Source organism: Sinohyriopsis cumingii, chromosome 9 (genome assembly GCF_028554795.1).
Source record: "Sinohyriopsis cumingii isolate HCF-2022 chromosome 9, ASM2855479v2, whole genome shotgun sequence".
Lineage (NCBI taxonomy): Eukaryota > Metazoa > Mollusca > Bivalvia > Unionida > Unionidae > Sinohyriopsis > Sinohyriopsis cumingii.
In genome coordinates this window covers 111,970,386-112,042,474 of record NC_142969.1, presented here as the reverse complement: position 1 = coordinate 112,042,474, position 72,089 = coordinate 111,970,386, and the positions used below count along the sequence as shown (strand labels likewise).

At 34.8% G+C, this 72,089-nt stretch overlaps 2 protein-coding genes across 2 annotated transcripts; both read left to right on the top strand.

Moving 5' to 3' along the window:
• The first annotated feature begins 30,754 nt into the window (after positions 1–30,754).
• LOC149792487 (uncharacterized) lies at positions 30,755–38,180 on the top strand. The gene is made up of 2 exons (XM_089969579.1): positions 30,755–31,178; positions 38,152–38,180. The coding sequence occupies exons 1-2, from the start codon at positions 30,755–30,757 to the stop codon at positions 38,178–38,180; spliced, it is 453 nt and encodes a 150-aa protein (XP_089825705.1).
• Positions 38,181–39,670: 1,490 nt separating this feature from the next.
• Positions 39,671–51,051, top strand: LOC149792486 (uncharacterized). The gene is made up of 5 exons (XM_089971075.1): positions 39,671–40,150; positions 45,997–46,206; positions 47,376–47,668; positions 48,011–48,139; positions 49,204–51,051. The coding sequence occupies exons 1-5, from the start codon at positions 39,841–39,843 to the stop codon at positions 49,243–49,245; spliced, it is 984 nt and encodes a 327-aa protein (XP_089827201.1). The 5' UTR covers positions 39,671–39,840; the 3' UTR covers positions 49,246–51,051.
• Positions 51,052–72,089: the final 21,038 nt, after the last annotated feature.

Below are 72,089 nucleotides of genomic sequence, written 5' to 3'. Positions count from 1 at the left end.
AGATAATGAGGAAAAGACAGTGAAGAAATTTAAAAAACAGAGAGACTAAACCAGGAGAAAGAAGAAGTCAATGAACTTTTTATTAAAGTGTTGTGTTGTGAATTGTGAATTGGATTGTAAAAAATGGATAAAAGAATAAATTAATGATATAAGGTAAGTGTCTTTGAGTTTTGATTTTAAAATAAGAACGTACACTCACGCACTCATACACAGACACGTACTATAAGGGTAAAATGGGTGGGGTTTTTTTTGAGTTATTGGCAAATTGAAATTGTATTTCTTTTCGAGAAATGTGGGTGGCCCTGAAAACGGCCTTTTTCTTCATGGTGAAGGGGTGAGTTTAAGCAATCAACTTTAACTGCCTTAAGCCTTTGCCACGGCCAAGGCCTACTTCTGGACTGCGTAATGTTGATGATGATGATAATGATTGGGTTGAAATCACTAAGGGTGGTACGGCAGGCTTAGTCACAGGGTTGACGTGTTTAGCTCGGGAAGGTCGTATTCTCTTCGGTCGTAATAAAGAAGTCTGATACATTTGTTTCAGACTTCTTAACTCCGCTAAAATGTCCAACAGTACCGTGACCGTTTGATTTTCATCCTCTTGTTTCTTTGCTGCTACTTCTTCTTGCTGTTGCTGCTGTTGTTTTTTTCTTACCTCTTCTTCTTGCTGTTGCTGTAGGAGGAAAGCTTGTTCCGCTTCCTTTTGTCGTTGTATAAATTTCTCCAATTCTTCTTTCTGTCTCTAAAATTCTCCACTTGCGGTAATGAAGAAGGTAACCCAGGTTCCGGAACAAATTCTTGCGAGGAGAGAAAATCCACAAAATCCCAATTCACCTCTTCTGAAAGTAAGTCCGGGTTCCCTTGGGCAGTCTCCCCTGTTGGTGCAGCCCAATGGATCGTTTTCTGAGTTTCCGTCATGTTGAATCACTGTCGCATAGATTGACTGCACACAAGCGCTAGCGAATCTATATAGACCAACAGACGTCACAGACTGCTCTCTTCGAATTGGATGCGGGCTGACTGAATTTTGTAACGCCTGTTCGGATTGGTGAATGAACTCAATCCGTTTCAATCCTACCTGTACCTATAAATAAGCGCAGTTCAGTGCATTGATTCACCTGTTCTCGTCGCTTCAAGATGTGGACCGATGTGCAATCTTCTACGCTTGTGTCTTCCATGATGTTCAGGACGGACATGCTCATGTATGTCCGATCCAAATGGACCGTTGTCCACAGGACAAACACCAGCCTGTGGATACGTAGGATCTACGTTGAAAGACAAGGATGCCTGAAAAGAGTGCTGATTTACGGACCAACAGTGAGACGCAGCCTAAGGACAAGAAGAAGACCAATGCGGTGCCCTTTATGTTAATGAATACATTAACATAAACCCAAAGGCCCTTTTCAGGGCCAGCCATATTTCTCGAAAAGAGATAGCCTTTCCATTGCCTACCCCTTTTTTTATTTTTTATTTTTTAATTTTTTAAAAAAAAATATAAAAAAATCCCATGTTCAATTTCCCTTGACGCTATACAGTCCCACCCTGTTTAAATTCCTTTGACGCTATACAGTCCAACCCTGTTTAAATTCCCCTTGACGCTCAACAGTCCCACGATTTTTCTCTATGTTAAATTCCCTTGACGCTATATGTTCCCACGATTTTTCTCCATGTTAAATTTCCCTTGACGCTATATGTTCCCAGGGGTGTTTTTAATGCTAAGTCCCATTGACGCTATACTATCCCTATATACTACTAGCATTCATTGGATCAAATCATCACGATACAGAAATCATATTGTCATAACGCATTCTATGGATCGAACCATCACGATACAGAATCATATTGTTATAACGCATTTTATGGATCAGATCATCACGATACAGAAATCATATTGCCATGACGCATTCTATGGATCGAACTATCACGATACAGAAATCATAATGTTATAACGCATTCTATGGATCAAGCCATCACGATACAAAATCATATTGTCATAACTCATTCTATGGATTGAACCATCAAGATACAGAAATCATATTGTCATAACGCATTCATTGGATCAAATCATCACGATACAAAACCATATTGTCATAACGCATTCATTGGATCAATACATCATGGTACAGAATCATCTTATCACAAAGTGGCCGATCAACATATGATTACATGTGAAAAATGGCCGGGATTCTCAGTTTGAGGGATAAATTACATGGCTCATACTGTGACCAAAAGTCGATATTGTCTGCTCTTAATGGAACCAAACGATTTTTAGGACCAATATCTTTCCGTGTTATTATTCTCTTCAGATGATTTGGCATATACGACTTTTTTCACGTGATGTCGGCATTGAAGCTTTAAGAATACGCAACTAAAATTCATTCTTTTGGTGGCAAGGATGTGTTTTGCGGTATTTAAAATTTCTTCATGGTTCCTTTTTCTACGTATGTATGTATGTATGTATGTATGTATGTATGCATGTCTGACAGACTGACTGACTGACTTTCTTTATTTCTTATTTCTTCTTCAGAACAGATTTCATTCAGTTAATTTTTCTTTAGTACAGAAAGGAGATAGGAACATAGCTTGACATTAATGGATTTACAGTACACTAAACATGTAATATATATATATATATATATATATATATATATATATATATATATATATATATATATATATATATATATATATATATATATATATATATATATATATATAAGAAAATAAATGGCAATATCTTTACATATGAGAGAGAGAACTCATTGCAAACGAGATATTTAAGCAACAGAGATTAAGAGAGGAAAATAAAGGAATTGGAATTATTTACATTCTACTGGAAATATTTAAATTGATCATCACATTGGATCTCACTTCGAACATCTGTAAATAATTTATAAGATAGAAAGGAAATGGGTCCATTTCACTATTGTACTGAACAAGTGTAATATCAGATATAGTTTTCAAGTCCGTTTGTACTTCTGTACATTGTGCCTATTCCTTCAGCCACCACACACACATGAATGCCTGCCATGATTGATCATCCATAGAATCAAAAACGTCCACTCTCTTGCCCAAAAGGATATGAAATAACGAGTCATTATCCTGACATAAAAGCCAGTGTGAGTCTAGAATGTATCAATTACGGTTTCAAACACAGTATTACGTTCATCGTTTAGGATTCAGCAGTAACATATGCTTGGCTCTGTCTGTAGTCAAGGTTTTGCAGAGTTTACATTTATATTCATTCTCTGTTGAAATTGAAAACATAGTTAAATAGGCAATGTTAGCGAAAATCCAAGTTTTATTAGGAAAACATTTACCAAGCTTCCAGACAGCATGTGGTTGAAGATTAGCATGGACACTTGCATAATGTAAAAGTTCAGGTCTCATTCCATGTCTAGATCTCCACAATGATTCTTCGCAGCAATGAACTGCCGTTTCAATATTCCTCCTCTAGACTGGTTTCGGGACAGAATATAGGGAGTTCACATGTAGGTGGAAGAAACCGCCAAGCCGGTATTTCAAACGAACACGATATATATTTTTAACAAAACCAACGCTCTCGCTCTCGTGTATCAGGAATTCAAGAATTCTTCTGTTTAATATAATTTTCCATGCTAATAAACCATTAGCTCTGCGGATTTATTGAAGAGACCTAATTTGATTCTATCCACATATTCCTCAGCCGACTACAGTCCAAGACTGCTAATTGTTGTCTGTAAAGAAGAGCGCTGATCAAGACCTATAATTCTTCTTGCAGCTTTTCTTTGACATATTTTTAACTTGACCTTCAGTTTTGATACTAAAGTTTATTTTCTACTCAGTCTGACCCCCAGTTTTGAAACCAAGGAGACCTTTGACTCTCAGTCTTGCACCCCTAGGGGATACACTGGTATGTATGTATATGTTTATGTATCTATGTATGTATGTATATATATGTATGTTGTTGTTGTAGGGTTTAACGTCATTTTTCAGCACACGATAGGTTATACATGGCGGCCAGTATTAATGGTGGAGGAAGAACCCCGGAAAAACCCGGAAAGAACCACCGACCCACGAGAAGCTACTGGCAAGCTTTCTCACATACCCACATTAGCCGAATACGAGACTCGAACCCAGGCAAACAGAGGTGAGATGGCAGTGATCCGTAACGGAGAGCGCTTTAGACCACTCGGCCACTCGGGGCCCCTATATATATGTATGTATGTATGTATGTGTGTGTGGGGGGGGGGGTGAGTGCGATAATAAGCCGATCAACGTCTAGTATTTAATGAGAAAATCAATGTCTAGTATTTAATAAGCCAGTCAACGTCTATTATTTAATAAGCCGATCAACGTCTAGCATTTAATGAGCCAGTTAATGTCTAGTATTTAATAAGCCGATCAACGTCTAGTATTTAATAAGCTAATCAATGTCTAAAATTTAATAAGCCAATCAATGTCTAGTATTTAATAAGCCAATCAATGTCTAGTATTTAATAAGCCAATCAATGTCTAGTATTTAATAAGCCGATCAACGTCTAGTATTTAATTAGCCTATCAACGTCTAGTATTAGTAAGCCAATCAATGTCTGGTATCTAATAAGCCAGCATGAAGGCTCTCTGAAGTAATTTATGATCTGAACCTAAATGTGTAATAAGAATTCCAACAAATGTGATTCTTGTAAATGGCCGTTGCCCTTTTTCTAATTCATTTTTAAATCTTACATTGTTATTAGTTGTTTTCTTTTTGCCAAAGCTTTTATATCATATATAGTCACATATAACGTCGTGTAGTTTCAATGTGCCAGAAGAACAGTTAATGATACATTCTTTGCAGACTCATCGATAATATTGCATCGTAATGCAAATTTCAATTCCTCTCCATTTCAAAGCCTCGAAATCTTAATCAGATTAATAAGGTTGACATGAAGGCTCGTTTGAGATCACTTTCAAAGAACACAATGCTCCTCTCAGTTTACCTTATTGTTATGACCAAACATTCATTTTGTGGTAAATGAGATCTTCAGAGTCCCTTAGGTGTTCGTCTTTGTCTATGCCATAATTGAAAAGAGACCCTTCAGGAAAACTTAAAACTATCATTATTCTTCCATAATTGTACCGTCATCCTGGCATTGATTTCAAAGGCAAGATTATTTCAGAATTTAAAATATTGGGATAGAAAAGCTGAATTACATCATTAACGCTTTTCTTTATTCAACTAAAGTTTAATTCCCTTAGGAAATTTCCTAATCCTTCTGTGATTTTAAGGCACTGTTACGACTTTATTATTTTAAACTAAGTAGCAGAAAAGACAGGAGACCAAGTTTTGTAAAATTCCCTATTTCCCTTGAATAAAATGTGATAATTTTAATAAAAAAATTACAGTACTGTGAATTTATCCCAAACAGTATTAAAATCTCGATCACAAGTCCAAAAAGACACAGTATTCGGAATGAATTCCGGTGGTGTTAAAGATGTATTCCAATGTTGATTGTGCTGATGTGCCAGTAGTCTCCAATGTGCTAATATGCCAACAGTTTTGATATATCATAATGATATAATCCAAAATGTCCTTGAATAAACTATCAAAATTTCCCAAATAGTGATCAAGTCCGAAGAGTCCAAGTGCAGCTTGTAATTCCAATGAAACGTTTAGCAGAATAAATATATCCTCTCGAATATTAACTGAAACATAGCTAAACACAAATATTAAAATAGGAATCAGCAATAATTCTGAAGTTAACAACACGGATATAAAAGCTATGACGCAATAATATGACCAGGATGAGGTTAATTTTCCAATCGAATTCGAAAAGAACTTTCTTGCAGAACATTCGTCATTTCTAATTAAAGGTATTTACTGAACTCAGCATATCTAAACATGTTTACCTCCAAACAGTAATGATCTTAAAACATAATGTAAAATCATAGACAAGTAATAGCTATTTAATACGTTGTTTACCAAAAGAAAAACAACCAAAACATGTAGAAAGTCAGGTAGGCTTCTACCCTCAATTACTGACTAAGGTCAACCACAATACCACACAATACAAATTAAATATACACAACATGTAATCATTGATAAAAGCCAACATACATAGTACACATTATATATATATATATATATATATATATATATATAACAACGCTGATAACGCGAAAATGAAAATAATTGGGTTTCATGATGCAGACTATATGAACTGTGATAAACATATGTGAATTGGATCCCTAAAATTACATAATTTGCTTATCACTGTAATTTTACAAAAATAATTATAATTTTTTTTAATTCATTTTTAAATTAATTCGAATAACACATTTTTGACTATCAAGTTTGTTAGCCTCCATGATTTTACTAACGAATATTGCAATGAGCTGAAAGACATTTTGCTTCAATTACCTCTAACAGGACTGGAACTGATTGAAATGAATTATCAGAAATATCATTAAAATAGCTTTGAATGAATTCACAATAATCCCAAAATAGTGTTTTAGTCAAAAAGGTTATGAGCACTATGTTAATTTAATGAATAATTTATATTTAAAAAATATTCTCTCTCAAATTATGTCTGAACACAACAGTAAATGATTCAACAGACTAAACTTGCAACGAAAATGAATAATTTTTTTAAAACCACAAATGTCAATACGTGATGCAAATTAAATATACATGACAGAAGTCCCATTAGACATAAAAGAACTATGACGAGGAAACAAAATTTCAGCAACAAATTAGAAGCCAGACGTTATATGTTGAAACTTTTCAGTAAAATGGTTGACTCTGCCCTTCACATGACAGAAATCCTTGTGGTGTATTCATAATACTGAAATATTTAAAAACATTTAAATAATTCAAAAGCAAAACTGGCATAAAATTTATCTTGGAAACATTGATGCTCATTATTAAAGAAATGTATCGCTGGACCACACAAACATAGTAGCGGTGGACGGAATGGAATTTTAAAATCACGAAGATGGGACTGGCTTTGTTAAATGCTATAATATTGTTTTGACTGGGTAAAATCGATACTTACATATGACTAACACGTTATGGCTTGTCATAAGAACGCCTACTCACGATGCCTGTAGATATGAGCAGAGACGATATAGGACACGAATCCATGGTATAGAAAGTGAATGGCAAAGGATTTTACTTTCTGTAAATAAACATGTTGCTTTGAGAAGATGTAACTGTACCATGTGAACTGTATTCATTCAAATTTATTTTGAACAAAATTTGGCACCGTAATCATTGTATTGACTTTTAAACAAAACTTGGCGCCATATCATTGTATTAACTCAAATTTCTTTGAAACACAACTTGGCGCCATATCATTGTATTAACTCAAATTTCTTTGAAACACAACTTGGCGCTATATCATTGTATTGACTCAAATTTCTTTTAAAGAAAACTTGGCGCCATATCATTATATTGAGAAAAATTTCTTTGAAACAAAACTTGGCACCATATGACTGTACTGACTCGAATATATTTTAAACAAAACTTAAAAATATTTCTTCAAAATAGGAACCTTTCTTAGGTGTAGAATGTTGACGTTTCTCGGTATTAGCTTTCAGTAATTTATCAAGCATGAATAAATGGTACGATACTTAAGGTTCCACGAATAGCCTGCTAAAACAAAGGACTTTCTTTTTTCTGTCAGAGTTCGAAGACTTTCTTTTCATATTATCAATCTCACCAGTCTAAATGTATGCAGCAATGCTGAAGAGAAAATTCGCGATGAAAGTAATTCCATCCAATTTCTTTATTTTATCGTCTGTTCAAATGCAATTGTCTTTGTTTTCATCAGTTTAAAGTATGACTTGTTTCTGGAACAAGATGCGTGTGTGTGTCATTTGAATTTGTAACGTATCTTTAGGAATGTTTCCTTCATATCCCTACGACATTTGTAGTTTGACACTTTATAGTGATGTCTAGCACTAGAGGAATAATGCCGCAGATAAGTATCATCATGTCCACCCAGTTACATTATTCAGACTCCAAACCGACCAGTCCTAACACTAACCTTTTAATGCCGAGTGCCAAGCGAGGCTGCTGCTAGTATTATATTTAAAAGGCTTTGATGTGACTCGACCGGGGTTCCAACCAGCGAAGACCCTCATGTTATGTAGACACTCTAACCAGTTAAGCCACCGGTGCTGTCGAGCAAGACAATATTTCAATAACTAATGTTGCCCAACACACGCTCATATACGCGTTTATGCTACTGGTGTTCGACAACCTCGTTGCAATGAATCAGTTAATGAAATGTGCTTTTGGGAAGTACTAATCTATTGCATACTTTTATTTTCCTGTTAAAGCAAATTAAAGGGGACAATGGAATGCTATCATTTGTACATGTAACTCCGACACTGTACCACATAATGTGTTCTAGTTTCGCAGAGGAGTTGCGCCCATGTGCATTGAGAGACCACAAGAATAGAATAGGTATCGGATTTCGTTTCTGCATTGATATAGTGCGATACCGCAATCACGTATATGTCAAAACGGTACCATCAGTACAAGCCCGGGGAGAGGAACTTAATGTGTAAGGAATATTTGCTTTCAGAAATAATCAACAAAGCTAGATGTAAATGGTACATTATCTAAGAGCTGAAGTTTCTGCCAGTCTTAAAGTTAAGTCATGCTGATAACGTTTGTGATTATGTTAGATCATACTTTGTAACTTTGTTACGAAAATGTACTCGTAACTCTGTCTACTTCCAGCAGAGTTAGCTTTCTTACATGCAGTGGAGTACCTGGTTCAGTCCTTGTCAAATTGACAATCTAACATTGTTCTGTATTACAGTGTGTAACACGCAAGCTGAAAAAGGATAGAAGGTGTGTTTGTTTCACCAAACGTAAGCATTAAGGTGTACGTTACAATATAGTTTTCTCCGTTCGAATCACTGTACGGAAGGACAGTTCTATGACATACCTGTACGTATGCTATGTGAACTGTGGCTGGGAGATCTTAGACTGACCTATGACTTAGTCCTAGATTTACGACAAAGGTTTGAAGATACGAGTCAGATGGCACATAACGAAATCAGACAGGTTGAGTGTGAACTGATACCAAAGTAGAAAGTGGGATAAAACATGTTAACTAGGGTAGACGGCATCTGAACGTTTTCGAGAAAAACAAAACAACTAAACTACTAGTCCAGTAGAAAATTATGTATGACGTGAAAGATAGAAAAGAAAATGAACTGAGAAAAAGAGGCAGGAGAGATTACCAAACTTTAAATTTGAAAGGCGGAAAGAACAAGAATCAAGCAGAGAATCAAATAAAGTCAAAAGGTACAAATATGATTTTTGAATTGGTATGTTATGCAGTTGGCGAGTTAACCACATTGTATCATTTTGAGAAATCTCAGTTTTTAGAAAAGAAAAATATAAAGAAAGTTTTATCATCACTCTGTTTAGCTGGCTTATCTTTCAGTTCAGACCAAACAGTGAGACCGGTTAAGATGAAGCTGTTTCTATCGTAACAGACTCCTCAAAGAACAATTCGAAAATCCTATGGTGTCTTGTTTCAATTTATCATTCTGATCCAGTGAACGGTATCTGTATAAAAAATGCCTTAGCTTTTGTTTCTATTTATAATAATGTCAAAGTGTAAAAAAATACATAGTCTTAATAAAGGAAGATTTTAATTAATTTAAGAATCAATATAAAATGTATTAAATTTCTTTTGCAAAGTTACAATAATCAACGACATTACGAACAGTTGTTATTTAAATTCTCAAATGATTATCACGGTTCATATAGTCTGCATACATATTACATGATAAATGTTATCTTATCAGTGTGTTAAAAATCACAGGACGGGAGATTTCCTATGGCAACAGAAAATTAGTTGCATCAAAGAAATAGAAGTTCGTGCTGTAATTTCTATACCTACCCTTTGAAATTCTGACATTATAATCTCGCCTTTGAAATCAGTGCCAAGTAGAAAGCCTAATTAAAGTAATACTACTATTTGATTGAAGTCTTCTTTAAGCTATAGCATGGATAATGATAATCACCCAGGGAGTTCTGTAGATCTCATTTGTCACGAAGTTAATAATTAGTGTAATTAGCAAGGCAAACTGAGAGAGGCTTTGAACTCTATGAAAGGGATCCTAAGCGAGCATGCAGGTAAATCTCTATTAACCCAGTCAATTGTGATTTCGACGGATTCAAATGGAGTGGAATTAGAAATTTGAGTTGTTTTACAATTTTATCGATGATAATCTGACGCACATATTAAATGTGTAAACACTTTATAAATAATATTTGTTAAATTGTTCTTCAGTTCAGAATACCACCTATGAACTACATATACTCAGATGGTTTTGCTGGTACAAATAAGCATAGAGGGAAAAAACCATATAAAACAATAGATTTCAGGCGATATAAAATTGGTATCTACCATTTACAAGAATGTTGGACTAATTATTACAAATTAAGCTTGAGATAACAATTTGCTCATAGTTGTATTGAAATGTAAACCATGGTTTTGAATTGGCTAAATATATAAATTAATGAAATTAAGTCCATACTTGAAGATATTAACTTTCCCTCGTCTAGTGTCTGGTTAGGTTGAGCCTTTGTAACTCTCATAATAGTTATGCGAAGATAAGTTATTTGTGCCAAGAATCAATACTTTTTTTTATACCAAAATTAAGTTTACCTTTCCTTTACTGTTTCCTATACTCATTAAACGATTTAACTTTTAAATTTACTAAAGTGCCCAGTAACCGTTTCTTGAACAAAATGGTTTCTCACATAGCTTTTTCTTGCCCAGTAATTTCATACAAGTTAATTGTGCAGAGCGTTTATTACCAGGTAAGCTCTGTCCTTATGTCACTTGTTTAGGTTCGAATAAACAGTAACACAAGAAAGAGTGAAAACAACAAGCTTTTAAAAATACAATAATTTATTTCCCTGGACAAATTCTGGAAAAATAAAAAATATGAACTTACGGTTTTATAAAATAAAATCCAAAAATAATCCAAAAATAATCGGAGAATACAATTTTAGTAGTCCTGATAACGAAATATTCTAGTGATTTCACGTTCGAATCCCGACGAAGAATCCAAGATGGTAGACGATGACGTATGCTGCAATCTGTAGCGTTGAAGTCTACAGTTCCTTGTAGAAATAAAAATGATCACTCCGGTTCCTGATAGCTGAATCAATTTTTACACAAAAAACTGTATTTGTTCCACAATATTACATGAGCACACGTATTTTCCAGAAAAAATAATGCAATTAATCCTTCTGAACCCAATTAATTTGAAATAACTCCAAACAGCACAGCATATAACAGTTTAACAGTCCATCTTCTACTGATATTCATTTTCCAAAACATGAGTTATATGGGCTTTCTAAAACATAAACAAGGGTGACGTGATCATCTTCTGGAAGTTTAGAGAAGCAATTACTTGTTACAGATCACGTTTAGCCAGTGTGACCCTGACGAAAACCAATCTTTTTACTCTAAGAAATAAAAAATAATAAAAAAATTGTTTATATCTTAAAGACAAAGTCCCATCATGACCTTGGAAACAACCATTCATTTTAAAATATAATAGAACTTGTTTGCGAAGATTACAACAAATTCAGAAACAAGGTCATGATTTAGATCAACAGCTGGTGTTTATAAACTAAGTCAAGGTCAAACTATTTTCTGAAAAAGTATCATCTCTAATGAATAAATGTACATTACAATATCATTTAGTGAAAGATAAAAGATTTAAAACTGACAAACAATTAAACTGAAATAAATATATATTAAATCAGATATAATGAAATCAAATATACATAACACTGTTCATAGCATAAATTAAAACGCTAACGTTTCGTCCTGATGGTGATATGCGAAGCTGAATTAACCCAAAGAAAAGGAGAGAAAAATAAAACAGCAGCATCTATTAGACATGAGTCGGATCCGTTTAGTATTTTAATAATAGTGTGTATTGCTTTTGTCGTTAAAACAAAATAATATAAACATGTTAATAGCAAAAGCCACTTCAGAAGCCTTTATCACAGAGCTACAGTTGGCGGCCTCGAAGATCGATAGTCAATGAGTGAAATCCTTGTTAAAAATAAGTTATGAAGACCTTGATTGCAGATGCAGCAAACCCCGTAACCATCACAGCGTGGCGTATTTCAATCCAAGACATTCTAATTAAAAAAGGAGTAATTCCTACTGATAGCATCTCGTTCGTTGAATGGATTCTGTTAAGATTCTCGACTGTACTATTATCAATGCCCTGGTGTTCATTGACTTTATGATAGACCCAAATGGTTCTGACAAGGAAAGCGCCCACCACGAAAAGACGCTAGAAAAAATGTAAGGTGCTCAGGTGGAGTATCAAATTACAAGGGGCGTCTCGATTACACCAAAGAGTCTGTGTTCAGAGCAGCATGCCGAGAAGACTTACAACCTTACCAATGCCTTACGAAAAAATGAAAACAGACGACGATTTACAGCACATATACAAATGTTTGTTGCCCGAACCAGGGAAGAGCGATTGACGGATAGGGCGAGAAGGTACTCAGTACAGAATCATGTTTTCAGCAACTCATTATATGGATCAAAACATCACGGTACGGAATCCTATTATCAGCAACGCATTATTTGGATCAAATCATCACGGTACGGAATCATAATATCAGCAAACCGGTCTACGGATCAAAACATCACGGTACAGAATCCTATTATCAGCAACGCATTCTTTTCATCACGGTACAGAATCATAATATCAGCAAACCGGTCTACGGATCAAAACATCACGGTACATAATCGTATTATCAGCAACGCATTCTTTGGATCAAATCATCACGGTACAGAATCATACTATAAGCAGCGCATTTCTATTGATCAAAACAATACGGTACATAATCGTATTATCAGCAACGCATTCTTTGGATCAAAACATTACGTTTCAGAATTATATTATCAGTAAACCATTTTATGGATCAAAATATCACGGTACAGAATCGTGTTATCAGCAACTCATTATATGGATCAAAACATCACAGTACAGAATCATATTATCAGCCACGTATCTTTGGGTCAAATCATCACGATACACAATCTTTCTGTAAGCAACGCATTTAATGGATCCAAATATCACGGTACAGAATCATGTTATCAGCAACTCATTATATGGATCAAAACATCACGGGGCTGAGTCATATTATCAACAGTATATTCTAGAGATCAAAATATCACGGTACAGAATCATATTATCAGCAAACTGATCGATGGATCAAAACACTGTGGCACATAATCATATTATCAGCAACGCATTCTGTAAATCAAAACACATCACGGTACAGAATCATATTATCAGCAAACCGTTCTATCGATCAAAACATCACGGTACGGGATCATATTATCAGCAACGCATTCTTTGGATCAAACATCAAGGTTCAGAATCATGTTATCAGGAATGCATTCTCAGGATCAAAATATTACGATACAGAAACATATTATCAACAAACCGTTCTGTGTGTCAGAACATCGTGGTACACAATCATATTATCAACAATATATTCTAGGGATAAAAATATCACGGTACAGAATAATATTATCAGCAAACCCTTCGTGGATCAAATCATCATGATAAAGAATCATTTAATCATAACGCATTCTTTGGATCAAGACATTATGGTATAGAATCACATTATCATCAACACATTGTGTGAATTTAAACATATTACATAAATTATATTATCAACTACGCCTTCTTTTAATGGCGTTAAACCCTAGAAAAACAACAAGAAAATTCTCTTAATCGAAACATCTCGGAACAGAATCATATAATCATAACGCATTAATTGGATCAAGACATCGTTATTTAGAATCATATTATCAGCAACGCATTCTGTTTATTAAAACTTCATGATATCAAATCGAATTATCATCAGCGCATTCACTGGACTAAGACATCATGGTATTGAATCATATTATCAGCAACGCATTTTGAGGATCGAATCATCACGGTAAACAATCATATTATTATGACGCATTCATTTGATCAATACATCGTATCATCTGCAAATGGTCATATGGATCAAAATATCGGGGTACAGAATCATATTATCAGCAACTCATTGTGTGTATCTAAGCATAATTGTAAAACATCATATTATCAGCAACGCATCATTTGGATAAAAACATCAAGGTAAGGAATCGTAGTATCAGCAAACCGTTTTGTGGATCAGAACATCATGGTACAGAATCATTTTATCATGAACACATTCTCTGGATCAAGATATTACGTTACAGAATCATATTATCAGCAAACCGTTCTATGTATCAAAACATCAAAGTACAGAATCAAATTAACAACAACATATTCTATGGATCAGAACATAATGGTATAGAATCACATTATATTAACGCTGTCATTGAATCAATACATCATGGTATATAATCACATTATATTAACGCTGTCATTGGATCAATACATCATGGTATAGAATCATATTATAATAACGCTGTCATTGGATCAATACATCATGGTATAGAATCATATTATAATAACGATGTCATTGGATCAATACATCATGGTATAGAGTCATATTATAATAACGCTGTCATTGGATCAATACATCATGGTATAGAATCATATTATAATAACGCTGTCATTGGATCAATACATCATGGTATAGAATCATATTATAATAACGCTGTCATTGGATCAATACATCATGGTATAGAATCATATTATGGTATAGAATCACATCATATTAACGCTGTCATTGAATCAATACATCATGGTATAGAATCATATTCTGGTATAGAATCACATTATAATAACGCTGTCATTGAATCAATACATCATGGTATAGAATCATATTCTGGTATAGAATCACATTATAATAACGCTGTCATTGAATCAATACATCATGGTATAGAATCATATTATAATAACGATGTCATTGGATCAATACATCATGGTATAGAATCATATTATAATAACGCTGTCAATGGATCAATACATCACGGTATAGAATCACATTATATTAACGCTGTCATTGAATCAATACATCATGGTATAGAATCATATTATAATAACGCTGTCATTAGATCAATACATCATGGTATAGAATCATATTATAATAACGCTGTCATTGGATCAATACATCATGGTATAGAATCATATTATGGTATAGAATTATATTATAATAACGCTGTCATTGGATCAATACATCATGGTATAGAGTCATATTATAATAACGATGTCATTGGATCAATACATCATGGTATAGAATCATATTATAATAACGCTGTCATTGGATCAATACATCATGGTATAGAATCATATTCTGGTATAGAATCACATTATATTAACGCTGTCATTGAATCAATACATCATGGTATAGAATCATATTCTGGTATAGAATCACATTATAATAACGCTGTCATTGAATCAATACATCATGGTATAGAATCATACTATAATAACGATGTCATTGGATCAATACATCATGGTATAGAATCACATTATATTAACGCTGTCATTGAATCAATACATCATGGTATAGAATCATATTATAATAACGCTGTCATTGGATCAATACATCATGGTATAGAATCACATTATAATAACGATGTCGCTGGATCAGTACATCACTGTATAGAATCACATTATAATAACGCTGTCATTGGATCAATACATAATGGTAAAGAATCATATTATAATAACGCTGTGATTGGATCAATACATCATGTATAGAATCATATTATAATAACGCTGTCATTGGATCAATACATCATGGTAAAGAATCATATTATAATAACGCTGTCATTGGATCAATACATCATGGTATAAAATCATATTATAATAACGCTGTCATTGGGTCAATACATCATTGCACAGATTCATATTATCAGCAAACCGTTTATGGACCAAAACATCACGATATAGTATGACTTCTTCGCTACTCTAACGGCTAATTTAGGAAGTCTATTCACCATCGACAGTAGATTTATTGAAACAACGCGAGCATCGAAGATCTTAAATGAGTATACTGTGGTGAGTCGCCATCAGTGTAACTCACCATTGTACCTAATTTAGTTCCATCTGACAAAAAAATGCTCTTTCTCGGCTAATACATGTATTTTTCGTTATTGTATCGGCAATAATAAAATCTAATTCAGCATGTATCGGCAATGACAAAATCTAATTCAGCATCGTCAATAACTAAACTTAAACAGTTTCGTTTATGATTATGTGAACCACATTGCATAAACTTTCCAGTTATCCTTCGGGGCCTCGAGTGGCCGAGTGGTCTAAAGCGCTCTCCGTTACGGATCACTGCCATCTCACCTCTGTCTGCGCCGGTTCGAGTCTCGGATTCAGCCAATGTGGGTATGTGAGAAAGCTTGCCAGTAGCTTCTCGTGGGTCGGTGGTTCTTTTCGGGTCTTCCAGGGTTCTTCCTCCACCAATAATACTGGCCGCCATGTATAGCCTATCGTGTGCTGAAAAATGGCGTTAAACCCCACAACAACAACAACAGTTATCCTTCTACCGAGATCCTTTGCTTGCTTATTTTCATTGTCAATCTTATCTTCATCCTCAAATGGATCCAAATATTTTTTCTTTCTTCTGATAATCAAACTCATTTTTGTGCGACACGAATATTTCACTCACTGATAACAATAATAAAATTCCTGAATCAAGCATACTGCTTGTGCCCATAATTTTCTAAAACGTGTTTGCCAAACCATATATAACAAATCAGATGAAGATTTCTAGCAAACTTAAATGATGTAATTCGTGCAAACCCTGTTACATCAAAATCTGTTAGAGGTCCGTTTACAGAAACTCGAATAATTTCATGTCAAAATCTCTAAATATATTCCAAATATTCTCCCATTCCAAGAAATCTTCCAGGATAACATATTTCTGCAATCGTGTTTGGTATTCCATACTCCACCATGTCCATATTCGACTTAACTTGATATTACATCATCGATATTACATTACAATATAACCCCTAGACTGCGATTTCCTTGTCTCGGTCCAAACCCCAACATAGATTCTATATTTCTTCGATACAAAGACTTTCATCAGGCCTTACCGGACGCTATCATCTTCAGAGCCTGGAAACAACCATATTGATACAGGATCACTTTTGCTAATCTGATTAATAAAATCAAAAATAGTTACTTTATAAAATATGACTATTCGATCTCGTGTAAATATTGTCACCATCCACGCATGCGCATTATGATCAATAATATTTATCGGAGCTCCTTTCGATTTATATTCAGAATCGTACAAAATCTCTCGGATTATTGTTTTTACCATTTTGGGGATTTTAGTTTCTTTCCCAGTTCAGTAATGTCTTTGATAGACTCTCCGGTATCTTTAACTGTTTCTGCCCACTCATGTATTTTATTTATGGTTTAGATCCGTTAGTTCATTTCCACGTATCTCGTTTGTGAATTGGTCTGTAATTCGCTCGGCTACACAATTTATTTTCGAAAATTTCATTGGTTTGAGATCATTAACGCTAGGTTTATCATTGATCGGATATATTACATAAATAATGTAGTCACATGATACACTCGTTCATAGTACGGTTTAGCAATACCAGTCAACATTCCTGGTTTGGAATTTTTATTTAAGGCAACACTATTTCTAGTCTGAAGACGGACAGGGTTACGTTGGTCACGGATAATCCAAGTATTGTCTTCCGCGGTATCTACCGCTACAATAAATTTTACTCTAAAAAAAATATCTTTCATTGTCGAGATAATTAATAATCGTCGCTGCTTATTGGTCATTCATTGCAGCATCGACAACACCTTCGGTATTGTGCATTCTGAATGTTGATCACACATGAACTGCATCATCGTCGCAAAATTCTTTCTTGGCGCCACGAATACTTTTAAACAGAGTTTCCGTTGGATCAACCAGAGCTCGCCTACGTAAGATAGGGGTTCTCCTGTCAAGATCGAATCTAGATTTAGAAGGCGTGATTGTAGATAATCCCTTTAGACTCTCCCGTATTATAACTAAGACATATATCAATTTAAATTAATGTATATATATATATATATATATATATATATATATATATATATATATATATATATATATATATATATACTGATTCAAACGAAGAATAACTGTAAATGTCTAATGATAGGTTCTACAACTGCCTGTAACGTAGCCCGCATCAACGAATTCTGTGGACTTCAGCTACAAAGCAATCGAAGAGGAAGTCAAGGACCAAAACCATGTTTGAAGTGTAGTGTTGGGGTTAGAGAAAATGCAGTTGTGTGCCCAATGTGGTGGTAAAATATACCTAGAACTGAAACAAAATAATGATAAAAAATAACACCGATGACTCTTCCCTAAAAAACGCTGGAAACTATCTAGGCATATTTTCAAAAGAATTATTTAGACAAATAATATTATTATACAAATTGGAGCAAAATTAATTTGCAAAACATCCTATCATCAAGAATATTGAAGTATCTCGTGAGGGTACTACAGAAGCAGTCGGTATTGTTAATAATACTGGTTATCTCTTATTCATTACGGGTGGAATAAAATGTATCTTGGTCATACATAAATCGACGAGTGTTTTCACGAATTAATCAAACATGGACTTGTAACTGATCATATCAACGGCAGGAAACTCTATAATTCCTTGGGTAATTCACGACCTGTTACAAAAAGTCAAATAGCAGATTTGGTGGTACTGGTAAACACTGTAAATTTGCAAAGATGGCGATTAAATCTGTTGATACAGAGACTGGCAAAGAAAAAATATTTTAATCAAAGTATGGAGGTGGACAATATTTTGATATTTCGATGCGTTCTGTACAATATATCGCAGATAATATTACCAGATCAGCACTTTCGAAGAAATATAGACACACAAAAAATATTTCAGTATTTGCCAATTGTGTTAAAAACAAGAAAATTAAGGGAGATAAGTCTGTCAGGTAAAGCTTTCTTCGGTAGAGTAAGTAAGCGGTTGCCCTTCTTGTTACTGCGTAATATTATGTGATTATTTATTTTTGTTATCATTCAGTACTTACAATGCGTGTGTCGAATTAGCTGCTAGTGGGGTAGCGTAATATTTTAATAGTTCAAATTAGTAGAAGGGTACTTACTTAAACGTCTTAATTTTTTCCCCAAATAATTTCGTCAAGGAAAAAATCAAGACAGAAAAACAGTAAATTATACACGCCGTTTATGTACAATATAGCTCATTTATTTTTAGATCTCTATGTAAATAGCTGTACACAGACTTACATGTATCTTAACCTTGACAAAGTCAATATACGTGCCAATTAATTTATACGGTGTGTTTAGGAAAATGGAAATAAATCCGAATGCAGTTTACTAAAATTACGATTTACTCAGTATAAGAATACACATTTGTAGGAATCCAGCATAGATAACTTTATAATAATTTCTGAAACATATTTCAGCAAGAATGATCCGTTGGTACATTGTCAAGGTGGTTGATTCTGATACTGGAAGTCTGGCGTTCCAATCCCGTGACCGACAAATGTCCACGGTGGCAAATATTTCGTGGTTTTTCGTTAAAAGAGTGAGGGTTCCAGCCCAGGGATTTCATGTACACCTTCTCACCACGTCGAATAACGTTTGGAGTGCATTTCGAACTCTGATGTACTGAACTGTGAAAAAATTATTTGTGATTTTGAATCATTACGCTAACGAACATTTGAAGATAGACATACACTACCAGCTGAAGACCGATTCATTAGGCTGATTCGACAATCTATCTTTCAATCCTTGGAGACAGTCAAAAATACAGAAGTTGAGAAATTCGTATCTCTCTCACATGCACTTTTGAAAAAATTAGATCAGACTTATCTCACGAATATAAAACAAACAACATTAATAATACATGCGTAAGGCAATTGAGAACGATTATGTCAGATTGTGAGAATAAAAGTTATGTCACCAGTAACCATAGTGATTGTGAAAACGTCACTAAAGTGGATTGTGAAAGTGAAAGTTATGGGAATAACGAACGTTTCAGCTTTGTATAGGGTAACGGATTCTAATGAAAACAATGACAAAGTTACTATTGATTATAAACGTGTTAACACCAAATAATAAAAGATCATATTTATTTTGATTATGATATTTATTCTGCTAATAATATTATAATATTACTCTGATAATAATATTTATTCAGATTATAGTATTTATTTAGGTAATAATTTTTATTTAGATTCAGTTCTATGATATTTTTAGTAACATTTACCCCAACAAATTATGAAATTAGTCCTATAATTATTAATTGTAGTATCATTTATCCCATCAAATTATACAATCTAAATGATTTTCATAATTTTTGATATCATTTACCCCAGCAGTTTCAATAATCAGTGAAGAATAAAACTATTCTGATAATAATATTTATTCAGATTCAGGATTTTTATTCTGATAATATTAGTTACTGTTATAATATTGGCTGTGGTTATAATTGTTGTTGTTGTGATTGTGCAAGTTATTTATCTATCTCATTGATAAACTAAATATATCTTGTATCATCATTTCAGACCTGATAAACCTTGCAGTTTATACGAAATATCCATTTGTACCAGTCTTCCCGATTTATTTTATCATTCGCTTACTCGGATTTTAGATTTTTTCTCCAACATCATCACTTTTCACAGTACTTATATCTGTCTTATGTATTGAGAGTTCCTGATATCAGCCATACTGTTTTCGGTAAATTTCAAGACCAGAGCGTTTCTCTCCCTTGCTGGTTCTGGTTCTGGTATACGATCCTTTATATCACCTATTTCAGCACGAGCTTGGTCAACACCCTCAATTATTTCTACCTTGACTTTGTCAAAGATGTGAGCAGCAGCTATTTCACATGGAAGTTAAAATCGTTTTTGTTTCCTTAGATCTTTCTGCATTTTTTCAAGTTGCTTTAGCGGTTGTCTCTAACGTGGGAAGAAGACCTTTGGTAGCCTCTGTAACTCCTTCGGCAGCATTTGTAACCGGTTTAAATAATTGTTCTGCACCTTCAGCAAATTCCAGCTAAGACTCCTGACGCGCTTGTAGTTGTTGATTGACAGAATCACGAACAGGGATATCTTTCTTAATTGTCTCTAGTCGCTCTCGAGCTAATCTAGCTGTGTGAGATTCCATTATTGAAATAATAATGATTTAATTACTCACACCCTTCAGCATTGGTCTCACCGACCAATAATGAGTGTCCAAAAGGTAAACAAAACACGCATATAAATTTGAAAACACGAACGACAAAGATAAAGTAACAAAATAAACAAACCCAATTAGAGAAACTCTCGGTAAGTTAGAGGCTTCGGTTTGACGTTATTGATCTTATATTGTTCATTTTTTTCGTATGAAGTTTAATTTTCAAAGAAGACTTATGTAAAAGAGGTATATGCACCCTTCCTGCTGCTGTATTTATTCAGGATGATGAATATTGTTATTGTTGTCAGCAGTACGTCTGTTCCATCCCATGACATTAAACTGTCTGACTAGTTTAAGTTTGTCTACCATTTCTTTGGCTCCACAGTAGCTTTGCCTACAATGTTGGAGGCCCTTTGCTTAGATGTTCTGTTAGGAGGTGGAATGTCAGTGGCCACAAGCAGGTATCTAATCCTGGTCTTGCCCATTGGTGTATCTTGTAGTCCAGCTTGAAACATCATATTTACAGCAGCAGGATTTGGCCTAGGTCTATTTGTTTTTATCTCATCGTACAACGTATACTCTGGTGACTTAAAGCTACAGTTTTACACATCACAGTATGATTCCAATGAAGTCCGCATTTTCTTTTAATTAGCTATTTGGAACTCTGGTCTCTCACATATATTGACTTGATGCCATAGAGATGAATGTTATCATTCCACATTTCAACATTATTTTCATACAAATCATACGTGCCCGATTCAGTTCTGTATCTTTCAGGTCCAGGTTTCCTTCGGATGATGAGCGTATAACTGTGGCAGGCCCAGGTTTGCCATTACAGTCTGGTGCCAGAACTGACTGGAGACCTCCATTTGTCAACTTTGTAACCGCTTTTGAGACAGAACTTGTCTGCATCCAATTTTCTGGTTACTGGAACAGATGCAGCATTGGAACTCGGTAGAGTATTATCAGTCAGATATCTGACTCCTTTGTTATGTGGAATATTTCCAGGTTTGAAAAAAGATTTATTCCTCTTCTTGTACCATTTCAGGATTTCAGTTACAATAATTACATGTAAAATACAAGAAGCATCTCTCTCTCTCTCTCTCTCTCTCTCTCTCTCTCTCTCTCACACACACACACACACACACACACACACACACACACACACACACACAAAGACACTTATATAACTATGAAAAGGCATGCTACCTTGGTTTTAAAGAACTCCACGAACTCTTCAATACTATTGCAAGCCTAACATCTGAGAGCTCATCCCCTTCATGGGTGGAAACGATATCATTACTTCACACCTAACAAGACAAAACATGAATGTTCATGATAAAAGACTTGATACACTTTGACACAGAACATAATTTGTCAAATTTAGTTTTACATTTTCAATAAAATTTAATTTAAATTAACATTTTCATATAAAAATATGTATCTCTTTTAAATTGAATTTTCTAGGAAAGTTCAACCGACACTTAATTTTGTAGTAATTTCCGTACCGGCGTTAGGACTAAAAACTAGCTACATTTTATCTGAAGTATTTATCTTGATTAATAAAATCACAATTAATTAGATTTTGTGCATTTTTGGTAGTCGGCCATTTGGAACTTGCTTGTGTTTCTGTTACAAAGGTGTGAGATAAAAAGCTGTGACTGTCATATTCATAGATCAAATTCCTTGAAACGTTGCAGCAGTATTTCAGAGACATTTATTTTATCACAGATGGAAGTTTTGTAAATTCAGGTGAAAATTGATAACCCTTTTAGAAATCAGGACACATTTAGTATTTCCATTTCAGTACCCCAAATTCCATTAGAAATAGTCAGGCAACAACCTTTTATGGCTACGGCTTGTCTTGTCTCTGTTCTGTATTTGCCTTTGACACTTAGAGTCGAAAATAATATTAAAGTATTTAAATCATAATCATTGTCTATTGCCTCAAATATGTACATAATAAAGAAACTACTGAATGCATCTTACACTGTTAAAGTTAATGAAACATACAGGACTATTGAATTTAAATTTCCCCAGGCAATGGAATATTTATTTAACTTTAAACAACGAAGATTTCATCCTTAACTTTGGCATGTAGACGTGCTTTTTAAAATGCTTGAAATAACTTTGGATTTTTTAAATTATTTGTAATGCCTATTTAAACAAGGAATATCAGAGTAAATAAAGATGTTGCTATCGGTACATTTTGGACGACGCAGTCATAAACAATCCATGTCTTCTTGTTTTTGTTTTAATCAATACTTAAGCTACACACAGAGGAGCATCCTTCCATATAACCTGAGTTACTTTGTACCCCTACCATTGGTGATTCTCTATCGCCCTGCCTTCTGAAACATTCCATGTTTGTAAATTCTTACTTTAAACTGTATTCTTTTCTTTTGATTTCTCTTATTTCTAATGTTTATCTAATGTACGATAAAGATTTTAATGTCTTTTTATTGTTCGTATTTCTTAAGAGATGACATTCAAAACGGAATCAGCTGCAACAACTCCCTTTATCGCAAAACAAAAACCTTTTTTGAAATAGTGCCACTTCCTGCAATGAAAGTATTTTCCTCTGTGATGAAGTCCTGATCAATGCATGATTAATCTTTGGCAAAATATGGACTGTCATGTAGAATCATTTATCAACGTAACATTGATGCATTAATCTATTGAAAATGGAACTCTTACATGTTGCAGTCTCAAATATATAGCATTTGACAAAGTATCCCAACCCACCAGAACTTCATAGAAGAAACTTGGTTCTTTTGTTTTTATTCTTAGGCAAATAAAGACTGTCATCTATCACCTGATGTCAATCCCGATGTAAAATATATAAAGGAATTGTCCGAATATACAAAATTTGACAAAATATCATCGAACTCACCCTATCGTGCAAAGAGGGTTGGTATTTCGATCATAATATTAGACAAAAAATGGCTTGTCATATGGTGGCGACTTTCACATGACTTAGTATCCTTTTATCGCATAACAAACCTTTTTTGAAACAGTGCCACTTCCTGCAATGAAAATATTTTCGTCTGTGATGAAGTCCTGATTAAAGAATGATTAATCTTTGGCAAAATATGGACTGTCATGTAGAATTATTTATTAGCGGAGTGCAACGCAGGAAACCAGACTATTCATTTCACGGACGCTAATGTTAAATTCCAGCTATGTGTTTTCATTTCATTGATTAAATAGAAAATTAAACCTATGTTATTTCTTATGAATTAAATTTAAACGTAATTACGAGTCTCTAAAGAACTTCGTTTGTTTCGTACATATGAAGTGTGTGAAGAGTTCACTCCCTTGACAATACACACTTTATGGCCGTCAGTTTTATCTCCCTTTAAAAATGTGACACGCACTTCATTATTTTTCAGTACATTACAGGTTTACAGTTCCGGATTAAACCCTGTGGAGGCCTTTAGTCCCTTAGGCTGTCGAAATCGTGGGGCCCCCCTTGCAAATTATCTCCTAATACGTTTTATCAATATTATTTTGATTCGTTGTCGTGGGGCCCCTAGGCCGGTGCCTACTCTGCCTATTTGGTAATCTGTTACTGTAGGTTTATACATGGCGGAAGTGTATTTACTGGAGGAAGAACCCAGGTAAACGCCTGCAAAAACCGCCACTTATCGGACATGAAGCATGATGTCCCACCCAGTCACGTTATCCTGACACCAGGCCGACAAGCCCTAACACTAACTAATGCTGAGCGCCAAGCGAGGCAGGTGTTAGAACCATTTTTGTAAGTCTTTGGTATGACTCGGCCGGGGATCGAACCCACGACCTCCCGCATCCGACGCTCTTACCACTAGGCCACCGGAGCGGTCAGAAGAACACGTACATTGTATGTAGTATAAATAAAATAACCGCAGAGTATTCAACACAGTACACGTTACAGCATACGTCAAATCATTAGAACATTTTATTATTAGGACTTCTTAAATATTATTCGTAGATTATTCCTGGATGTTTGGGGGATTTGATTCTTGAAACCGTAAGTTATTTTTATCATTTTTGCAATATGTTTCCAGGGAAATAAATTATTTATTATATTTTTCAAAGCTATTTGTTTTCACTTTTTTGTGTTACTGTTTCCTCGAGCCTAAACACGTAACATAATAAATGTTAATTTTTATCACAGAAATTAATTAAATAATGTTCATTACGTTTATTGAAATTTGGTTCATTATATTGCTTCCATTTAATTCAAGTGTATTGTGTACTCCAATGGTTTGCATACAATTATCGAGATTACCATCGCACTAATCCATAATATTCGTTGATTTTGATAATGGCTCTTTTTTCGACATCATGCTGACCGATTTATCCTCGTTCACCTCAGACGACCCTGCCTCCATTGTCGTCTACTCACTGGACATTAGCACTATGCTATTTGTTACTGCTGACAGACATTAAGGCACCATATGGGGAATAAGGTTATCTAAGGTGTTACTCTGTTTCATTTAGGACTGGAGCGTAAATCCGTGTTTATAGCCATTTTGCTTTATAAGGCCTTTTTGTCTGTACGTATGGTTTCAGATGGCTGCTTAGTAACAAAATGCCACATCACGACATGGTGCTGGTGGTTTACAAGTATCTATTTAACGAATCTCGTTAGACATTGGATGTTGTAACGTAAACATCATCTTCGGTCATGGGCCTCTGCTTGATATTCATCTACTGAATCACAGGTAAAGGCCAGTGGTGTGACTTCGGTTCACTAACACTATTAAATGACGTTGTCCGAACTCGGAGCCAATCATATACCAACTATGCTGACACATGTCAACGGTAGGATATTGTTGGCATTCTAGCATCAAGGTTCACGGAATGTCCTCCCACTAAATGTTGCATATCGGTCACATGAATATGACCTTCCGTTATGGTTCCTTCCCTATCTGTTATGCAGCGAAAGCAAAGAACAACTGTCCACCGTCAGTTCATTAACACAAAACTGTATTGTCTGAACTAGGAGTCAGTAAAGCTTATCCACTATATTAAAAATTCCAACATGACAGCTCGATCAGTAAGTTTGTCTCTTTCTTTGTCAGCCTTTTTAGGTAGAGTTCGATCTGCCTTTTTGTCTGTTCGTATAGCTGTCTTTTTTAAATGTTAAAATAAGTATGGTAGAATTATGATAAAATATACAAGTTGGACATTCAGACAGGTAATTATTACAAAGAGAATTGATTACGAAAACAGGTAATATCATTCAAAAAGGTTCTTAAATTAATTCAGTCAGTCGCTCGTTTTTACTTTCTTGGCATTGCGTCGTTCGACATTGCTCAATCGAGATCGTTTGAAACGTGTGTGCCAATTACAGATACATTTTAAAGGAATTTTTTTTAAAAAAAATAATAATTTTACAAGTGTTTGGTCGATAGCTGAATTGTCTTATCGCGGACATTATTTCGCTGCCAACGAATATACAATATTACATAACATTCGTAGATCAAATTCTGATAACTTCCTCCCACCCACCTTAGAAGATAAAAACTGGTGGACATCCACGCAGCCATGCAGAGAGCCCATTTAGTAAGGGAGTTTGATGAGGCACGGTATCTTTTGCACTGAATATTTGGTATTTGTTCAAACTAAATGGTCAAAAACAAGTCAGTTCGGACTGAGATTTTCTAGCAGAAGATCGCGTAGCTATACCTGGTTCTCCTTTTAGTCCAGTTGACACTTGTAAATATATGACATAGAGAATAAATTTTCATTCCAATTATCGGGCATCATGTCATTTCTCTAAAACGGAAAACTATAGACCCGTTACTGACCCAAAATTACGCGGGTATTTTAGCTACCATTCTAGAAATACGGGCATAGACGAATCACTCTTTTCGTCTCAAAGTTTTAGATGAGGCTGTGCTACTCGGGCTCTTTTTAAAGGTTCAAGTTTTTAGAATTAATTCAATTTACATGGATATTGAATTAGTGATTCCTGCAAGGACTAACTTTGTTTCGACCTGACAAAAGAGTACTAGTTTCTACAATTATGAATTACTTGTTCTCGAATCGAACGAGAATTTCGTTTCTTCCAGAAACAAAGATATTCGCAGTACGTAATAATTCATGGGTACTGTCAATTGTGGGTAAGGTGTGGTAGTTAATATTGGGTTTTTGTGTTTGCCTTGTTGGTGTGTACCTGCCTTTCGGCCGCTGAATTTGGAACATATTGCGTAAATGATTCGACTTTGTGATCAAAATATTTCACTCATTGAAATGTAGAACGAAATTAGATACCTTATTTTATAATAAAGTGTATAAATGTATATTAAATAAACATAGCTGTAATAGCCTGCATTATTGTTATTATTTTTATTATTATTATTATTATTATTATTATTATTATTATTATTATTATTATTATAAATTTATACTTCTTTACACAGTGATGTATAATACAATTTTGGATTCACCTTTTGTGATTTTGTATGAAATTCAGTTATTTATTAACTGTGATGAAATCACGGCGATTCTGCTTAATATTTCAGTTAGTGCATTGTTATTAGGTTATGGATTGTTATTAGGTTATGCATTGTTATTACGGTATGCATTGTTATTGCGGTATGCATTGTTATTACGTTATGCATTGTTATTACGGCATGCATTGTTATTACGTTATGCATTGTTATAACGGTATGCATTGTTATTACGTTATGCATTGTTATTACGGTATGCATTGCTATTACGTTATGCATTGCTATTACGGTATGCATTGTTATTACGGTATGCATTGTTATTACGGTATACATTGTTATTACGGTATGCATTGTTATTACGGTATGCATTGTTATAACGTTAGCATGCGGCTAGATTTAAATCATGTTGTTTTAAATAGTTCAATTGCATGATCAACATATTTCATTTATTGTCATGTGGAACGAAATTTGACACATTGTTTACGTAATTAAATGCAAACAGTAAATTATGCAAAATAATGCTTTAATACATGGATTATTTTTAAAATGTCATCAGTTGTCTTGGTCTATTATCATATATTCTTGTTTGTGAACAATATTAACTAGTTCGGACCTAATAATAATGTGTCCTGTTGTCTTTATCAGGCTATGTTACAAAATGTTTCCACATCGGTGTCGTAAATATTTAACTGTTATATTGTGATGACGCGGGGTGCGGTACTCCTATTTACAGCATCTACTTTGTTACGACAGCTCCCTAATTCACAGATTTTTCTTCGCAGTCTCATTATACACAGAAAAATAAAACTTTAGCTTGGGAGCAGAAAGGATATTCTTCCAAAAATTCACATTATTAAGAACAGATTTGAACTTGCTTGCACCAATTGTAGCAAAAACGTGATACAAAACGGCGTATTAAAATTCACTTTTGTTGTTTACAGGTAGGTATGGGGGGGGGGTAAGTGTAATGGTACACATCAGAAATGCACAAACAATAGCCTCGTTTATTCGGGAAAGGCAGCGTGAAAATATTCTGGCTAAAGGCAATGAGCTCTTTTGGTGTTATCATCGGTCATAGTGAGTGATGTGGTGTATTAAATGGGACAAAAGAAGAATGCCTGGCGATAAGTGTAGAACCCGCTACATGAGCAGTGTCCTTTCGTCTAAATTTACAATGAAGTCAATGACCCTGGTAGCCAGTAGGAAAATAAAACGCCTAATGTGAAAAGTAATGACCCCTAAGAAGCATAAATCAAGAACGGAAGCAAATAATACTTACAAACAGGCGCGAGATACAAACTGTCACGGAAACGACACGAGTCGCTGAGAATGCGAAATGAGACGATTTAGAAAAACAAATTAACTTTTTGTACTGAAATCTGTCTTAGAATAAAATTGAATTAGACACCACCAAGCATTTTCACTGTTAACTACATAAATGAAAGTACTTGCAATATTGATCTTTCTCACCTATAATTTCTGGACACGATTATTAGTTATGAAAATTCGCACATAAAAGCAAATATTAAAAGGAAACATTAAGATCAAGAAAATCGGATATACATTTCGCCAGCTAGTGTATTGATGGTTTGATTGCGAAAAAAGATCTCGTTGTTCGCACCATCTTGACATACGATCGCAATCACCAGGTCATCAAAATATACAGAGTACTACTCTCCTCGCAGAATTTTTTTGACATAAGGCTATTTTGTTCTATCTTAACCTTAGTCTATTTTCTTCATGAAAATAGTACATGAGTACATTGACTGGATCCCACGTCCGTTCTCTAATCACATACTAAAATCAAATTAAAAACGAAGAATTAGAAATCAGACTACGTATGATAACACAGATGCACTTAACCATGACGTTATCGCTATATTTTGACGCCTGTTGCTTACTGCCATTTAACGTCATCAGACGAGTTCCCCATCACTGCAAGTAAATAATTCATAACTTATTCATCCTATGTGAGTGGGGTGTTTGAAATATTTTGCAGATGTTATATTTTATTTCTCTGAACCTGTAAGTACATGTAATGCCGATCGATAGACAGAAGAATGTTCTATAAAATGATCTAAAGCAGTACGTACAGCACGCTAGACACGTGCAGATAAAAGCGTGTGACATAGCACATGTAAATGACAGTGACGTAAAAAGGTTGGAGATGGACAATTCTGATACCCTGCATGGAACACCTTGTAAAATTCAGGCTCTTGGGTTACTCTCTTACCGATATCAAGAACCACTTCGCTAAAGTTTAAAGATAAAAATATATGTCATATCCTGCGATTCTGAGGTGGTTTCGCCATTTTCAAGATGGTTGCGAATTCACAAACGATGACCCCACGTTCTAAATGACCACAGTCTGCGATTGGTAATGGGCAGTTGATGAAGACGCTAGATACACATTTAAAGATATTTCTATTCCCACTGGTATTAGTTTCTCTGCTGTTTTAATATATGTGAGAAAGCTTACCAGTAGCTTCCCCTAGGTTGGTGGTTCTTACCGGGGTTTTATCGGGCTCTTCCTTCACAAACTATACTAACCGCTCCGGTGTCCTAGTGGTTAGAACGTTCGCCTCAGATGCGGGAGGTCGTGGTTTCGAACCCTGGCCGCTGAGGCATACCAAAGACTTTAACAATGGTAATAATAGCTGCCTTGCTAGGCACTCAGCATTAAGATGTTAGTGTTAGGACTGGTCGGCCTGGTGTCAGGATAATGTGACTGGGTGGGACATCATGCTACATGTCTGCAGCATCATGCCCCAGTACTAGATATCACTATAAACTGCCACACTGCAGACATCGTAGCGATATGACTGAATAATTGTTAAAGTTACGTTAAAAATCTAAATCACACACACACACACACACACACACACACACTATATTGGCCGCTTTAACGAGTCTTTTTCAAAAGGCAAATACAAAACATAGACAAGACAAACAAATAAAACAGAAAAACGGTTATGTTTGCGAAACTTTATATGGATGTTTCTACAGGAATTAAACCTTTTAACTGTATTATGTTTCACATACTGACACTCACACACTCACACACACACACACACACACACACACTATACGGGCCGCCACCAAAAATGGCGTTAAACCCATAATAACAATATACTGACGAATCATCGAAAGATCGAAAATGTTTGTCCAAAATGTGCTCCGCATTTGTCAACAGACTCGAGCTGAAACGTGTGAACAGATACGTTTCAATGAGATTGTAACAGATGATGTAACAGATGATGTAACAGATGATGTAACAGATGATATAACAGATGATATAACAGATGATGTAACAGATGATGTAACAGGTGATGTAACAGGTGATGTAACAGATGATATAACAGATGATGTAACAGATGATGTAACAGATGATGTAACAGATGATATAACAGATGATGTAACAGATGATGTAACAGATGATGTGACAGATGATGTGACAGATGATATAACAGATGATGTAACAGATGATGTAACAGATGATGTAACAGATGATGAACTGTGGAATTACATTTTTGAACTCGCCTCAATCGAAATAATCAAGTCTGGATCGGAGAAGGGAGCAGGCAACAAATCGCTCGAAGCTGAGGAACTGTCAAGAGAATATATATATATATATATATATATATATATATATATATATATATATATATATATATATATATATATATATATATATATATATATATATATATATATATATGTGTGTGTGTGTGTGTGTGTGTGTGTGTGTGTGTGTGTGTGTTCAGAGGTACCTGAGAGTATATGAGATTACAAGAATACTCTCAAGTTTTGCGACTTCCTTTACAAATTTCATACCTTCAGGTACACGTGTAATTCAAGTACAATTACCGCCTTACGGGTTATTTAGCACTACAAGTATGTAGATTTGTAATAAAAATGCAGGTGCCATGCACGATATGAGTTCAGTATTTCAAAATTCATATAGATATTATCACATGCTGTAAAGGTTTTCGGTTTGGTGTTTAAATGGAATATTTATAAGAGGCATTGTCCACTTCATTAAAGACATGTCCACTTCATCAAAGACATGCAGTGCAATTATAAGTTCTAGTATTGCTGTGTTGCAGTCCACGTATCATGTGTGTTTAGTACTGTCGAGTTTCAATTCAAGTGTCATGCTTTTAGGTTTGCCGAGTTTCAATGCACGCATCATGCGTGTATAGGTTTGCCGAATTAACTCGCTTGCATGAAACGTGCACAGTGCACACAGAGAATACCTACATATCGGATGGACCAGGCTCCAAGGGCTATTCTAATGAAATTTGAAACAGGCCCTTCGTGTCTGAAGCTCTGAATTTTGACAATACAATTTTTAATTAAAAATGATCAATTTAAACAAATAAATAATCCTAAATCATTTTTGAAGATGCGATAAAACTGCGCCTCTGAACTATATAGATCATTGTCTCATTCAAATAGTGTATGAACTGACATAGTAGTGTGTGAATTGACATAGTAGTGTGTGAATTAACATAGGAGTCATGAAGAAAAGAAGATGCAACATTTACACAAATGGAAGTTGATTATTTCTATGTGTATCTGACCAAACTTCAAATAAATAATATTACGTAGCTATTTATTTAAAATGAAGCATAATTACTTTTTTCCTGAATAATACAATATAGAGAGGATATGTCTTCCTAATGTAATACCGGAAATATTATTTTGTTATAAGTTACAGAAACGGTTCTATTTTAGCGAGTAGCAAAACCGCGAGTTAAATGAAATCGCCGATCAGAAGAAACAAATCAATAACATTTATTTAAAAAAATAAAAAACATAAAGTGGCTTGATATAACAGAAGGTTTGGGATATGATAACATAATTTTTTGCAATTAATTTAATTTTTGACATACTGTAGACTATTTTACCCTATCTTACCGCAAACATTAAGTCCAATTAAACGATGCAGCACACCGGTTTGCATATGTGGGGTGGGGTGGGGTGGGGTGGAGACTGTGTTTTAAACTGTTCTAATTTTTTTAAAGGGTCAAAACTTCTTAAAGAAGCAAAACGATAGCGAGTCAAATATCAATGGCAAAAAAATGTATGAAAAGTAATGAATATTTAATTATTTATTGCTAAAGTCTACGAAATGCTCGCTGTGCTTGCTGCAAGTGTTTTTTAAAATCTATTTCGATTTTATTTCCTTCATTTTGTTTTTGTTTCTTCTTTTTCCCATTTTCTATCATTTTTCTCTATACCTTTCTTTACCGACCCCCTCAGGTCTTATCGTTATTGTCTATTATTAAAATAAAATTCCTTTTTAATCAATGCACATTTAATAGATTTGTTTCTTTTTTCTGTATGTTTGTCTGTCTTTCTCTTAGTTGAGTTCAAACCTAAAATTACTCTCTTAAGACTTTCACTAAGTATTCAACCTCATTGGTTTTATTACCTTTAATCTACCTACGCCATATCTCTCTCTCTCTCTCTCTCTCTCTCTCTCTCTCTCTCTTCTCACACACACACACACACACACACACACAAACAAACAAACACATTGTATACCTTCGTTTGTCTGCAAAGGTCAACATAAGAGCGTATGACAATCATTGTATGCGAGCTTGTCGACATACATTTACGTATGTATGTAAGTACGTAGGTAGGTTCCTATGTAGGTTGTTGTTGTTGTTGTGGGGTTTAACGCCATTTTTCAGCACGATAGGCTATACATGGCGGCCAGCATTAATGGTGGAGGAAGAACCCGGAAAACCCCGGAAAGAACCACCGACCCACGAGAAGCTACTGGCAGGCTTTCTCACATGCCCACATTGGCTGAATCTTAGACTCGAACCGCCGCAGACAGAGGTGAGATGGCAGTGATCCGTAACGAAGAGCGCTTTAGACCACTCGGCCACTCGGGGCCCCTCCTATGTAGGTAGCTAAGTAACTAGGTAGGTATTCGTATTTGTTGTTTGAAGACATAGTACCACAAGTATGTCATTTAATATCGCAGGGAAGAAAGTAACTTACCGAAGGAAACACCAAAATTAAGCGATCCGGATTCTAACAGGAGGAACCGAACTTGCTCATTTTCGGGTTATGTCACCAGGAAGCTCATCGTCTCTTATCTCCACTCGTGGCCAATTACAATCCGGTTTATTCTACATTTGTAAGGGATATGTATGTATGTATGTATGTATGTATGTATGTATGTATGTATGCATGTATGCATGCATGTAATGTTATTGTGTTGTTGTAGGGTTTAACGACATTTTTCAGCACAAGATAGGCTATACACGGCGGTTAGTATATATGGCGTAGGAAGAAACGGGGGAAAACCCCGGAAAGAACCACCGACCGATGAGAAGCTACCGGTAATCTTTCTCACATACCCTCATTGGCCGAGCCCGAGACTCGAATCCACGCAGACAGAGGTGAGATGGCAGTGGTCCGTAACGCTGAACGCTTTAGACCACTCGGGGCCCCTCTAGGATGGATGGATGGATGGACGGATGGATGTAGATAGGTAGGTAGGTAGGCTGGTTGGTTCTTAGCTAGGTTTGTATATGATTCGAATTTTACCATAGCGTTAATAATTTTCCAGTCATATCATACGATGTCTGCAGTTTGGCAGTTTAAAGTGATATCTAGCACTGAGGCATCATTCCGCAGACATGTAGCATGATGTCCCACCCAGTCACATTATCCTGACACCAGGCTGACCAGTCCTAACACTAGCCTCTTAATCCCTAGCACTTAGCGAGGCAGCTGTTAGTACCATTTTGAGAAGACTTTGTTATGACTCGGTCGGGGTTCGAATCCATGACCTCCCGCTTCTAGGGCGGACTCTCTAACCACTAGGCCACTGGAGTGGTCCTCGTAGCTATGTCGGTAGCTAGAAAGGCATTGCTTTGTGTTTCTCATCAATCCCTTATTACTTTGTCTATCTATTTCTCTACTAAAATCGATAGATAGATAGATAGATAGATAGATAGATAGATAGATAGATGTATAGATAGATAGATAGATAGATAGATAGATAGACAGATAGATATATAGATGGATGGATGGATAGATTGATAGATGTGTACTACATGGACAGACTGAATAAATGTTCACATATTAGCAATATTGTATGCCAAAACAAATTTGTTTCCTACCTTTATAGAAGGCATCATTTTCTCATAATTTTCAAATTCAAAAATGTAAAATAAATAAACAGAAGAACAAGAAGTGTATGTGATATACTGACGACATAATGCCATGAAGTGTGTGAGTGCGTGTGTATGTGTATATATATATATATATATATATATATATATATATATATATATATATATATATATATATATATATATATATATATATATATATATATATATATATGGATGTTTAACGTAGCTTTAACAATATTTCAGTCATATCGCTACCATGTCTGAAGTATGACAGTTTAAAGTGATGTCTAGCAAATAGATAGATGAAACGAACATTAAAGACAATCGTCAACAAAGATCAAGCTTTTTCATTCATATAGATACACACTCTAGTTTGGTGTGTGTGTGTGTGTGTGATTTGAATTTTTAGCTTTAACAATTGTTCAGTTTTTTCGTTAGGATGTCTGCAGTGTGGCAGCTTATAGTGATGTCCAGCACCGGGGCATCATGCCGCCCATTCACATTATCCTGAAACCAGGCTGATCATTCCTAACAGAAACCTCTTTATGGTATCACGGTACCAATTGTTTTTCCATATACCTCAGTGTTCTCTATCCTGGTTTATGGCATGCCTTACAAGAACAAGATAGCTGTTTTTGTACATATGATTTTTCATCTTTTGCAGGTAAAATAGCCAATATTTGGCCAAAATCAACTATATTATGTTTACATAACTTATTTTGTTGCATGCATTCCAATCTAGGAGGTTGCACATACATAAAGGCATCAGGTAACACAAGCCTATATCTATCATAGCTATAGTTATCAAAAGTCCCCATCCAAAGCCAACTTGTGCTATTTTCTGAAGATTGCATACATTTTATTCTTAAAGAACTTTCAATATTTGACCAAAACTGTTCAGCACACATTTGTTTTCCTACATCAAACTAGTATAGTTCATAAATGCCACCCACATGTATGCGTTTCTATGGATACACTGTGAGGCTATTCTTTCCTTTAGGTATCACGGTACCAATTGTCACGGTACCAATTGTTTTTCCATATACCTCAATGCTAATGTTTTGTGAAATAAATATACTTTCTGTCCTACTTGGGCATGCATGTCACACACTGTCATGTAGAACAATGCTGGATTGTCAATTTGACAATGACATAACCAGGTACTCCATTGCATTTAAGAGAGATAACTCTACTGGAACTAGACAGGGGTAAGAGTTATCTAGTCACAACAAGCACATTTTCAGCCATGTGTACCATATTTTAAAAAAATCATAAAAAATACAAAATATGATCTAGATAGAAATTAACACAAACTCACATGTTGCCAAGAGGCTCAACATCTTTTTAAGCCAAACAGAAAGTACAACTCTTACATAATGCACCAATCACAGCTAGTGTTGCTCTTTAATTCTGAATACAATGTTCCATACACCTTAAGTTCCGCCCACCTGGACTTGCACAATTGGTACCGTTATACCTTATGTTGAGCGCCAAGCAAAGCAGCTGCGAGTACCATGAGTAGTATATGGGGCCACCCTAGCGACTATGGGAATTACCATGTTTAAAGTCTTAGGTATGACTTAGCCGGCGTTCGAACCCACCACCTCCCGCATCCGAGGCAAACTTTCTAACCACTAGGCCACCGGAACGGTCCACTGATATGTGCTTAAAGTACATTACTTGTTTGCTGTTTGTTTTACTTTGAGCAGAAGAAAAAAAAACTTTCAAAATAAACAAATATACTATCTAGGAGAGAGAGAGAGGGAGGAAGGGAGGAGTATAGAGGTAAATAGTTGCTAGGAATTGTGTCCTCTTTTTCTTTCGTTTCTTTGGAAGTGTATGTATTGGAAATGTTAAAATTGCGAACGGAGCGCAAATTCTTGAGCAGGACCCCCCCCCCCATAAGTGTTATCGATAAGTGATTATTTCAAAAAGGAAAGATTTTTAATTTATATATTGGAATACTTGCAGATATATCGAAAAATTTAAGTCTAACGTTGCTTATATTTTAAATTCATAATATTTAATAAATAATAAATTTTACATATTTAAAGGGAAATAAAACTGTATCTATATTCTTCATAAATTTTCTACAAGCGATGGTCAGACTTACTTTCATAATTTTCTTCTAATTAGCAAATCAATAAAGCGTAACATAAATTAAGCACGTGAGTTATGGTAAAGTCACCATACATTTCATCTTTCATAAAATCTTTTACCAGTTCAGGATGTTACAACCAACGATCGAGAGGTCCCATCGCTCTATTTTTCTGTTGAAATTATATATAATTTTGTTCATTCACCAAATAGTGATAACGACTTTTTTGAATAATTCATTTCGTTTCTCATACACTTCGTTTTTGCTTTTCTGTTTGCATCCATCATATACGGACTTATATTTTCATTCTCTTCACGAAATCTCATATCCATGCAATTTCCAGTCACTGAATCAATGAACTTTCGATTTTTAAGGGAAAGATATTAAGATAAACCACCAAATGAGTGATTTCCTGCAAGCTACTGCGCGTGGAACGTTCTTTCGTGTAACAATACCAGAGCTTGAATCACGCCTTTAACACGAACCGATCATTGATTACTATCTTCAAACTTCCATTTTCTCCATAATTAATGTGCCAAGGATGGTATGGCCTGCAGGGTGTGAATAGTTCAACGTTCTGATTACTGGAGCGATACAGTCGGAATGGCATGCATATATGTATGTATGTATGTATGTATGTATGTATGTATGTATGTATGTGTGTGTGTGTGTGTGCGTGCGTGTGTGTGTGTGTGTGTGTGTGTGTGTATGCATGCATGCATGTATGCATGAATGTATGTATGTTGTTGTTGTGTTGTTGTGATTTGGATTTTTAACGTAACTTTAACAATTTGTCAGTCATATCGCTACGATGTCTGCAATGCGGCAGTTTATAGTATGTATGTATGTATGTATGTATATGTATGTATGTATCTGAGAAACAACGTAAACATCAAAATGAGGACACATAATGACGTGTGTTACACAAAATAAGCACAATTGATAATAATCTATTGGAGGGGGAAGGGGGGGGGGGGGCAAGCGAATGAGTGATCTACAGCCCTCGCCTTTAGCGATCATTGACATCCAGTCTGATTAAAATCAGATGTTCGACACTACGTGGAGATCTGCTGGACATCAGTAAGTACTCATGTTCTGTTGACCTTGAGATTCGCCAATTAAATCACATCTTTCAGATTTCACAAAGTGGCACGCGTCATTTGGAATATATCGTTACTAACGGTAACTCTCCCTAACTCGATTTTGCAACGCTTTTTTACCTTACAGGCTCCAAAAATATGTGGACTGGGAATTGAATAGGTCACCTAAACATGAACTTGTATTGGTATGTTTCAGATATATCCATAGCACAGCGGAGATATTGACCTCTGTCCACGTGGGTATGTGAGAAAGATTGCGATTAATTCTCTGTGGGTCAGTGGTTCTTAAAGGTGTTTTGCCGGGTTCTTCCTCCATCAAATATGCTGACCGCTATACGTAGTCAATCATGTGCTGAACAGTGGTGTTAGACCTAAAATAACAACAACAACAACAACAATCTAGTGCACGTAACAAATCCTATACGGCTCTGGCGATTTCCTATTTTGTAACCCCAAATATATACTGACGGTCAAAACGTTTCATGAAATGTTTAAACTTTTGTGTCAAATGATAAAGCCAGAGCATGACTATCCCGGATGTCTTAAGAGTTGATACAGAATAGGGAAGTTTGTTGAAGCAGAATATAAGACAAACGTCATTCACAGACTGAAAAAAGACGGATTTATAACTGTTTAATGGATGTCATCAAATTGGTTTTTACAAAAACAATTAACATACAAAGCACACAATATCTCTAAAGTTGGCGAATCAAACAAATATTTACAAAGTACAAAGTAATAGAAATAGTTACAATAATGGAGTAAAGTTAAGAAAATAAATGCAAAAAAAATAAAAGGTACAATGCTTTGAATATCTCTCTTTTAGAAGACTATATTTTATTAAACAGTTAAAGAAGCACTGCCGTTTAATGTTTGTGTGTATGTCTGTGTGTATGTGTGCGTGTTGTAAACGTCACTTGTAACTTAATCCAAGGTTCTTGAAAATGCAGCTTTTATGTAAAATGATAAAGTCTCTTGCCATATAGAACCATGTCGAATGGGGGTGGGGGGGAGGGCAATGTGGCAAGGGCCTCATCCCTAAGCAGCCTCAATTTTTAGCAGTTATTTTTAAATCTCTGAAATACTCTCGTTGTGTACTTAGTAAATTTTAAAACTTTAAATAGTAAATTATAAGGACTTGTTTTGGCATTCAATTCGTTTCCGTTTTTCAACATACCCAGGGCCTAGGGGACTCTCTCAACCTCTGATGGGGCCTGTGTAGAACACGTAACTATATTAGCGGTAGTTACTTTCATAAAACATGCACCGGATGCATGTTACATGATAGAGGCGGTTGAACGAACAGTACATATCAAGATACAATGGTTCAGTCTATATCCGTAAAACTTCATAGCTGACCACTACATGTAGGCCCCCATCCCCCCACCCCCTTTCATCCTTTGAAAGTAATTCTGCGGGCGCCCCTGGTAAATACTGCTTATTTCTTCATACTGTATCGGATGCCTGTGCTCTTGGGAATGTCACATAACTGCCTTTTCATGAGCATGATTTAGTCAATATGTGCTGGAAATGTACCGTTCAAACTGTCCAAAGCAAAATCCATACTACGTTCAGGCGATGTTGTCTATTTATAGTTCAGGGAATTACCGACCAGCTCGCTTTAAGTACGTAGCATGTTGGTCACGTGAATTCGAGCCTTCACCCGTTCATGACCTTTACTTGTCAGTTCCACATACCGAATGTGTAATAATGTTGCTCAATGTAAAGGTTATCTCAGGTTAAATAACATTAGATAAACATGTATTTAATTATCAATTACAGTGAAATCATGCACAAGTCTAAATATGTGACGTTGCTTTCTCTGCGTATATCGCACAAAGTGAGAGTGCAATATTAATGGTGAAGCTCTCAAGAGTTGACTGCAATGCAAAGCAATGTACGTATCGCTCCCGGCAATGATACGTTTTCATCTAAATTAAATATATTTGGAATGACAATACTGTCATTCTCAGTTGACGCCCTACTTTACATAGTGTCTACATTTAAGGAGTCATTTGAATTGATAGAAGAAAAGAAGAAAATAATGGACGACGAAACAAATTCCCGCCCTCCCACATGGAGTACACGTGATTGGTGCATGCATCGTATGGCCAAAACAGGCATGAATCATCGTCGGCCTGCCAATTGCGATAGACAAACCAGCACGGTAACGTCGATAATTCTGGCAAAGAAAGGTAAGATGATCATTTTATCATATTCTCTTCAGTTATTTAAGTTTGAATTTGCAAATCGTGGCCTTCCAGTGGGCACTGAGTTCCAACGTGCCGATAAAAACCAACCTTCCAGATAGTAATAGAAAGAGAAAGATCTTGATTTTTTTAAAATTTAAATCTCGGCCACACGGAGGTGGTATACTAAACGGTGACAAATGTATTATGGACATGTTGAATATTTTTGCGCTTTTAAAATAGTCAGGAAACTAGTACATGTATTTATTTATTTATATATATAAAATGTTGAGAGAAGATCACAGTTTATATTGATTTTCCTTTGTGATAAGTTTTACAATCTTTTTTAATCCGAATTAACAGAATAATATGAAAATTGTACTGGAGAACGATCAAATATAAAATAGTTAACACACTATAATGATATTTCTTTTATGAAGTTAAATGGACATTTTAAACGCACATGTTTTACTATAAGCATTCTGCCGAACAAAACCAACCACAACTAATGTCGTCCTTGGAAGCATCATTATCATCATCATTTTTACCAATAATAATAATAATAATAATAATAACTGGTAAAGCCACCTTGTTTCATATTACGGAGTACTTAAAAAATTTGACCATTATATATATATATATATATATATATATATATATATATATATATATATATATATATATATATATATATATATGTGTGTGTGTGTGTGTGTGTGTGTGTGTGTGTGAAAAACATACATATTTCACTATCATGCATATAAGGAAAACTAAACTTAGAACAAGGATGTTTCATATTTATAGGTCATTGCACATCATAAAAACTGATTGATTGTTAACAGTCTTTACTTAAATGACATGTATAGCAGAAAAGAAAAAAGCTAAATCTGTGTATTGTTGTTTTTTTATATTAATTACACAAGCGTCTTAATGTGTCTGCGTGTGTGTGTGTGTGTGTGTGTGAGAGAGAGATTTTGATTTTTTAACGTAGTTTTAACAATTTTTTAGTCATATCGCTACCATGTATGCAGTGTGACAGTTTATATTGATGTCAAGCACTGGGGCATCATGCCGCAGACAGGTAGCATGATGCCCCACCCAGTCACGTTATCCAGACACCAAGCCGACAAGCCCTAACACTAGCCTCTTAATGCTGAGCACCAAGCGAGGCAGCTGTTAGTACTATTTTTGTAAGTTTTTGGTATAGCCTGGCCGGGGATCGAACCCACGACCTCCCGCATCACCTGACCTTAAACCCGATTTGCATGGCTGCCTGGCGTTTCACCCAAAAAACCAATATATTAGTAAATTTAGTAAATTTGGTATGTATGTATGTATGTATGTAAACAAGAATAACAAATGCAACCGCACAGGCTCTTCGTCGCAAATTTTTCTCCGCATTCCAAACTGGCATCCCATCCCTTGTAGTGACACGGATACCCACAGAAAATGACCCAGTGGGTCATAAAACAAAATATTTTATCTGATGTGTTTTCCTACTCAGACTAAATGTATTAAAATTTGTATTAGAGAATAGTTAAAAATGTCATTGTAATTGAAATTTCTGCACACCTGACCTTAAGCCTACTACATGGGACTCGAAAGGTAAGGGTCACGGATGAATCCCCTTTGTAGATGGGTTGTCCCTAGTAGAATATAACTGCAGTGAATTTTTACCTAGAGTTTTACTAGATGTGGTAATGCGGACAGACCGATGGAAAGTATATACATGTACTCACAATAATAGGGATATAAAATGTTGTATGTCTGTATTTATTGAGCTAATTTAAATGTGCCATTGCGATTGAAAAAAATATAAAGCTTTCGCTTTTTACGAAATATGTAGTATTTAAATATTAGTTTTGATATTGGCAGTGACTTACACACAGGTGTCACACAAATAGCCATACACGCCCACTTACTTAAACATACACTGAAGTACCACATTGATAATAATATACGTCCACTTACGTACCTACACACAGACGAGGTAACGCTCGCTGGGGATGCTTAGGATTTTCAAGAAGAAAATAGCATCTTTGTATCTACCCGTATATGCTGGAAAACAATACATTTTGGACTAGCTCTTTAAGTAAAGTTTCAAATAAAGTTTGGACTAGCTCTTTAAGTAAAGTTTCAAATACAGTTTGGACTAGCTCTTTAAGTAAAGTTTCAAATACAGTTTGGACTAGCTCTTTAAGTAAAGTTTCAAATAAAGTTTGGACTAGCTCTTTAAGTAAAGTTTCAAATACAGTTTGGACTAGCTCTTTAAGTAAAGTTTCAAATAAAGTTTGGACTAGCTCTTTAAGTAAAGTTTCAAATACAGTTTGGACTAGCTCTTTAAGTAGAGTTTCAAATAAAGCTTGGACTAGCTCTTTAACTAAAGTTTCAAATAAAGTTTGGACTAGCTCTTTAAGTAAAGTTTCAAATACATTTTGTACTAGCTCTTTATGTAAAATTTCAAATAAAGTTTGGACTAGCTCTTTAAGTAAAGGTTCAAATTGTTAATTATGCAGAGCAAGTAAATAAGGCCTTTTTGTGTAAATGATTGGATCGCCGGTCATGTGAATTTAATCTGAACCTTCGATCAGTCTGCGTTGGTTTCTGTGGTGTATTTGCATACTGTGATGTGGTTGGTTACGGTGGTGTGGTTGGTTACTATAATGTGGTTGGCTACAATGGTGTGGTTGGTTACTGTGGTGTGGTTGTATACTGTGATGTGGTTGGTTACTGTGGTGTGGTTGGCTGGCTACTGTGGTGTGGTTGGTTACTGTGGTGTTGTTGATTGCTGTGGTGTGGTTGGCAACTGTGGTGTTGTTGGTTACTGTAATGTGGTTTGTTAATGTGGTGTGGTTGGTTACTCTGGTGTGGTTGGCTGCAGTGGTGTGGCTGGTTACTGTGGTGTGGCTCAGGGAGGTTGCATTGTACTTGATTCCAGTTGCCTCTTACACAAACAAATGTAACCTTCATGTGTTTCTGTCCGAAATTAGTACACAGTGGAAATCCAAATATGCTTTTGCACCGGGTCTAGTTTCAGATGCAAATTGTACGCGCCACTCAATTTTAATTGCTTGTGAAAATCCGTTCACATGAAGAGTACGCACGTAAATTAATTTGCTTACATTTACAAACTGGTATATTTAAAAGGGTGATAAAGTCCATTTATAACTAGTTTTCATTTTCATGAAAAGTCTATTATTCTAACTAAAGTAATAAAGCGAATGGCAAATAATATAGCCTGACTTGCACATCGCGCAGCGCATTAAAAAAATGCGTACAATATGATGTTTTAGCTAACACGTAACAGTCTGACAAAATATAGAATTTAGTAATCGTGTTTTCAGACCATTGCTGCAGATTCCTTTCCTAAATAATATGGACAAGGGATTGATATCAAATATGACATAATTAGAGCAGATCAATAGGTATAAGTCCAAAAATTCCTTTTGGATGTTTTTTTTGTATTTACGCATTCAGACATGGTTTATCCTAGAGATAAAAAAGAGATGACAGAGTACAGATGGGGAACTGCACCGTCCAGTTGACCTTAGGTGAAATTTATCTTTATAATTATTTCATATATATATATATATATATATATATATATATATATATATATATATATATATATATCAAGTACACCTATTTACCTGTTGTAAGTAATGCAGTCCCTCAAGTCTAATATAAAAACCATTAAACAATTACAGTTACCTTTGTATATTCCTGTGTATCTGTAAGTTTGTGTCTATATAGAAATAACAACATTCATTTTATTGACCGGACCATTCCGACATGCAAATAAAAACCAGGTTCCATTGATTAGAAGGCTTGAAAAAAAAATCAGAATTATCAGCAAAAACGGGCACATCACGATAATAGTTGTGGCTTTAATGGCATAGAGGGGATTTTGCATGATTATATTGGTAAATATTCATAGAGTAGTTTTTCTTTTCATTTGGGGTGGGGGTCGCATAGTCAGAATACGTGATATTATTCTTTTTTCCTTTCAGCTACTGGTATATGCATACATCAACTTCTGTGTGTAAATGTGCGACGTTTACCCTTTCTTTGCGTGTGTGTGTCTGTGTGTGTGCGACGTTTACCCTTCTCTTTGTGTGTGTGTGTGTGTGTGTGTGTGTGTGTAAATGTGCGACGTTTACCCGCTCTATTCATGCACAGCTAATGTAGTAGTTTGTTGATTTTCTTAAAATCAAGAAAAAGTCTCACAGACTTGAATTTAAATCAGGACAAATCAAGACCATAACTTCCGATGATTTTTGGGCTGTTTTTGTGTTGTTGTTGTTGTTAATGATGATGATGATGATATCTGTTATTGCTTAGTATTAACTCCAAAAGCCAAATCAATACTGACGAGGTTGAGGAGTGAAAAGTCTTGGTGTTTAAATGAAATGCAGTCTATTACTCCAATATCACAGACCGTTACCCCAATATCATAGTCTATTACCCCAATATCACAGTATGTTACCCCAATATCACATACTGTTACCCCAGTATCACATATGACATGAACACTTTGGAAATTAAAGTCACTATATGAGTAATAAGATTTCATTAATGTATGACATGGATAGTTGGAAATTAAAGTCACTATATGAGTTAATAATTAATGTATGACATGGATAGTTGGAAATTAAAATCACTATATGAGTAATAATTAATGTATGACATGGATAATTTGAAATTAATGTCACTATATGAGTAATAAGATTTCATTAATGTTTGACATGGATAGTTGGAAATTAAAGTCACTATATGAGTAATAATTATTGTATGACATGGATAATTGGAAATTAAAGTCACTATATGAGTTAATAATTAATGTATGACATGGATAATTGGAAATTAAAGTCACTATATGAGTAATAATTAATGTATGACATGAATAATTGGAAAATAAAGTCACTATATGAGTAATAATTATTGTATGACATGGATAATTGGAAATTAAAGTCACTATATGAGTTAATAATTAATGTATGTCATGGATAATTGGAAATTAAAGTCACTATATGAGTAATAATTAATGTATGACATGGATAATTGGAAATTAAAGTCACTATATGAGTAATAATTAATGTATGACATGGATAATTGGAAATTTAAGTCACTGTATGAGTGATAAGGTTACATTAATGTATGACATGGATATTTGGAAATTTAAGTCACTGTATGAATAATAAGGTTACATTAATGTAAGGCTGCATGTATCTAAGCATACATAACCCAGCTTTTGCCACACCAGCTTCAGCACCAGAATATTGAAAGGGGGGGGGGGGCGGGGTCTGAACCATGTCACTGCTAATGTGTACCTGATCAATCAACGCACTGGCAAATTCAGTTCTGGTGCAAAGACTCCACCCATCAAGACCTGTCCTTGCGCGTGATTCATCATACAACAGTCGGCAAATTATTTCACCTGGTTTTCCACACCTCATATAGTTCCAGAATTCTGGATGTATACGTTAAACATACAAAAATATAAAGCTGCCCATTCTTGTCAGAGTCGTTAAATAAATCACTGAATAAATCATTTATGTATATCGAGGATAGTTATATCCATCAGTGTGTCCACATAAAATTCAAATAAAGCCATGGAATCGTAGAAACATTTCCGTGAACTCAAATATTTTAAAATTATTTAGAGAGGAAAAAGAGATAAAACTTTTGCAGAATGTCTGGACCACTGGAGTTCAAACGTATTAAGCGACATACATGCTTGGCATTGAAAAGATTTGTTTATTCCGAAAGCCAATTTTCCTTTCTTGCTTACCCCTCTGTCATCAATACATACAAAGTACTTATCGGATACATTTTGATCATATTTTATAAAGCTATGACTGTACCACATCTCCAAGACTCGACCAAGAATGTGCTTCCTGAGAGAAATCTTACGACAAAGGAGAGAATTAAACTCGTGACACCATGTGGCAACCCAGTCGTTGCCATAGAAGCACGTGCAGGGGCGGAAAAACAGGATGCTTTGGCTTGCAATGTTCTCATGGCTGTGAAACAGCACCTTGAAAAACGTGAAGAAAGTAATGGTAAGATACACGTCTCTTACTTTATTTGCATGTGTCCGTTTGGCGGACAGTTTAGACCTAGTTGGTTTGAGTTCTCTTTATGTCCAAATACGAACATAGAATAGCCATACATTTTGTTGGAGATTGGAACTTTGAAATCCATTGTTTTGTCATTTCTGGTTTTAGTGTCAAACTTTTTTGCCTGTACAGTATAAACAAATGATCCCCATTTCTTTTGAAAACATAATAGGATAAGCATAAACAAGCTGTGGACCGCAGTCATAACCTAACAAGGGACAGTCGTATGTCCTGAGTAGAATTACGTAAAGGAACCCACAGAAGCCACGTATGTATGTATGTATGTATGTATGTATGTATGTATGTATGTTTGTATGTACGACTGACTGACTGACTGACTTTCTTTATGCATGTATGTATGTATGTGTGTGTGTGTGTGTGTGTGTGTGTGTATGTATGTATGTATACTTATATTTCCTTCGACTTGGCTCTTAAAAATATAGACTAAATAATGTTTACTTTCTTATTTATTGTCAGCACGTTTTTCATGGCGTTTGTTTTTTGTTTGTTTGTAATATTGTCATTGTATATGTTTTTATGTTATCCAGTATTGCAAAGCACTTCGAGTTCTAGAGATTAGGCTTAGTACTAAGTACACATTATTATTATTATTATTATTATTTATTATTATTATTATTATTATTATTATTATTTATTATTATTATTATTATTATTATTGTTGTTATTATTTATGGTAGTAGTATTAATAGTATTTTTATTATTATTATTATTTATTATTATTATTATTATTACTGATGGTAGTAGTATTAATAGTATTTTTATTATTATTATTTATTATTATTATTATTTATTATTATTATTATTATTATTTATTATTATTATTATTATTATTATTATTATTATTATTGTTGTTGTTATTTATGGTAGTAGTATTAATAGTATTTTTATTATTATTATTATTATTATTATTATTTATTATTATTATTATTATTATTATTGATGGTAGTAGTATTAATAGTATTTTTATTATTATTATTAATTATTATTATTATTATTATTATTATTATTACTGATGGTAGTAGCATTAATAGTATTTTTATTATTATTATTAACTGCTCTCATCTTATATGAATATAATCATTTTATTGCAGTAATTGTGTTGATTATCGGAACTAGTCAATCAGAAAGAATAGCCATTGAGATAGCGTCTAAGATACCGGCTTATTCAACGGACCAAGTCAAGATTTTTATAGCGGACAGCTCAATAGAAAGGCTCATGGCTGCACAGAAAGTTTGTAGTGATGTTATCCACTGGCCGGCTGATGAAGATGAACCAAGTCTTGTAGAGAAGACAAAAAGCACGTGCAAAGGAGGTGCGGACTTAATTCTCGACTTTGTCGGAACCCCGAGGACCATAAAAAGAGCAATCAAACTTTTGAACAAGGTATTTTATCCTAGAAATTTTATTTAAACTAATTATCCGACATATTGAACATGAAATTGTAAAATAAAAGCAATTTGTAGTTAAAAATTTTTTATTCTGCGTTTAATGTCATCATGTTATTTTTATTGATCTGAAATTTTCAACCAGGATATTAATAATTATTTGTAAGCTTCACATTTTATTTAATCAGATTGCTAAGGAAAACAAAACAGAACCAGAATAGAACCATATCGTCAAATAATCGGAATTTTCAGCTCCGTCAATTTGTGTTTTAGCTGAGAAATTTTAAAAAATTTAATAAATTATGAAACTTAAATTAATATGTAGTATTTATCCGAACAGGGTGCAGCGTTACTGATTGGGACAGACACATTTACGAAATCTTCCACAAGTCTGTATACCCTTATTGAACAACAAGACATTATCCCTGAAAATAAGGAAATGAATGAAACCATAACATCTGATCACTTTGTAAGTAAAATCACACCCATCTCTGTCTGTCTGTCTGTCTCTCTCTCTCTCTCTCTCTCTCTCTCTCATGCAGGCGTTCACACATATTGACAAGTATTAACGCTATCCTACTCTGTCCTATATTAGGTATAAATTATTGGGTGAGTACGTAACTATTTGAAACACATAATATAAGAAGCATCATTACCAATGATGCTAGATATGTTTGTCTTGTATCTCCCATGGCACATCAAGGGTATTCAAGGGAGTGTTTAAATTCATACAGATTTCCAAGTAATATGTGAAGGTTTTTGTTCTATCTCTGGCTATGTTAGTTATACGAGTTTCAAAGTTATTTCATCTCTGGCTATGTTAGATATACAAGTTTCAAGGTTATTTGAGCTCTGGCTTTGTTAGATATACGAGTTTCAAGGTTATTTCATCTCTGCCTATGTTAGATTTACGAGTTTCAATGTTATTTGAGCTCTGACTATGTTATATATAGGAGTTTCAGGGTTATTTCATCTATGGCTATGTTAAATATACGAGTTTCAAGGTCATTTGAGCTCTAGCGATGTATGATATACGAGTTTCAAGGTTATTTAATCTCTGGCTATGTTCAATATACGAGTTTGAAGGTCATTTGAGCTCTGGCGATATATGATATACGAGTTGCAAGGTTATTTCATCTATGGCTATGTTAAATATATGAGCTTCAATGTTAGTTTTGGAGCCCTGGCGATGTTTGATATACGAGGGTAAAGATTATTGAATCTCTGTCTTCTATGTTAGATATACGAGTTTCAAGGTTATTTGATCTCTGGAGATGTTTGATATACTAGTAACAATGTTATTTGATAGCCTGTTCACTTTTAGTTATGCTTTGTATATTCACCGATTCAGACAAGACTTCACTGTTTTTCCTTTTGAAAAGTACTTGTGACATCTTTAAAGAACACTTGGTCCCTATATGCACTGTTTCGCGCTCTAGCAATATAATAAAATGCTCCCAATCAATCCCTATGCATTTTCGCCCGCTGTGGTAATATAACAGAATCATAAATAAAAATGTTATTTCTTTCCAGCCGTTACATCGTATAATGTCCTACGATCCATTCGAAGTTTGACCTTCAAGGAGAGAACGACTTGAACTGGATTCAACTCAGTCGCACATGGGTCAGTGTTAGGGTTGTTCACTTAGATTCCCGTATCGCGTTGTCTTAACACGATACACAACTTCTCAAAGAAGGAGCAAGTTTTTGAAATTAAAAACGAACAGAAGTATCAAATAAGACGAATTATCCGAGCTTGCGAGTGGAACACGTCAGGATGAACGGCACATCTTACTAGTAGTGGAACACCTCAGGATGAACGGCACATCTTACTAGTAGTGGAACACGTCAGGATGAATGGCAAATAGAAGAACTACGTTTACCTGAAGCACAAGTTGAGAAGGTTGTAGGAGTTCGCTCTAGACGATCCAGACCATTCACAACCATTAGACTATTGTTTATATTTGCTTAATTTGTTTCTCAAAATATTAACGTCTCGATAATAAAAGTGAGGCATCTTGCTAAAGTTGTACGGTAGAATGTGGAATCATCATTAATTGATGATTTATATCGTGTTAACATCAGAAACATCGTATGAATCTCGTATAAGTAAATGCAAAACGTGTGTTGGCGTCAGTGCCACATTATGTACCTCTGTGTTTACCTTTATGAAGGACCAGAGAAAATATAGTTGGAAAAAAGTACAGTCACCTTATCTCATAAGCGATATCGATATTTATATCGTTAAGTACAATCGCACATATCGATATCGACCGTATTTTAATTAATTTGTTTCTTTATATGTTTCCAATAAGTTTCATTTTATCTTTTAAATGGCGCGAATGAGTAAATATGTATTTATACAGTATGTCCTGGTGTGGTCTATACTTTGTACAGCATGATTCAAAATATGGAGTTAGATGAATTATTCGCAGCATGTGACAAATAAACATTTGTATTTCTTAACGCAACATCGCACCTGCTATTTTATATTAATTCATGCACTCTTTAAATGGTTGTAAATTACAAGAAAAACGTATGTGAATGTTCTCTAAACCAACATTATATGTGGTCAAATTAAATTTGTGACCTGTCCTCGGACGGTCGACGAGAGAAGAGAACAAAACCTTTTAGAAAGTAATGGATATCCTAATTCAGCTGGCGTGCGATGATGATGACGACGACGATGATGATGACGATGATGATGATGATGATTGCCACATAGACGAATGAGGAAGGTTTCGCGTAAACATGTACTCGGGCATTGCGTCCATAGCGTTTACAGTATGTCACTGCTAGATGCGATTAATGTAGCTTGGCTGAGAGATAACATCAAACAGAATTATTGAGAGAGAGAGAGAGAGAAATGAATCTCGTTTCAGGAATCATATTTCCTTCTGTTCAGCTGAAAAACAACGAAGCAGACCATTAGTGTTGTTTTTATTCTTTTGGAGGGAGGAGTTGGGTGACGCCATTTTTCAGCGCAGACTGGCATGCATAACAGCCAGTATACCTGGTGGTGGAAGAACTAGGAAAGAAACCACCGACCCAAGGGAAGCTGCTGGCAGGATTTCATATATACCTATATTTGCTAAACCCAAGATTCGAACCCAGGCATGCAGAGATGAGATGGCAATGACGGATGAAGGCAATTATTTTAAACATTTTGGCCATCCGGGGCCTTCAACAGAAAACTAATATTCAAAAGATTCATTATTATAGATCTCAGAATGTTATTTGTAATTGATATGTATTAACTTTATCTAAACCAGCTCTCTTGCTAAACTTTACTACCTTAGCATCCGTTACATGACATTTTACTGGATCGGACAAATTGATATGTCTAAGTGTGTCTAATTTTTAAAATCCTTAATAAAAGAAAACACAGCAGATCGTTTTGTATGTCTTTTTATTTGTGGAGTGGGGCGTTTTGGTTAATTGTTCCTGCAAGGTAGGGGTGGGCGCATCAGTGTAAATTGCATAAATTGTTATTCGTGCCCACAATCAAATATGGACTGCTTTTAACATTAATAACTCATCTCTTTAAGAGACATTTAAGTCAAAAGAGCAAAGTTGAGATGAGTGATCACGTGCAACCTGCCGACTGGCTGCGAAACATTTTCATTCTAAAACCTTCACGTTTAATTTCATTTCATTTCTGGATATGTGCACAAATCAACCCTTTATCAATAATATATAAATGTGATACCACGGAGGCTTGTGCTTTATGTGTCTTCATACAACTCAGGCTGTGTTGATTTTTTTTACCTATTTATCTCATTAGCACCAGACAATTAAAGTAGCAAGATGTTTTGGGAATAATCGGAAAAAAGTAGGTAAATTTGAGTGTGTTGAGTTTTCCTCAAGGGCCAGTTTTTTTATGCACGCAGCTGGTCACGCCAAAACTGGACATCAAAGGGTAAAGGGAGACCACTTTCTCAGTCTTAACTTGGAGCTTTGCGTAATAACGGAACCCAGGTCTCACTGGACAGTATTCCGAGTGAATTTTCATCCGATAATGACCTACTGCAGCAAAATGAGAATAATTTTACACTGAAGATACAAATAAAACAAACTAATGATTTTTGTAGAACCCAGGCATGTGAGATTATGACTGCGGTAATCGGGTTAATTCCTTATACTAGTGATGGCTTTTATACTGAACCAATACTGCCACAAACCCCTCTTTTTTACATTATTTTTTTACAGCAAAGAGATATTATGAACATTTTCATGTGACAAGGCAGTTAAAGGAATCAGTATGTACCTTTATGCGTGAATAAAGTTAACTAGTACTATAACAAATTAGCATATTTTCCATCACCCTTCAATCATCTCGATTTTTAGATGTTCACCTTTATAGCAGACATACCTAAGTACGTAAACCAAGTCGGCTGTTCATTTGCAGCCCAAGTTATTCATTAGATCCGCAGTTTTAGTCTAACTGTGGCAGGCAGCCATCAAAAACATGTTTTAAAGCATAACTCAAAGCAAATGAAAACCACATTACAGAATCGGCTTCTGTGTGAATTTAGAAATGCTAGGCTTATCATAATTAGGTTAATACCTTCTAACTTAAAAGTTAGGGAGGTGACAAAATACGGAGCTATACAGTGAGACCTCAAGAATTTATATGCCAGTCGGATATGACGAAACGCTTCTCAATTTCAAAACTTTAGCCAATTCTAAATAAAACGCAACCTCAACATGTGTAAAATTCCCAATCGCCTGTTTCCTATGATATATGTCAGTTGTTGATGATCGAGAGTCATGACAACAGCTATGAGAGACCTTAATACTTTCGTTTCACTTTCCACACTACCGCTCCGGTGGCCTAGTGGTTAGAGCATCCGCGTCGGATGCGGGAGGTCGTGGGTTCGATCCCTGGCCGAGTCATACCAAAGACTTACAAAAATGGTACTAACAGCTGCCTCGCTTGGCGCTCAGCATTAAGAGGTTAGTGTTAGGACTGGTCGGCCCGGTGTCAGGATAATGTGACTGGGTGGGACATCATGCTACATGTCTGCGACATGATGCCCCAGTGCTAGACATCACTATAAACTGCCACATTGCAGACATCGTAGCGATATGACTGAAAAATTGTTAAAGCTACGTTAAAAATCAAAATCACATCACATCACTTTCCACACTTAAACATACAATTTCCTTATAACAAGTCAATGACATCAGTTTTCATAGCTAATATATCCTGTAGTGTTAGTGCCTAGTGATATCAGTGATATCTCACAGCAAAATTAGTACTATTTATGAAATCTCAAAATGTAGTGAATAAAATTATTAAAAAGAAGGCAAGCTGATGTCTCTTGTTGTTGTTGTTGTTGTAGGGTTTAACGCCATTTTTCAGGCTATACATGGCGGCCAGTATTAATGGTGGATGAAGAACCCGGGAAAACCACCGACCCACGAGAAGCTACTGGCAAGCTTTCTCACATACCCACATTGGCAGAATCCGAGACTCGAACCCACGCAGACAGAGGTGAGATGGCAGTGATCCGTAACGGAGAGCGCTGTAGACCACTCGGCCACTCGGGACCCCGATGTCGCTTGTAAAGTAATTGCAAAATGTGCATGGTAAGTACTTAACAAAATATGAACGATGCACATCATACATAAACTGACCAGAACTCCATCACTAATTTCTTGAAGGTCAAATCTAAACCAGAACAGAGATATCTGAGGTAGTCTGTAAGAGAGGCGACTGATCAGGAAACAAAAAATGTATGGACCAATCTTTGTAAACTGAACCACACAAGTTGGGAAATTTAAACAATGAAATTCTATAACCAGATAAATCCCATCTGCTGATAAAACAATAATTATGGACAATATAATTTGAGAAAACTAAGAAGGTCACCTTTGCATCATTTTCACACTGGCTAGCACATATTATTACTAAACCTGCTGCTATTTAGAGTTGTTTGTTTTGCTAGTGATTGTAACCTGCTGCTATTTAGAGTTGTTTGTTTTGCTAGTGATTGTAACCTGCTGCTATTTAGAGTTGTTTGTTTTGCTAGTGATTGTAACCTGCTAGGATCAAATCTAAAGCAAACAGAAAATCATGGAAAGTAAAAACGGGGAGGAGAAATAACACAATGTAAAAAGGGACATCCATTTCACATAACTCGCCAAAAACTCAATGAAGCTGATGCAGATACACCTGTTCCTGTGAAAGCTCCACAACAATTGGTACGGCTGGCTCCCAAGGAAATCTTTGACGTTGTCCTGGCTAGCAATATCACTTCGACAGGTGTGCTCCCATACACCTTGAGGCCTACGAAAAATAAAACCCTGAACTTATTATATATCGGTCATTATAACTTAAATTTCCGTAAGTAAGATGAAATCTATGTATTGAAACATTACATCATGAGTAGATATGTATGTATAAGCATTAAATTAAGACACTCATTTAATTAGGAACATATATTAAGTATGTACTGAAAATACTGATAAACTGAATAAGTACGTGAAATACTTAAATGAAAATCACCTTGCATGAAACGTATAAGGCTTTTGTTGATCAATTATTTTGAGATTTTTTGATAAATTTCGTTTGAGCAGGAAGGGTGAACATACCACTTTTTTGAAGGGTCCAAATTTGAGATAAACCCTTGTAAAAAGACGATTAAATGGCGTAAATAACGTTTAAATCAAAATCTTCTAACCACCAGTGGAGGCTGACCTAATTGTTTTAGAAGATTTTATTGTTTTACTTTTTTCTCGAAATGAAAATATAAAATACGCAAATGTATCACGAAATTAGACTAACTCGGTGGTCACATCCTCTCTGCTGCTACAAATGTATGAGTAATTAAATCGAACACTCAACCAATTATTTTATCAAGACCTATACGATATCGTGATCGAGGATCATGTAAATTTATTCTCATAAATCCGTGAGGAGTAATTTGTGCTTTTGAGAAAACTTTTTTTAAATGTCCATATCTCCACTACACCAAGTTAGTTAATGTTTTCTCAAAGTATGTGTATCAACTCCAATAAACGCAACTAAAATATCGCAGTTATCTCTGATCACTTTAGGTATTTGTGTGTATCGTTGAGTGAAATAAATCACATCAGTATTGTTATGTCTGCCTCGAAAATATATCCGAACTGGACTTAATTGTTTGTCCAGCATCACATCATCGTATACAACTAAATTAATAACAAATCCATCAAGGTCGTCTACGGATGGTGCTTCATCAGTTATACAATTAATAATGTCATCGCTATCTAAATTTAACAATTTTCATTAAAATCTTTAAGTACATCGTAGCATCTCTGATCATCTACAGATGGAGCTACTATGTATAACTTATTCCACTTGAACCATGTCATTATCAAATTAAGTAATAATTGCGTTTTACCAGACCCAGATGGACCTATTACTATCATTCTGATAGAATTTGGTAGGGCTGGATGATGTTTGACTGGCTCTTGCTTTCGTGTCACTGGGAAATCAATGTCATCCATGTTGTAGAAATATAATAAGTAATATGGCTCTATATTGTGTTCGATGTAGAGCATTTACATCCAGCGTGGACTAGTAACAATGATAACAAACAATAAAAAGCGTGCATTTACAGGTAAATGTGTAAAATGTGGTACAAAAAATATAATTTTTTTTCTTTCAGTAATACAATTACTGGCGGTAGTGATATCGCTAATTACCAGGAACTCCATGGGCTAAATACCCTGTAGAAAAACACCTTCCTGGATATAATTATAGCGGTCATGGTACCCGACTTGATATGCGACTTGATGAACAAGATTAACCAAGACCTGGAGACTATCCTATAAACGCTATTAATAAAGCAAGCCATATTCATGATGTCACTTATAAAATTAAAGATTTACAACAAATCCATATTACAGATGTGAAGTTGATTCATGCATTAAATTCTATAAAACATAAATCTTTCAGAGATTCATTAGCTAATTGGTTGGTAAGATCTGCGATGAAAGGTAACTTATAATTCGAAGCTGGTAATTAATCAACCCATTATTATAAAATAATGGAATCTATTTATTATAGCCCAAGAGGATACTGGAAAGGTAGAGCAGCGATTAGTAATCTCGCCGATGCAGCAAATGTTACACGTTCTGTTTCCGCAGCGTGGTTAACATGACAGGCAATATGGTAAATTACCTACCACCATCTAAAAAAATTCCACATGCACGTTTTGATGTCAGCACTCCTAATGAAGTTCATCAAGTAGATATGTTGTTTTTACCACATGATACTATTAAAATTGGAAGACGTCAACTAACAAAAATACGCGTGAACTGTCGTTCACGTTGCAAGTTGATATAAGGAAGCAGAGCCGTTATCAACTAAAACAGCAACTGAAGTTGCATCTGCTTTTGAACGAATTTATCAACGAGGATCTGGACTACAAGGTGGTCTATGATGGCCACAACTATTACAAGTTGATCCTGGCACGAAAGTTCTTGGTACAGTAATGTCGTTAATGAAAAAAAACATAATGTCAAAATCAGACGAGGACATACTGAAATTCATCGTGATGAGGCAATTGTTGAACGTTAATGAATTACTCGAACAACTGCTATAAGACATTAATACGATTACAACCCCCCCCAAAAAAAAAAACTAACAACATATTCCAATACAACGACATGAATTTTCAAAACAACCAGTATTAGGTAATGTTATTTTAATATATTTATATTAACCCGGTGAACTTGAAGGTGGTTAAAAAAGAACGACTGATCCGATTTGGAGTATTACAACACATACAATTTCTAGCGTGATAAGATATACGGTTAGACCTTCAATCTATAGACTTTCATTTGCTCCTTAACGTGGATTTGTACGTGAACAATTACAGGTTATTCCGGAAAACACGCAATTACCACCGCATTCACTTTTGTAAACTGGCACATTTACTATTAATCCTGTCCACAGTCAATTGTCTTGGATTATAAAGAATATTGTTCCATAACATTACTGTGTCACAGCTCGCACAATGATTATTCTGTCGTTATTTCAATGTCATGATAAATTCAGCATCGAGATCAAAATTGCGTTTATGTTTGTATCACACTGTTTATAACTATTGTTTTTCTTATTATATCATCAACAGCGACTTCGTTTGTCTTCGAGATTTTCTGTAACATTTATGATTACCCTCCGCAGCTGAGGTATTCGTCTGACACGAGATGCTGCGAGATAAACTAAGTTAGATCCTTTAATAAGATGGATGGTTAATCTTTGTGACGAATGGATTGTTATAGCATATTTTAACGTCCTTGGAGTTTTGTCCCTGACTCCGTCAGACGTTAACGCGCTCTCGACAACACTGACAAGAACTAAAACATATTATTTAGTACAAGAGTTTGTTTTTTCTGACGATCCTAGAATTTCAACTTCAGCATTTTGTCGTCACGTATCTGCTGATCGATAACACAATGGTACAGGTAGATTTGATTTTTTTCTTCTTTATGTAACAAAAATAATTGTTTTTGAAGTGTATAACGACCAATCTGTCTACTTGCAGCTATCAAATCACTTGGTTTCGACATTTGCATCAAATCGTTAATAATATATTCTACAATTATTTCATAATCCACCGTGTCAGTATTCGACACAACTTGATGTTATATCATCTAGAAAATCAAATCGAGTCGGTTTACATGAATTTTTTCTCCCTAGCAAAATGAGTCGCAACAGATGGGACAGTAAAACAATTGCTCAGTAATTGTTCAGCCAAATACATATTTAAATTGAAATATAATTGTATAATTAATGATTCAAAAAAGATTAAATGCTATTGGTTAATCATAGGCTCTACAATTCGTTGTGGCAAATCTTGTGTAAACGAATTCTGCCGATTTCATTTACGAAGTGTACGGAGAGGAAGTTCTGGACCAAAACCGTGTTTGAAATGTGGTGTTGGGGTAACAGGAGAAACACAGTTGTTTATGAAATGTGGTTGTAATACATACAGAGAGATGAAACGATATTATGATAAAATAAATAACACCGATAATGATAAGATTATAAGAAATGCGAAAGATTATCTAGATAGATTTTAAAAATAATACTTTAGACAAACAGCCACTTAAAAAAATAATATTATATATAAATGGAGCAAGAAGAATTGGTGAGACATCCTCTCATCAATTATTATAAGGCATCCCGTTACGGTATCATCAGACACTGTCGACTAAGAAAGCCAGTCGGTAATGTCATTAATACTGATTATGTCATGATCAATACTAAAGGGAATAAACATTATTGCAGTCACAGGTTCCAGGTTCCTTCACAAATGTTTTTTTTTTTTTTTTTTTTTTTTTTTGGGGGGGGGGTACTCGAAGACGGTCTTGTTTTAGATCATATTAATAACCAGAAACTCGATAACTCTTTAGTCAATTTACGAGCCATTACACAAAGTCAGAACAGCAGATTTGGAAATACTGGTAAACATTAAAAAAATTGCAAGATTTGTTAAGTCTGTAAATACAAAAACTGCCGAAGAAATAATATTTCAATCAATGAATGCAGTTGGCCAAATTTTAATATTTCAGTGCGTTCGTTAAAACATGTCGCAGATAATATTACCAGTTCAGCGCTTTCAAGGAAATATAAACAAAAAATTACATTTCATTATTGTTAAGAGATAGCTCTGGGTAGAGCAATTAAGTAGTTGTAACTATTTTTTTTGTCATCTTATTTACTGTTACAACAGTTATTGTATCATTAGCGCTCACAAGTTATTATGTACTTTTGAGAGAGTGACGTATGTAAGATGAAGTTGTTCGCATTTAAAACATGCACAATGGAGAGAATGCTGGCATACCTCTGTGCTACATTAATCAAATATGGATGATATTTCTTTGGATATTGTACTTTTGGAAACTGTACATGATTTAAACACACTGCTAACTAAAATGACTGCTCCCTTGTGCTAAAAAATCAGCCTGAATTAGTCTAAAGTACACTATCCATAGTAGCTATTTAAACAGGGAAAATGAATTTTGCCAGACTAGACAATACCAGCTTCTGAAAGTGCAATAAATGAATTACCAAATATAAAAAAATGTAAAAAACAGTTATCGGCTCTTTTTATACACTTTACCTCGGAAGTTCAGGAAGTGAAAATGACCAAGTAGAGCTAGCGTGTTTTTGAAAGGTGCACATATGGAGTAAGGCCAAGCTGCATACTCTATGACCCATATTACACCCACCAATCATACATGAAAATAAAGGAAATTAAAGGTTCTTTGAATAATACCTAAGATATACAAGGTCTTTTTTAAATAGTCAGTATAACCGGTGAGAAATGCCGGGGAAATTCTTTTTCTTTAAAATTCTAACCCTATGCCAAATATGAAACTGTAGAGCACCACCTTAAAGCAAATATAAATATTCATGCAATTATTTTTTAAATCTTCCTGTAATTATGTATGATGTTCTGAATAAAATGATACATTCATATTGATGTTAAGCATGAAAATAAGCTAATTATGCTCATTTTACTCTTGCTTCTATAATTTGCCATGAGGCATTTTTGTGTGAGTAGTGCCCTTAATTATGGGGAAATTAGAAGTCATATAATATAGGAATAGAGTCAATTTAATTTAAAGCTGTTGCAATAAGTAAAATAAATATATAGTGAAAATGTTTATTTTCATTTTTTGCAATGAAATACAAAAAATGATGAGAAAGCGAATTCGCTTCTTCCATATTAAACAATAGGCAAATATTTTACACTTTGACCTTTGACCTTTATGAACCTGATCTGTTCCATCCCTTTTCAAACTTTAAAATTCATTGTTGACATCTCAATATTATAATTATGGCTAGTTTCATGTTCCTGTCATTCAGTATAACATTGGTTGCTATCTTAATAAAATGTAATGTGCATTTTTAAAATAGCTCACTTTTTATTATAAGGGGTGCTGCGTGGGCTGGACTTGTTAGAGACTCGGACACTCATAAATACTGTTATGTGGGGGAAATGCAGGAGAATTATTGAAAAGGACTCTTTAGATGTTTGCGACATAAATGTTAATCCATAAAATAAAAATTAAATCATACAATAGGAATAGCTATGTTCTCTTTATCGGGGCGCTCACCAGTTATTATGTACTTTTGAGAGAGTGACATATGTAAGATGAAGTTGTTCGCATTTAAAACATGCACAATGGAGAGAATGTTGGCATACCTCTATGTTACATTAATATAATGTGGATAATATTTCTTTGGATATTGTACTTTTGGAAATTGTACATGATTTAAGCACACTGCTAAATAAAATGATAGCTCCCTTGTGTTAAAAATGCAGCCTGAATTAGTCTAAAGTACACTATCCATAGCAGCTATTAAAATATGGAAAATGAATGTTGCCAGACTAGACAATACCAGTTTCTGAAAGTGCAATGAATGAATTACCAAATATATTAAATGTAAAAAAAGTTATCGGCTCTTTTTTATACAATTTACCTCTGAAGTTCAGGAAGTGAAAATGACTAACTAGAGCTAGCACGTTTTTGAAAGGTGCACATCTGGAGTAAGGCCAAACTGTATATTGTATAACCCATATTACACCCATCAATCATACACCAAAATAAAGGGAATTATAGGTTCTTTGAATTATACCTAAGATATACAAGGTCTTTTTTAAATAGCCAGATGTTGAAGGAAGATAACTCTGTCAAGGATACATAGAGCGGTTAAAGAGTTATCTCGCCTGTATATTACAATAACATTCGGTTATAATTTATTTTTGTTGTTGTTGGTTTTCTCCCCTTCGTGTTCAGAGTATAACCATTTAACGTCAATGACTGTCATTAATATGATCCTTGACTATCAAGGCGAATAACCCTGTTAGATAAGCTACTGTCTGTAATCCTATAAAATATTTTTTATTTATTGATGAATAATGATTTTTGGTTGTTTTTTTTAAAGAAATATTATCCTTACTTTTCTGAATCTGTCAGGTGTTTTGTTTCATTTAGATTTTGTCAGCCATAATAATTAAGAAAAGCAAACAGCAAATAAGCCACGCAAATTGGATTTCTACGAATTAGTTAGCTTATATAGCATAGGACCCGTTTTGTCATTGGAATCCTCCCATAATTGCTCGAAATTCAACAGACAAGTACATCCTCCCACACTCACCACGTGGTGGATGTCCTTTTGTACTATCCCGAGTTGATTTTAGGAGAGGGTGTGCATAACTGTGGAACATAGAGAAGGCCCTTATGTATTGTGTCGTCCATATAATTAAGTTCTAAGTAGATACAATTGTATGTTGTGCAGTCTATAGAATTAAGTTAATTAAGTTAATGTTATGCCGTCCTTAGAACTAAGATTGTATATAGTGCTGTAAATAGCTTAATACAATGCTTATAAATATGCTACTTTATGTACTGTGCCATCATTAGAATTAAGATTGTGTATATTTCGTGCCCTCGTAACTTTGCTAGAATGTCGTTTGGAGGTTGTATTGTGAAACTATTTTTTGTATTTTAAAAATATATTTACTACAATAAACTACGAAAATATTAATGTTGTTATTTCTGAAACTAAAAAGTTAAAACATGATGGCATAAAAGTATCAGATGAACCTAATCCTGAAAAAATTATTCCCGATTTTGAATTATTACAAACGCGAAAAATTGAAGATAGATATACAATACCATGAATGTATAGGTTCATGAAACTTATTCAACAAGATAAGTTTCAACCGCTGGCCGCAGTGAAATAAATAGAAATTCGTATCCCTCTCAAGCGTGATCGAAACAATTAGGTCAGAATTAGCTCACGAATATGAAACAAAAAAGACTATTAACATTCGTATAAGACAATTAAGAAAGTATATGTCAGATCGTGTAATTATGGCACATGGAGTCGCTGTCGCTAGTGAAAATGAAAGTGAATAATAACACGTGTAATATTTATTCTAAAATATTTATTCAGGTTATAATTGTTATCCTTGACTTTCAGATTTGTTTATATTCTGATTATAATAATTTTTTACTGAATTATATCTAATTTTCTTAGAAATATCCGCTATTTTAGTGAAATTTAGTACAAATTCATCTTTGCTTTCACCGATATTAGTCGACTTGTCAAAGAAAATCAGTCCAATTGCAGATTTTTGAAGGGTCAAACCTCACGTGATTCTCTAAATGATTTTAGAATATGTCGATAAATTATCAAGCAACAAACACGCGATGACTGTTTTGATGTGATTTTGCCTGATTTTTACCATATTTGCGAGTAAAAAATTACAATTTATCGAAAAAAGGCCAAAATCAGTTAGAGAACCTTGGGTGTTTCACCTGAAGAAAATCTGCAATTTGACTGAATTTCATTGACAAATCGACTAAAATAGGCGAAAGAAACGACAAAATTCTACACAAAAAAAACGACTAAAATTCAGAAATATCTTTCAGAATTTTTTACATTTTTCAAATATAAAAAAAAAATTCTGTAACTTTCTGAAAATTACTACGATCTTACATATACATTTATATTCAAAATTCTCTCCGTAAATCAAGTAAGTGTCCGGATTGGTCAGTAAGTTTGAAAATTATTCGCGATAATAACGGATTATGACAGCGCAGGTAAACATGATTGATCGGTTCTTGTACAACCAAATACCCAAGAGGTACTTGCGGTGCAATAGTGTGTAACAAGATAACCGGATGGGATTTTTTTGGATTCACACCAGAACAATTTTGACGATGATATAAATTCAATGTTTAATAATGGATGACTTAAATGAGCAACTAATTATGAAAATGTGCGTATATATATAATCCAAATATTGGATTTGATTAACATAAGAACGCACGGACTTAATGATGAAAAATACAAATAAAATAATATAGCAAATAGAAAGACAAGGAGTGAATGGTTCACAACGATTTGATAATGAAACGATGGATACAGTTTACTCAGGTAGTAAACGATGTAAAATTTTACTCATGTAGTAATATGCATTCGCTCAGGTAGCGAAATGATGGTGATAAAAAAGAGCGACAGATATGCAACTTATCTTTACAGTCCCGAAAGATACACTGGGTTTTACGAACCCCAAAATTAGCCCACGGCTAACAAATTACATGTACGGAGATACACTCCGTCATCAGTACACTGTTTCAGCTACACAGCTGCTATAGTTTAGCTTCACAGCTGCTACAGACTCCGGATACTCTGAACACTTCGAAACACTCGGAACACTCCGAACATTAGACCTTCCGGACATTAGACACTCCGGACATTCTGGGCATTAGACACACTAGTCACTTCAGACACAGACACTCTGGTCACTCCAGACACAGACACAGACAGAGACTCTCTGTTCACAGGCAAAGACATTCCGGTCACAGACAGACACTCCGATCACAGACAGTAGACATTCCGGACACCCAGGACATTAGACAGTAGACAGTAGACATTCCAGACACCCCGGACATTAGACCCTCCGGACACCCCGAACACTGGACATTAGACACTCCAATCACAGACACAGACATTCGAGTCACTCCGGTCACATACACTAGACAGCTCTACAGCTGAAGATGTGCAAGTTCTTGAAGCAGACTGCCCGCTGACAAGACTATTTCGTATTGTGAAGAAATATACATACGGTGAGGAATTTATACACTGACAGTCTGTGCAATGTAGGCATTCGGTTCGTCCCATCGAGAGCACTCCGTACTTGCGGCATGGGATGAACCGAACTCAATTTTTCGAAATACGACACAATATTCATAAATCACCCTCGGGTATCGTTGTACACAAAAACCGATACCCGAGTACATGTATTCAATAAATAAAAGAGTTGAATTCCGTGACAATGCGTATAAAATATCTCCCTGTTGAGCGTATTTTGATTTTTAAAGATCTATTTAATAGCTGAAATCAATTGCAGCACATACAAGATTAACTGCGATTGTTGAAGTTTTATTTATATTTCCTGGTGAAATATCTCTGCCGCTGCCGCCGTCGCCGCCGTATGGATCATTATTGTGTTTGAGGAGATATGCTGATGGGGCTTTTTACTTCCATGACTTGACGATTTTAGGAAAATTTTCATCGATAATATTTTTTAGTTCTTCTTTATTAAATTTTTGTACTACGAATGTAAAATTACATGTTCCTTTATACCCTTCTTCTGTTATTTTATAATGGTAATGGTTTCCTAGGGCGGGGGAAAGAAACAGCGTATTTAAATACTTCTTTAACGAAAGTGTCATTAATATAATGATAATCCGATTCTATTTGATTTAGATGTATTGTTTCATGATCTGTGGTTTTATATCATCATTATAGTACTGTGATAAGTACGAAAATAAGTTACATATTTTGTTGATTGATTGCTCTTATAATTAATGGGATCGGAATGCATTTTATATTCGTCCAAATATCTTAACTCATCAAGAAAAGCATAAATATTATATACACCATCAGATCCATTTCACGGAAAAATACCTCGATAGATTTGTTAGAAATTCATTTAACTTTGGTTCTAGTGGACCTTGATAAACAGGTGCTATCTCAGGCCACCCTAACACAGATCTGATCGATGATTGATAAACATCAACGACATAATCTGATGAATTTCTTTCTATCGCAGCCTTTAAAGTTAGTTCGTGAACGGTGATAGCTATTTTCGATTCTCGTTTCGTTATAGATTTGATTCGGCGCTGAAATTCATCATGAATTTTTCAATTTGATAACTACATGTAGGTACGAAGACAGCGTGCCAATCGGTATTTCCATCTGGTTTATTTTTATTAGCAAATACAAGCGAATTATTTGCTGGTAATCCATCAAATGATTTTGATATGATATTTAGCCAGCTGTAATATACTCGTAATTGTGCAAGAGCTATTTCTCTTACTGCAATTGCAGTTGGAAAGTTGACACTAAATTCAGGATTAGTTGAGCTTACTGATATCACAGTGGTTTCAACCTTGTTGTATTAGTGACAATCTGTTGTAGTAATTCGTTCTGAATTATTATTATTATTATTATTATTATTATTATTATTATTATTATTTACATCGACAGATTTGTACCTTCGCGGTAAATCTTAATCATTTCTACGAACTCGGCGTCTGAACTTATTCCATCGCTAAGACCTGAAGATATCAACAAGGATAATTTAGAATATTCCACCATTTTGCTATATGAATTTTATTATGTATTCATGTAATATTGCATTTGTGCATGATGATATCGTTTTTGCAATAATATTGAGAATTTCAGCAATTGTTGTTGCTGACGAAATACAGATTGTTATAATTACTGGTGCCATTGCAAACGATGGTGTTATTGTTGATAATAATACGCCCATTCCAGCAATAACAGCTGTCGCAGAATAAACAATTATATCAATATTAATTATACGCCGATTGTATTTTTTACTTTTATTGTATACTAGTCAACGATATTTTTTAGTTTAGTTCGCCTTTCATGTGCTTGATTGTATCTACAATTCTGAACGTTGATTGGAAGGCTCATTATATTAAGTAGGTGGGAATTTAGCCACTAATTCAATACACCAATTGTTAATCAAGCCGAGTTATTTTCTTCCGGTTCCTTAGTAACTATTTCCTCGTCGATTTGCTCCAACACCACTAACACTGGTCCACCTGACAGAGTCAGGGGCTAACGCCGTGAAATTGTGGTAGATATTATAAATGTTGTAACACCAAATACCGAGAGCCTGTATATAACCTCAGCGCGATGTTTAATGGTTTTCTTGAGTGGTGACCATAATGCTTATCAAGACGCAATGGTATACACCGAACTGTCGGTGATTTTTTTGATTTCGGAAAGTTTAATACCAACAAATGCTGGAATCGGTGCGTCCATGTCAAATGCTGTAGCAGATGTACTTTAGAACAATTCATTGTAATTGTTATCGTCTAACACAAAGACCACTTCCTGCTATCAGACTTGCAGTTATATTGTTTTTCTTTTTTTCTGATTGTGGCACACCAGCCAGCGCTACAACTTCAGTAACTTTTGTAATAGGCTTAAATAATTGTTCTGTACATTCTGCATATTCAACTTGTGATTCTTTTTGTTTAAGAGAATGAAGAACAGGCAAAACACCTTTTGATTGCTTCTAATCTTTCTCTAGCTAATCTAACTGTATAAGATTCCGTACCCTGTGTGATTATTGATATAATATTGACTTAATTATAGCAGCAGAGAGGGTGCGATCACAATGAAACGTCAGAGTGGGTAAACACGCACGCATGCTTTTTTAAAAAACACTAACGACAAAAATAAAGTAACATAAAAACTAACCCAATTAGAGAAACTCTCGTTAAGTTAGAGGCTTTGGTTTGACGTTATTGACCTTATATTTTTCATTTTCGTAAGAAGCTTTTTTTCTTTAAAAATGAAGTTCTAGCAAAAAGTCTGCTCACCCTCTCTGTTGCTATTTCAGCTGTCGCTTTGCCGCATCTGCATGTGCGGCCAATTATGTTTAACTTGTATTACTGACTTTGTTAAGCTCTTAAAATTGTTCACACTGTGTGTATTACATCTTTGACTCGTGCTTTAACTGTTCGAGTAATGCTCCACTCTCACCTGACGGAAATGTCATTCAAATCAGTGACTTTCAAGACCAGCAAATATATGTATGTATAAATATATGTATGTACATGTGTAAATATATGTATGTACAATAAATATAAAATATAAATATAAGTAATTATAAATATAAATAAATAAGTCCATACATGTTCTTTTAAGCATATAAGTGTAGGTGTATGGGCAAGTGTCTATAAATGTTTGTGTATTTCGCTATTTTTAAATTACCCTTGTGATCATTGGAGAGTAAGGTGATGTCCAGTATTAAGGTGGAAACATTCTGACTTCATCTAAATTTAGTTGATCTGTATTGAATTTAATTAGTGTATAGTTGAAGTATTTGTTCCAACTTTGAAATCATTACATCACTACCCCAGATGTATGCCAAATTAACCAGCATTACATCACTACCCCAGTTGTATGACAAATTAACCAGCATTACATCACTACCCCAGTTGTATGCCAAATTAACCAGCAAATTATTTCTACCTCGAGACACTTGCAAGCATGATCTCAGCTATTGTTTCCTTTATCTTTTTCACACTATTACTTTATTCTCTGTGTTCTTCTATGCACAGTGTTAGTAATACAGTGTTGTTCAATCAGACTTATATATAATTTTACAATATCTTGTCTTCAAAGAGAATATCTCCATGGAGAACAGTTACCCCTTAATAAAATCTCCTATAATAATAGATAACTCCATAATGCAATATAGAATCTCCACCGGGTTATTCAACAATCATTCGATGTTTTGCGGTAAAGCCATGAAAATCAACATCATAAAAATGTCTGAAAGCATGTTGTATAAGCAATTAAATGCAATTGTTGTATTGCCATTTATCAAGAATATTCCATTCATTTTAATGAATTCACTCTTATATATCTTTGTGGGGACATTGGAACAAACCCGGGACCTATCGAGGTTAATTATATTTCTTTACTTTATTTAAGCATCTGACAAAAATTTGATTACTTAGAAAGTAGAGGATTTCTCAGTTTAATGCTTTAGTGAAACACATTTAAATTCTAGCATTCACGTGGATTGTTTATAACTCGATGGTTTTAAAGAACTTTTAGAAAAGATAGAAACGGTCACAGAGGCAGCGTCATGGTATCTGTTTCTGATTTGCTAATTTGCTAACGTCTGACCGATTTGAATTTTGGCTGTCACAACATTAAATTAATGTGGATTGAGATTACCTTGCCCTCCCATAAATTATCATTATGGGTAGGGTACAGACCAAACTACTCTCCAACCAATTTCTGGAAAGTTTTGAAGCTTCAATTGATATATTCAGTGACAATTTTAAACATATTACTATTATTATGGGGGTCTATAACGCTGATTTACTTGTATATTCTACGTATGTGAATTTAGTTAATTTAATGGCAAGATATAGTTTACGTAATGTAGTAACAAATCCTACACGAGTTACTTCTAGTACCAAAACCAATCTTTGTAAGTAGTGGTACAATTAAACTTCGCACATACATCTTAAAAATTGATAGATAAGTTAGAGATCATGATGACCCTAATATAGCAATCAACGTTAACGTGCACCTCCAAACGGTCTACATGCGCCGCGTTTGGATTTACAACAAAACTGATTTTAATATATTGAACGCTCTGATAACAGGAACTAACGGGACAGATATATTGCTAACGACAGACGAAATTGATGTGGTAACTGATATATTCACAACCAAACTATTATAATTTTCAGCTTTGTGTCTTCCTTCTAAAACAAACAATTCGTCCAACCGACAAACCGTGGTTTGACTACTAATCAAGAAAAATGATAAGGAAATGAGACAGAGCACACAAATCTGCCATCAATCGTGCTAGGCTAATTGACTGGAACTGATTCAATCAAGTCAGGAATAAAGTAAACAACACGAAAAGGTATGCTAGAAAGAAATGTATGGACAATATTGATGCGCATCTTTCAGATTCTGAAAGATATACCCCAAAAACATTTTGGGAATATTCAAAATCTTTTTTAAAAATAGAAAATCCTTCAAATTATATTCCACCACTTATAAATACAAGAAATAATGTTTCGGTTTGCATCTATAATGAAAAGAAAAGGCTAACTTATTAAATGATTATTTTACTTCCAATTTCAACTAATGATGATAGAAATGTTCCTCTCCCTACCTTTCATAAAAGATTAGTTGATACCCTAAACGAAATTACTATTACTGAAAAAGAAATTAAAGATATTATTAATTCCATTTCTGTCAACAAAGCCACTGGGCCTGATGGTATAAGTTATAGGATACTTAAAGCAATAGCAGAACCACTAGCAATAATTTTAAACAGATCATTGAAGGAAAACAAATTTTCAGACAAATGGAAATTTGCGTTCATTCTCCTCATTCCTTAAAAATGTGATCCACACGAGATTGCCAATTATAGACCAATCTCTCTACTAAGCTGTGTCGGAAAAATCTTTGAAAGATGCATTTTTAAACATGAATATAGTTACTTTCATACAAACCGTCTTTTTTTATAAGGATTTCTCCCTGGTCACTCCACTGTTTTTCAGCTCACTGAAATGTGTCATAGTATTTACAGTTCATTAGAACAAACCCAACATTGTTGTATTGTATTTAGCGATCTATCAAAAGCCTTCGACCGGGTTTGGCACATAGAATTATTATCTAAATTGAAGGAATACGGAGTTTCATGTAATCTGATAAAATAGTTTGAACGTTATATTAGCAATATAATATCAGCGGTGGTTTTGCGTGATACATATTCAGGGAAATGATTACAAATGCTGGTGTGCCGCAAGGATCCGTGCTTGGGACACTCTTGTTTTTAATCTATGTAAACGCAATTGCAGATGTTAAGAGCACTCTCACTCGTCATTTTGCAAACAACTCATAATCTACATTATTCATCCCGTATTGTGCTGAAATAGAGCTGGTTATGAATAATGACCTAATAAAACTACACAAATGATCCAAGAAATGACTCTTAAAGTTTAATATAAAAAACAGTGGCTGTTTTTCACGAACAAAAACGTAACAAACAATCCTGAACTTGTTCTTGATAATGTCTAATCTATGGATTCTCATCGCCATCTAGGAGTAACACTTTCATCAAATGGAGTTGTCACATTGATAGTATTTTAAAGATAGCATCATGTTGAATAGCTAATCCACGAAAACTAAAACAAGCACTAAGTAGGCAAATTGTATCAAAAGTTTATTTAACTTATATCCGCCTTATCTTGGAATATGTCAGTGTAGTCTGAGACGGATGTTTGTTGATCAATTCAGAAAAATTGGAAAAACTACAACTCGAAGCGGCAAGAATTGTTACAGGACTCCCAAAATACACTAGCAGACAAAAACTCTATTTCGTAAGAGGGTAAGAAAGTCTGCAGTCTAGAAGAATATGACAAAAATTACTAACACTCTACAACATTAAAATGAGCCAAACTCCAGACATTGTCTGCATCCGAACAAACAAATTACAACCTTCGACGTTCAAAGAATTTGGTCATTATCAGTTTTAGGCTAAATTCCACCAAATCGTCTTTTATACCTTCAACATTATTTTTGTGGAACAACCTCGAACAGGATACTCAGTGTAGTATGTCTTACAGTGGTTTAAAAAAGTGTTTATTACCAAATATCGTATCTAGCGAAATGCCAGGTTTTATTAATCAAACACTGCATATTATCCGTACTAGATTACGACACAATGTAAGTTCATTAAAAACTGATCTTTACCGTTTTCAACTTGGTGACACAACCTTTTGCTCATTGGGTGGGATATAAACCACCTTGCACTTATTCAAGTTATGTCACAAGTACAGCAGAGAAAGAGCCCAGTTCATGAGAAATTTAATTTCAATATCGGGGTTCCCCGAGTGGCCGATTGTCGGGTTTCCACGAGTGGCAGAATGTCGGGGTTCCCCGAGTGGCCGAGTGGTCTAAAGCGCACTCCGTTACGGATCACTGCCATCTCACATCTTTATCCGTGGGTTCGAGTCTCGGATTTGGCCAATGTGGGTATGTGAGAAAGCTTGCCATTAGCGTCTCGTGAGTCGGTGGTTCTTTCCGGGATTTTCACGGGTTCTTCCTCCACCATTGATACTGGCAGCCATGTATAGCCTATCGTGTGCTGAAAAATGGCGTTAAACCCAAAAACAACAACATTCTAAACGATATTGGACGAATTCTATAACTTACTCAAATCCTGATTACTTTCAATCTCTCTGTCTGTCTGTCTGTCTCTCTCTCTCTCTCTCTCTCATCATTATTCATTCATTGTCATGTTTAATATGTTGCAATACTTTTATCAGGTAGGTAGAGGGCTAATTTAAGTTATAGAACATGTGCCCAACCCCATTGTATCCTATTATGGTAATCAAATATAATTAAACAAACAAGCAAACAACAACAACAACAATACTACTACTACTACTACTACTACTAATGATAATAATAATAATAATAATAATAATAATAATTATCATTATTATTATTATTATTATTATTATTATTATTATTATTATTATTGTATAGTTTTATAAAGCTTAAAATCATGAATACGCAAAATAGTTTGGAGTATTGGATCCGTAAGGTAATGACGTCATGCTAATTCAGAAGACAATCAGCTTTATTCAGAGCAGATGAAGCGACTATACGAGATCTATTCAAAGCGGTTCTGAGTAGAGGTATACGAATTATCTCAATTTTATTTTAACTAGCAACGTTACACACACTCTGAAAAACGTGAAAAGTAATATGGAATCGGAAATTTGAAAATTCCACCTTAAATGGAACCCTTTATCGTGCCAATCCGTCATTTTCACTCTGTTGTCTACATTTCGTAAGTTATCATGTACAACGAGAAATCTACAATCAATATATGTATTGCACGTGACTAACAAGAACAAATGAGAAGGATATAGTAACAGCATGTGAAGAAATGAGAAGAATAAAGTTGTAATTCCAACTATTGAAAATAACGTGCTTACCTCGACTTCAATATTTGTTGATGTGCGTCAAGTGATACTGGCGAGCAGCAGGGAGGGCGAATCCTACAACTTTTAAAAGCCCCCCAAATGCCGAACTAAGCCCTTTATGGAAGGCGAACCCTACAACTTTTTAGAAGCCTCCGAATGCCGAAATAAAACCTCGATGACGCTTCATTGTAAACGCAATTGTCGCCGTTGTTGCTGCGTTTTGTTGTCGGCGCCCTCCCTGCTGCTGTGAATTAAAAATTTAAGTTGACAATAATGGCCAACATTGGAGAAGCACATTCCGCTAGATTAGCTCGAGAGCGACTAGAAGCAATAACAAAATTTCTTCCTGTGAGAGATTCTGTAAGACAAAAATTACAAGCGCGGCAAGAAGCACAAGTTGAATTTGCAACAGGCGCAGAACAATTATTTAAACCCGTCACAACAGCTTCTGAGAAAGCTGTGGCGATCACAGAAAGAGCTTTACTGGGAGATCCTAAGGACGAAACAAAAGGTATTCTTCCCGTGCTAAAACAAACCGTCGCGCAGACTGAAAAAATAGCAGCGAGAACTAAAAAAACAAAAAAACTTTTACGAGGCCTTCCAACTGACATAGCTGCAGCTCAACATCCGTCCGTCGGTGAAGAAATACTTGAAGGCATTGAACAAATTCGTACTGAACTTGCATCTAAACCAATAAAGGAAAATATTGGACTAATTGCAAAATTTAGGTAGGATTTTATCAAAGATATTAGAAATACTAAAATAGAAAAATTGCCTGAAAAAATATTAATTAGTATATTTAATAAATCTAATATCTTAAAACC

Bases quoted from the DNA above. Each gene is read 5' to 3' on its own strand.
- LOC149792487 (XM_089969579.1), top strand. From the start codon at position 30,755: ATGTTTGTCCAAAATGTGCTCCGCATTTGTCAACAGACTCGAGCTGAA. The intron at 31,179-38,151 runs GCAACAAATCGC...GGTATGTTTCAG, and splicing joins TGGATCGGAGAAGGGAGCAG to ATATATCCATAGCACAGCGG.
- LOC149792486 (XM_089971075.1), top strand. From the start codon at position 39,841: ATGCAAAGCAATGTACGTATCGCTCCCGGCAATGATACGTTTTCATCT. The intron at 40,151-45,996 runs GTAAGATGATCA...TATTTTATAAAG, and splicing joins GATAATTCTGGCAAAGAAAG to CTATGACTGTACCACATCTC. The intron at 48,140-49,203 runs GTAAGTAAAATC...ATTTCTTTCCAG, and splicing joins CCATAACATCTGATCACTTT to CCGTTACATCGTATAATGTC.